This window comes from Hyla sarda, chromosome 5, assembly GCF_029499605.1.
Source record: "Hyla sarda isolate aHylSar1 chromosome 5, aHylSar1.hap1, whole genome shotgun sequence".
In the NCBI taxonomy this organism is placed as follows: Eukaryota; Metazoa; Chordata; class Amphibia; order Anura; family Hylidae; genus Hyla; species Hyla sarda.
The window spans coordinates 75,114,245-75,186,333 of NC_079193.1; positions in this window are offsets into that span (position 1 = coordinate 75,114,245).

Below are 72,089 nucleotides of genomic sequence, written 5' to 3' on the forward strand. Positions count from 1 at the left end.
CTTCTTCACAAAGAAATGATGGCTTGGCACTCTCCAACTTGGCTTGGCACAAGCCATAAATTCTCTGCAAGGTGCAGAGTCCACCACTTGAAAAGGGAGGGACTGCAGTACCAGCAACTTAGACAGGAGCACATTCATCTTCTGCGAGGTTGGATGAGTGGGCGCATACTGTTGTCTCCCAGACATGGCTTCGCAATGGATTGTTGGTGGAATGGCTGACTAAAAGTGGGAGGAGCATCTGGAGCGACAGAAGGAGACTATGACACACAGCTCCATTAGGCTGAGGTGGTGGAGCCTTTTCTGGCTGAAAGAGGGTGCGGCATGCCACTGGGTGATGCAGCAGGCTGGGCCACTACATCGGAGTCACCGTTCTCCCAGGCCACTTTATGTTGACCCTGCATATGTTGACGCAGGGCCATGGTGCCAACATTGGGACCCTGGCCACACTTCACCTTCTGCCGACATATCTTGCATGTGGCTATGTGAACCTCCTCCGGATGCTTGATGAAAAACTGCCACACCGCTGAGTAGCTGATTTTCCCACCAGCAGTCTGCACTAATTGACTGCTACTGCCGCCGTCTCCAGGAACCCCTGTTCCACTACCTCCCGGGAAGGTAGGCTGCCGCGAAGCAGGTGGTCTCCCCCAGGCACGTTAGGCTCCAGAATTTCCACTTCTGCCACCACGCTGACTGCCAACCGTGCTACCGCCTTGTTGGCTCAGCTGCTGCCTCATGGGCAACCTGCAATTCTCTTCTCCTGATAACGATGAAGCCCCTTCTGCACCCGGCTCCCAATTGCTATCGGCTTCATCATCATCATCAAGTGTCTGCACATCACTAATGTCCTCCTCGGGTTCCTCAACAGTGTCTGCTTCAGGACCCTGAACCCTGGCAACACCGCCTCCCATGTCACTCTCCTCATCACTATTTGCCCGCTTAGCAGAGGAAGCGGTGAATGTCTCATCCACTGCTTGGCTGGGCAGTAACAGGTGACTGTCCTCTATTAGATTGTCTTGAGTGAATAGTAAAGCTGAACCCACAACATAAGATACTTCAGTAGGAACAGCATAGGACAGAGGAAATAGGAGGACAGGGACTGCTCCCGGGCCATGCCAACTAACGGGTTGTGTCTGAGGAACCCATTGACTGTTGACTGGGGCTGTCAGATGTCACTTGTAATGAAGTGGATGACCGTGTTAACCAATCGACGACGGCAGATGGGTTGCTGATCGAGACACGACCGCTAGCTGATAACGGGAGCTCAGTCCTCTCGCTGCGACTACTGCTGCCACTCGCCCCTAGTTTGCTGCGACCTCTGCCTGAAAGATTTAGGCCTCTGCTACTCCTCTGTGCACATCCTGGCACTTCTCTGCCTGACATACTTAGTGCGTATATGAGGGGAGTACAATAAGCTTCACTATGCTTAAAACAGTATTTGTCTAGAACAGCAGCAGGTGAGTACTTTTGGCTGGCCTTTCACAGTATCTAGGCCCTTGACAGACTTACAGGAACAAAATAGTACACTGCTTAGATGCAGGTATGTAGTATGTACTGATGAGGGCAGATAAATGCTCTACAGTACACTTAAAAAAAGTAGTCAGCCGATGAGTACTTTTGCTTGGACTTTCATAGTATGTAGGCCTTTGACAGATTAACAGGTACAAAATAGTACACTACTTAGATGTACGGATGCGGTATGCACTTTATGAGGGCAGTAAAATGCGCTACAATTAGCCTAAAAACTCTGTAATTTTTTTTAAAACACCTGCCGGGGATTACTTTTGTCTGTCCTTTCACAGTATGTAGGCCCTTGACAGATAAGCAGGTACAAAATAGTACACTACTTAGATGTACCTATGTGTTATGCACTGATGAGGGCAGAAAAATGCGCTACAGTACCCTTAAAAAATATATATTTTTGTAAAACACCAGCAGTACACAACACAAAATTGCACTCTGTCACAGACTATTAGGGATGGACTGATGGGTATAATACCGTCTACAGACTAGTATAACCAGTAGATGATTTTTTGTGGAACACAGACACTGAAAAATTATTCCTGCCTCCTCTGCCAAGGTTTATGAAGTTGATGCAGCTTGTTAAAATGTATGAGGTAACACACAGCTATCTGACCCTCTCTGTAATACTATGCCAAAGAAAGTGACTGGGAGGTTAAAGGGGTTCTCCCTTGTTTATACAGTTTTTTGTTATTATGTTTGTGTGCTATGTGTGTATAAGTATATGTTTTTTTATGTGTGTTGTGATTATGTATATATGTATTTTCTTACATTTTGTTAAGATCCGGAAGCTGGCCCCTTTTTCTTCCAGTGGCTTGCTGTGCACCTCGGCCTCCGCCATGTTGTGTTCGGTAAGTGGGATGTCGGGGGGTGTCTTCTTGCTTCTGTCCTTCCTATCTTCTGACGTTCGAGGCGAATCTTTTCTTTTTTTACCAATAAAGTTTTTTTTTTGTCTAATTGACAAACTGTCTGCGCATGCGCGAGTACGCAAGTGCTACACTAAGAGCGTAGCATACGTTAGGTCTACGCTAATAGCGTAGTTTCGCGCAAGCGCAGACAGTTTGTCAATTAGCCCAAAAAAAACGATATTGGTAAAAAAAAAATAACTACCTGCGAATGCGCCGGAAGAGGCCGCAGATTCGTTGCTGAACCACGGAAGAAACTGGAAGAAAAGATTCGCCTCGGACGTCAGAAGATAGGAAGGACAGAAGCAAGAACACACCCCCCGACATCCCACTTACTGAACACAACATGGCGGAGGCCAAGGTGCACAGCAAGCCACTGGAAGAAAAAGGGGCCAGCTTCCGGATCTTCACAAAATGTAAGAAAATACATATATACATAATCACAACACATAAAAAAAACACATACTTATACACACATAACACACAAACATAATAACAAAAAACTGTATAAGCAAGGGAGAACCCCTTTAATGCCTGCAGCTGCAGTAAAAAACCTTTTCGGTGAAAAATACAATGCTCTCCATCCACGAGAACACTGATGTGACTAGGAGGATGTTAAACGCTGCTGAACTACGCTTTTCTCTGCTGTACACACACAGGCTGTCCATCCTATCTCTCTGCAGTGTAATGAATGAAGTGGCTGGCTGCAGATTATATAGGGCTGTGACATCACAGGGGTGACTGGTTGCTGCATCCTGCATGTGATTCAGGGTCATACCGCCTACTTCCCTTCCCACCTTCCCAACGTCCCTTGCCCCATGTACTGACATGTGGATCCGCCATTTTAGATGCCCTGGAGCCTGGGACACTGTAAAATGGAGTTTAATGAAGCGATTTGCGCAATGGAATCGCAGCGATATTCGCATTCTTTGCAAATAGAATATTTCCTGAAATTCGTAATAAATTCGGGTTCGTCAGCTTCGATTCGCTCATCTCTATTTACAATGAAACATATTTTACACTGACAAAACAAATGCATAACTTTCTCCACAGTGCTGCTTTAACTACAATTATTATGTTTGTGGGGTCCTACTCCTATTGGTGTTGTTTACTGCTTAGTGTTCCTAACAGAGATCTTGTCTAACACCTGCCATTTATAAAGTGACTGCCGAAGCTACATGGATAGACTTTTATTGAGGCTCTGATATCACCTCCACACTGACTCTTTATTGACCAGGAGAGCTGTTTGCAAAGCATTATGGGCTACCCTGGGATCAAGTAATCCTTGCAACTTCTCCTTTCTGCCGTGTGACTGATGTTATTTTGGCAGGTTTAGCAAAAATGTATGAACCCAGGTTTCAGTTTGTGCCAAACTTTTATTAGAATTTAGACCGAACCTGGGATGGATGGGCTTGTTTGCTTATCTCTAGTCTAGTTGGTTGCTGCTAGTAACTGCATCAGTGATCTCAGCAACTTAGTGACACTTTGTGGCCACCTTTCAGGAATACATGGAGCTTAAATGGGCACTGTTAGATATAAAAACTTTTGATATGTTGTAAAGCATGTATAACCAATAGGTTTTGAAATTGCTTTCATTAGAAAATGTTCAGTATTTCATACTGAAAAAGCCAAACAACTTCCCCCCCCCCCTGCCTGCTTGGACACATACTAGTCCTGCTGTGTCCATGCATCATCACCTATGTCATGGACACACTTCCTTGATTGACAGCTGTGAGTGCAGGGCTCAGAGCTGGAGGAAAAATCCTCCCACTGTCAGCTTGTGTCCCAATACTGTCAGTGAGGACAAGCTGGGAGTTGTAGTTTTGCTAATGCTATTGGAGATATGAGCAGACAGCATACTGAGGGAGGGGGCGGAGACCTGCACAGTGAGGCCACACCCCCTCCCTTTGAGAGGAATTCAGACTAGTGAGCTAAATTAAAAGTGTAATAAAAAAATAAATAAAGGTGCTAGACACATAAAAATTAGATGTACATGGTAAGGATTAGCTACTGAGGGATATATTTATATGAACGTACAGTGAATATATATAAAATATATGAACATACAATAGACAGTCTTCAGACATCCTCCACGTGGCTTCTGGGGATTCTACTTAGCAACGGAACTCTGCTGCTCTCAGGTAGCATTTAAACCTACTTTAGGGATGTCTTTTAAGCTTTTTTCTCTTCTGCAAACTTTGCCAGGGACCCTTGGGTAGCATCCCTCTGATTAAGATTTGGCACCAGTGCCTCTAGATGTGCCCTTAAAGGGGTACTCCCATGGAAAACTTTTTTTTAGATCAACTGGTGTCAGAAAGTCAAACAGATTTGTAAATTACTTCTATTAAAAAATCTTAATCCTTCAAGTACTTTTTAGGGGCTGTATACTACAGAGGAAATGTTTTTCTTTTTGGATTTCTCTTATGTCACGACCACGGTGCTCTCTGCTGACTTCTGCTGTCCATTTTAGGAACTGTCCAGAGCAGGAGAAAATCCCCATAGCAAACATATGCTGCTCTGGACAGTTCCTAAAATGAACAGCAGAGGTCAGCAGAGAGCACTGTGGTCGTGACATAAGAGAAATCTAAAAGGAAAAACATATTCTCTATAGTATACAGCCCCTAAAAAGTACTGGAAGGATTAAGATTTTTTTATAGAAGTAATTTACAAATCTGTTTAACTTTCTGGCACCAGTTGATTAAGAAAAAAAAGTTTTCCATGGGAGTACCCCTTTAATTGCTCCTTGATCGTTTGTTTCTGCTACAGGCCGGCCTACAATTTTTGCTTCCCCCATCATAAACTTTTAAGCAGAAGAAATGATCAAATCTCTTTTCTCAGTAGAGATCAAAGATTGGCCTTCTGATCCCATATATCATTTTCTTACAAACATCCACCATTATAATGAAACATCTCCATGATAAGATGGTTAGCACCAGAAGAAATTTTCACTCCAATTCATGTCTGATCGCTGGGGCCCCACCACTGGAACCCCAATGATCACAAAAATGGGGCCCACTTTTCATGCCACAACGTGCTGTTGCTGGTGTCCCTGGTTAATCATAAAAGGCAATGGGGTAATAAATAATAAATAAATAATAAACAATAAAGCCTTTTACTCAGATTTTCCTGGGTAAATTTATAGCAATATTTTGCACTTTTTGTGCAACTTTTCATTTACATGCTTTTTTGTTTTTTGCTATTGTAGATGTGTTTCAATGGGACATTTTGCAGTGGTAAGGGATTTATGAAATTGCGCATACTTTGGCGCAAAGCACCCAAAAGGGTGCAAATCATCAAAAGAAAAAAAAGACAGCATACAAATTATTATAAAGTTGCATAATTGTCGCACGGGTTAAAAAGTCGTACAAAAATACCATACAAAGTGGAGTACTGATGGAACAAATGTGATCAGCACCAGATTCATCACATGCCCTGCACCATCTAATACATTTGGTGCAGGTACAAGATTCCACCACATTAATTAATGGAGTAAAAAGACATTCATCTACCCCACTTTTCATGAATACCCCCCAATGTCCCTTACAAGGACTTTAACTATATATTTTTTCTCCACATAGTGGTCAGGGACTGCTTTCTAATTAACAATACAAGTCATAGTAGTGTGCAACTTTCAACATTTGCAGCCTTCTGGGGGAAATTGTTGAAAAAAGCAGTGGATAAGGACACAAGGAGGCACAAAGGCTATTGTAAACCAGATCATGTTGCAGTCCCACCTAATTCATTTAGACAGTATAGATTGTGGTAGGATCAAGTGCTCCAGTCAACCACAGTGGCACTGTTGGACAAGAACGAACAACCATTTGGGCCCAACTTGACTTCCTGTTTTATTTGTGGTGTTGCACATGGTTCTCTAAACACCGAATAAGAGACCACTTATCATAAGTAAAGTGAACATGGTGGTCAACTCTTCTGTTATTCAAGACGTATTTACCCAACTTTGTGTAAGTAAAAAAAAAAAAAAAAGACTTGTTAACCCTATAATGTGTGCAACATTCCACCAAGATGCCTCCCCATATATACCCATTATAGTTATACCCATGATTATATAGCTATACACTAAAGCTTATTTATTGCCCCATTCAGAGCTTGAGAAACAAGTGGTTTCTTATTTACTGTACAGTTTACTATTAATAGTATTCATGACTACAAATGTATTGTTTTTTTTTTTTGTGCGTATTTATAATGAATTTAAGTCAATTCACAGTATGTACTCATAATTTTGGATATCTTCCAGTTTACTGTAGATATTATTATATTCTAAAATATAGAAAAGGTATAATGGCAGGATTACTGCTTCATTCTGGCACTTGCTGAATGTTCTTCTCAAGTCTGAGACATTTATTAGACGTGAAGCTGTGCTATACCACTGTTCCCATCAAGGGGCTCATCTCCTCCCTTTTCATGCATACACACTTAAAATCTAAGCTTTCGATAATATTTTTACAGACTGAGTAGAACCTTTTTTGAACACTTTCTGGTGCTTTATCCTTTGTCAGGTAATCTTTGTAAATCTTCATCACCAACACTCCGCAGGACTCTTTCACGGCTGCCATTATTACATCATTTCAGAGGAACAACAATCTGTGTATAATGTGGCTACTTCATGGGATCCATTTAAGTCTGATTTCTTACTTCATCTCCAGACTGATGAGGAAATTCAGGAAAGACAATATAAGTAGCATTGGCTATATTACAGCATATTTAGTATGATTGCACCTATTGTACAAAGACGGGTATTGTTTAGAAAGTGAATAGGAAGAAATTTAGAATGACTTATGTATTGCTTAACATAATTATAATTGGTGCTGTATATTTCCAAGTCACTTCGAATGAGCTGGATCACTAGAATAATGTCCTATGTGGATAAGAGAATGTGGTCATGGTAATACAGAAAACTGCGTAGTTTACTTATATTTCTACACCACTTATACCTCTAATATTCTTAATATCAATGAATGCAACTTTGAGTATTTCATCTGCTATCACTGTTTGTAAGATTCAGTATTTAAAGTATTAATTTGTTTGCAAAGTATAAGGACACACTGCATAAAGGTTCTGGATGTATTTTATATTTTTGTGCATTTTTTATGGCCGAAAGTCCCCAGGTAACATAAAATACTTAGGGAAATTTCACACAGTGTAAACTTTGCCTAAGATTGGAGATTGGTTTAGCTGCTTCCAGATCAGACTTGTTACCTACCCTCTTGACCAGACACATTTTCAGATTTTTTATTACATTCAGATTTAAAAGCTATTAAAGATTCCTCTTAATAGGTTTCTCTAATAATTTTTGGGACTCGCCCTTTTTTTTTTGGGTGGTAACATCGGGCTATATTTTTATTTTAGTAAATTTGCATTTTTTTGTACTGTAATATGGGGGGAAAATGTAAAAAACTAAATGAAAATAAGTATTGGTTTTTGTTTATTTATATTTTAAATACTAGGATACATGTGATCAGGGCCGCCATCAGGGGGGTACAACCCATACTCCTGTAAGGGGCCCGGAGCTTCAGGTGGCCCGGCCGGCCCTGTCCTTCTTTTTTTTTTTGCTTGGCAGGGAGTGACTGTGTCTGTCACTCACTAACCACTGGGGGCCCACCACTGAACGCTGCTTGCTGACTGATTGACTTACTACATACAGTCAGCCAATTAGTCAGAATGCAGCAGGGCTCCTCTGCCACACATGCCTGCGGCCACTGCCTCTTTAAATCTGCAGTGGCCGGCGGAAGGTCAAACTACCCCCCACCCATCCCTATCGCCCGCCCACTCACCGGTAAAAAAAATAAAAATAAAAGTAAAAAAAAAAGCACAGTTTACATAGCTCCTTCCCGACTTCCTCCTGCCACCGGCGCCGCTCTGAGCTGTATGCAGGCGCGCATACAGTTCAGAGCAGGCCATGACCTCTGCCCTGACGCAGGCGCCGATGACGTCACTCATCGGCGCCTGCCCTGTGGAGAAGATAGCACGCGACCAGGCTGTTGAAGATCGCTGCGTGGGATATGTTGTGTATCTTTTTTTTTTTCTGTACGCGGGGGGTGGGAGGGTATGTATGGGAACCACACACATCATGTTACACCAGTGTGCCTACAGCTGTTTCAAAACTACAACTCCCAGCATGCCAAAAGGCTGTCAGGGCATGCTGGGAGTTGTAGTTTGGAACAGCTGGAGGCACACTGGTTGGGAAACACTGGTTTAACATGATGTGTATGCTTAATAGGCTCGGACACTGTTTTCCAACCAGTGTGCCTCCAGCTGTTGCAAAACTACCACTCCCAGCATGCCCTGTCAGCCTTTGGGCATGCTGGGAGTTGTAGTTTTGTGACAGCTGGAGGGACACTGGTTGGGAAACACTGGTGTAACATGATGTGTATGCTGAATAGGCTAGGACAGTGTTTCCCAACCAGTGTGCCTCCAGCTGTTGCAAAACTACACTCCCAGCATGCCCAAAGGCTGTCAGGGCATGCTGGGAGTTGTAGTTTTGCAACAGCTGGAGGCACACTGGTTGGGAAACACTGGTGTAACATTCTGTGTATGCTGAATTGGCTAGGACAGTGTTTCCCAACCAGTGTGCCTCCAGCTGTTGCAAAACTACAACTCACAGCATGGCCTGACAGCCTTTGCGCATGCTGGGAGTTGTAGTTTTGCAACAGTTGGAGGCACACTGGTTGGGAAACACTGGTGTAACATTCTGTGTATGCTGAATATGCTAGGACAGTGCTTCCCAACCAGTGTGCCTCCAGCTGTTGCAAAACTACAACTCACAGCATGGCCTGACAGCCTTTGCGCATGCTGGGAGTTGTAGTTTTGCAACAGTTGGAGGCACACTGGTTGGGAAACACTGGTGTAACATGATGTGTATGCTGAATAGGCTAGTACAGTGTTTCCCAACCAGTGTGCCTCCAGCTGTTGCAAAACTACACTCCCAGCATGCCCAAAGGCTGTCAGGGCATGCTGGGAGTTGTAGTTTTGCAACAGCTGGAGGCACACTGGTTGGGAAACACTGGTGTAACATTCTGTGTATGCTGAATTGGCTAGGACAGTGTTTCCCAACCAGTGTGCCTCCAGCTGTTGCAAAACTACAACTCACAGCATGGCCTGACAGCCTTTGCGCATGCTGGGAGTTGTAGTTTTGCAACAGTTGGAGGCACACTGGTTGGGAAACACTGGTGTAACATTCTGTGTATGCTGAATATGCTAGGACAGTGCTTCCCAACCAGTGTGCCTCCAGCTGTTGCAAAACTACAACTCCCAGCATGCGCAAAGGCTGTCAGGCCATGCTGTGAGTTGTAGTTTTGCAACAGCTGGAGGCACACTGGTTGGGAAACACTGTCCTAGCCTATTCAGCATGCACATCATGTTACACCAGTATTTCCCAATCAGTGTGCCTCCAGCTGTTGCAAAACTACAACTCCCAGCATGCCCAAAGGCTGTCAGGGCATGCTGGGAGTTGTAGTTTTGCAACAGCTGGAGGCACACTGATTGGGAAACACTGTTCTAGCCAATTCAGTATTTCACAAACAAAGAGCAGTGTTTCCCAACCAGGGTGTCTCCAGCTGTATCAAAACTACAACTCCCAGCATGCCTGTACAGTGTTTGGCTGTCCGGACATGCTGGGAGTTGTAGTTTTGCAACAGCTGGAGACACCCTGGTTGAGAAACACTGTATTACCCATGCTACTTTCGGAGAGTTTTATTCCACAACCTGCTGTCTTCCTACCTGAGTGTATTCCCACCTACGTATCTAGCCCTGTGGTTTCAAGCTACGCCCCTGGGGAGCAATATGAGGGGGGTAATATAGAAAGGTGGAGAATTATGAGCAGCATAATATACAATGGTGACAAAATGAGAGGGGATAATATACAATGGGGGCAATATGAGGGGGATAATATACAATGGGGGCAAAATGAGGGGCATAATGTACAGTATAGGGCAATGTGAGGGGCATAAAATACTATAGGGGCAATATGAGGGGCATAAAATACAATGGGGGCAATGTTTGGGCCTGCTAATTTATAGGGACAATGTTGGGGCCTAATACTAAACAGCTGCACAGAGGGATCTAATACTATATGGGGCAGTGTAATACATATAGGGGGTTTGTATAGAGGTGAGGACTTTGCTGTAGCGAGGAGCCTAAAATGTTTGTCTGGCAGATTTGGTGAAGACGAGTTGTGATCGCGAGAAATCTTCACGATGACCCAGGACAGATGGAGAAGAAAGAGAAAAGTGAACGACTCCGATCAGAGAAGACGCCCCCGTGAGTATGTAACTATAATGACTTATATGGTCTGCAGCCCCTGTGTACAGTCGGTATCTATTTCTGTATGGTCACTGTATGGCGGATATTGGTATTTGTATAGTGGTTTTTATTTAATAACAATATAGGAGTATTAGTCAGTGGTCATGGTGTGGCGGAATTATATGTCCCTTGTATTGTGGTGTTATTAGTGATACTGGCCTGCGTATAGTGGCTTTTATTTCCTTACAGTATTCACTGCAAAATTAATACAGAGTAGCAATATTATTTTATGTTTCTAAGCCCGATACTAAGATAAAATCTAGCGTGTGCCACGGGGAGGGGGCCCAGACTACAAGCTGTGTAAGGGGCCCCAAAATTTCTGATGGCAGCATGCATGTGATACATCAATCCTTTTTTTTTCTAAATTGGGTCACTTTTCTGTTACGGTATGTTATTTTAAAACCTTAAGGACAAAGACCATTTTCACCTTAAGGACCAGTGCAATTTTTTAAACTCTCTGCTTGTATGGAAAATAGACATAACCAAATAAATTATATATATATATATATATTGATTCACATAAACAATATGTCTACTTTATGTTTGCATCATAAAGTTGGCATATTTTTACTTTTGGAAGACATCAGAGGGTTTCAAAGTTCAGCAGCAATATTCCAATTTTTCACACAATTTTCAAAATCAGAATTTTTCAGGGGCCAGTTCATATTAGAAATACCCCATAAATTACCCCATTATAAAAACTTCTCCCCACAAAGTATACAAAATGACATTCAAAAAGTTTGTTAACCCTTTGGGTGTTTTACAAGAATAGCAGCAAAGTGAAGGAGAAAATTCTAAATCTCAATTTTTTACACTAATATGTTCTTGTAGACCCAGTTTTTTTTACAAGGGATAAAGGAGAAAAAGCCCCCAAAATGTGTAACCCAATTTCTCTTGAGTAAGGAAATACCTCAAATGTGAACGAAAAGTGCTCTGTGGGTGCACTAGAAGGCTCAGAAGCGAAGGAGCGACAATGGGATTTTGGAGAGTGAATTTTGCTGAAATGGTTTTTGAAAGGCATGTCACATTTAGGAAGCCCCTATGGTGCCAGAACAGAAAAAAAAAAAAAAACACATGGTATACTATTTTGGAAACTACACCCTTCATGGCACGTAATAATGGGTACAGTGAGCCTTAACACCCCACAGCTGTTTGACGACTTTTCGGTACAGTCAGACCTGTATATGAAATTTTTTTTTTTTTTAACTAAAAGGCAGTTTTTTCCCCAAATTTACCATTTTACAAGAGGTAATAGGAGAAAATGCCCCCCAAAAGTTGTAACCCTATTTCTTCTGATTATGGAAATACCCCATGCGTGGACATAAAGTGCTCTGTGAGCAGACTACAATGCTCAGAAGGGAAGGAGCCACATTTGGCTTTTTGAAAGCAAATTTGCTGAAATGGTTTTGGGGGGGGGGGGAGGGCATGTCGTATTCAGGAAGCTCCTATGGTGCCATAACAGCAAGAAAAAAAACACATGGCATACTATTTTGGAAACTACACCCCTCAAGGCACGTAACAAGTCATACAGTGAGCCTTAACACCCCACAGGTGTTTGACGACTTTTCGGTAAAGTCAGATGTGTAAAGGAAATACATTTTTTCACTAAAATGCTGTTTTTTTTCCCAAATTTACCATTTTTATAAGAGGTAATAGAAGAAAATGCCCCCCAAAATTTGTAACCCCATTTCTTCTGAGTATGGAAATACTCCATGTGTGGACATAAAGAGCTCTGCTGGTGCACTACCAGGCTCAGAAGAGAAGGAGCCACATTTGGCTTTTTGAAAGCAAATTTAGCTGAAATTGTTTTTGGGGGGCATGTTGCATTTAGGAAGCCCCTACTGTGCTAGAACAGCAAAAAAAGGCTCCACATGGCATACTATTTGGGAAATAACACCCCTCAAGGAACGTAACAAGGGGTATAGTGAGCCTTTACACCCCACAGGTGTTCGACAAATTTCCGCTAAAGTTGGATGTGAAAATTAACTGGTGTTACCCCAAATTTTTCATTTTCACAAGGGCTAATAGGAGAAAAAGACTATGGAAATATCCCATATGTGGATGTAAAGTGCTCTGCGGGCGAACTACAATGCTCAGAAGAGAAGGAGCGCTATTGGGCTTTTGGAGAGAGAATTTGTTTGGAATGGAAGTCGGAGGCCATGTGCGTTTACAAAGCCCCCATGGAGCCAGAACAGTGGACCCCCCCCCACATGTGGCCCTATTTCAGAAACTACACCCCTCACAGAATGTAATAAGGGGTACAGTGAGCATTTACACCCCACTGGTGTTTGACAGATCTTTGGAACAGTGGACCGCCCCCCCCACATGTGACTCCATTTTGGAAACTGCACCCCTCACGGAATGTAATAAGGGATGCAGTGAGCATTTACAGATCTTTGGAACAGTGGGCTGTGCAAATGAAAAATAAAATTTTTCATTTTCATGGACCACTGTTCAAAAAATCTGTCAGACACCAATGGGGTTTAAATGCTCACTGCACCCCTTATTACATTCCGTGAGGGGTGTAGTTTCCAAAATGGGGTCACATGTGGGGGGGGGGGTCCACTGTTCTGGCACCATGGTGGCTTTGTAAAAACATATGGCCTTCAATTCCAGACACATTCTTTCTCCAAAAGCCCAATGGCGCTCCTTCTCTTCTAAGCATTGTAGTGCACCCGCAGAACACTTTACGTCCACACATGGGGTATTTATTTACTCAGAAGAAATGGTGTTACAAATTTCTTTTGGGGGAGGGGGGCTATTTTCCTATTACAAAGGGAAGAAAATGTAACCATAAACCTCAAGGCCAAGATCAGATAAACTTAAAATACATATAATTATCAAAATAATATTAATAATAAACCTCCTTTCACGGGGCCCTTGAAGGAGCTAAATGTAAGATATATGACAGAATAATCATTTGATTATATTAAAATCATACCACTGCATATATTGTTATATAATTCATTAGTCCGGCATTTGCTGGTTCAGAATAGTAATAATCTCACAGTCCGCAAGTTTAAGCAGCATGGGCATATATACCCGAGTCCATGAATTAGACACCTATAGTGAATATTTATTTACCAGCCAGATGTAGTAAGACAGATATGTTGCTCCAAAGAAGCTGGTGCCGGCAAGCATTTGGCCTGCCACAGACCCGATGAATGCCGCTGTAATGTTGGAAGAGGCAGCTGACAGATTCCCGGTGGCCTCGTGGAGTTTCTTGGCCTTTCAGGGTACTTAAGTATAGACAAATGGCTAAACTTAAGTACCCTGAAACGCATCTAGAATCTATATTTAACGCATCTATAACGCATCACTGCTGTCTGAGATGTCCACCAGTGAAAACTGAAAGTCCGACATCCACTGCTTACAACAGCCGCAGCCATCCCCTATCCAGCCCACCTTCTCTGCTACTGACGTCAGACACCAAGAAACTCCATGAGGTCCAGCCACCAGGAATCTGTCAGCTGCCTCTTCCAACATCACAGCAGCATTCATTGGGTCTGTGGCAGGCAGACCAGACGCAGAAGCGCACGCCAGTGCTTGCACTCAGCGCACACAGACCCCGGCTTAAACGGGAGCTTGCCGGCACCAGTTTCTTTGGAGCAACATATCTAACTACATCTGGCTGGTAAATATATATTCACTATAGGTGTCTAATTCATGGATTTGGGTATATATGCCCATGCTGCTTAAACTTGCGGACTGTGAGATTATTACTATTCTGAACCAGCAAATGCAGGTGTGAGGTGCAAATTTGCGTCCAGTGCAAAATTGCTTCTGCTCCTCCGCCCGGCTCTCCGAAGATTTCTGAAGCTAGAGCTGGGGGGAGCGCAGAGCGAAGACAGAGCAGGGGGAGAGAGGAGGTACACACCCCCCTCATCTCCCCTCCCTCTGCTCCGCCTGCCTTCGGAGAACGCAGGTTTGCATGGGCAGAGGAGGGGGAGAGAGGACATACATATGACTCCCTCCTCATCTCCCCTTCTCAGCCCGCCTGCGTTCTCTGAACACAGGTTTGAATAGGCTGCATGGGGAGGACAAACTCCAGGGGCTCTGGGCTGATTGCGATGAATGTGCTGCAGAGGGAGGGGAGATGAGGGCAGAGGGAGGGGAGATGAGGGAGGCGTGTAGGTCCTCTCTCCCGGAGCTCTGTCTTCGCTCTGCCCTCCCCCCAGCTTTAACTTTGGAAATCTTCGGAGAGCTGAGGGGAGGAGTAGAAGCAAGTTTGCACGGGGAAAATTTACACCTCACACCGGACTAATGAATTATATAATAATATATGCAGTGGTATGATTTTAATATAATCAATTGATTATTCTGTCATATATATTACATTTAGCTCCTCACAAAGGCCCTGTGAAAGGAGGTTTATTATTAATATTATTTTGATTATTATATGTATTTTAATACAGTTTACATTTTTTCATCATAAATTTGAAGCACGGTTCATTCATATCCATCATGTATCGGTTTATCTGATATTTGCCTTGAGGTTGATGGTAAAATTTTTCTTTCCTTTACAAATTTATCTCACACCTAAGGTGTAGGTGTCCAATCATATTACACCTCAGCCAATTAATTGTGAGCTGCACTTATCATTTTTTTTATTCTTTTTTTTTTTCCTATTGCCCCTTGTGAAAAAAAAAATTGGGATAACACCAGCATTTTAGTGAAAAAATACATATTTTCCATTTTCACGTCCAACTTTAACAAAAATTTACAAACACCTGTGGGGTGTTAAGGCTCACTATACCCATGGCTCATGTCCTGCAGGGACGCATGGGAACTTAGTTCCTGCACTTTTTTCACAGCAGGAACACCGTTCCCATTAGCAGGGGTTCTGTAGGACCATCCCTTGAGTGGAAAAATTCCCACCCTTTTTTTTGCCAGGACTTGACCCCTCACTATACCCCTTGTAACGTTCTGTGAGGGGTGTAGTTTAAAAAATGGGGTCACATGTGGGCGTTTTTTTTTTCTGTGTTTATGTTAGAACCGCTGTAACGATCAGCCACCCCTGTGCAAATCACCTCAAATGTACATGGTGCTCTATCTCCTGAGCTTTGTTGTGCCCCCGCAGAGCATTTTACGTCCACATATGGGGTATTTCCGTACTCAGGAGAAATTGAAAATGTACACATTTTGGCCGTCTTTTTTTCCATTTACCTCTTGTGGAAATGAAAAGTATGGGGTAACACCAGCATGTTAGTGTAAAAAATTGAATTTTTGACGATTACATGGTGGAGTAGACCCCAACTTTACCTTTTCATAAGGAGTGAAAGGAGAAAAAGCCCCCCAATGTCTCCCGAGTACAGAGAAATTTCTCCCGAATTGAGAGAGTGCCATGTGCATTTAAAGCCTAAATTAGGGATTTGCATAGGGATGGACCCAGATGCAAGAATAACACTTGCCTCCGATTCCAAAATCGTGTTTCCCAAACAGGGTGCCACGCACTGTTGCAAAACTCCCAGCATGGCTGGACAGTCAATGGCTGTACAGCAATACTGGGAGTTGTTGTTTTGCAACAGCTGGAGGCTCCATTTTGGAAACAGTGCCGTACCAAACGTTTTTCATTTTTCTAACTGTGTAAAAAGTGTGTATATGTACTGTTTATTTTGTGTAGGTGTAGTGTATTGTAGAGTTTATTTCGTGTAGGTGTAGTGTATTGTTGTGTTTTTAGAGTACATTCACATGGTCGGGTTCACAGCAAGTTTCCCACTGGGTGTTTGAGTTGCAGCGGAAAATTTGCTTCATTTAAAACTTACAGCGGGAAACTACAAAAATTTGTTGTTGCAAAACAACAACTCCCAGCATGAACGTTGGCTGTCCGTGCATGCTGGGGGTACACTGGCACACTGGTTGCAAAACACAGAGTTTGTTACTTAACTCAGGGTTTCGCAACAAGTGTACCTCCAGCTGTTGCAAAACTACAGCTCCCAGCATGTACGGTCTATCAGTGCATGCTGGGAGTTGTAGTTTGCAACAGCTGGAGGCACACTGGTTGCGAAACACTGAGTTAGGTAACAAACTCAGTGTTTTGCAATCAGTGTGCCTTCAGCTGTTGCAAAAGCTACAACTCAGCATGCATTTACAGCCAAAGGGCATGCTGGGACTTGTAGTTATGCAACAGCTGGAGGCATACTACTAACACTCCCAGCATGCCCTTTAACTGTCCATGCATGCTGGGGGTTGTAGTTATGCAACAGCTAGAGGCACACTGGTTGTAAAACACTGAGAGTTTGTTACTTCACTCAGTGTTTCGCAACCAGTGTGCCTCCAGCTGTTGCAAAACTACAACTCCAAGCATGTACGGTCTATCAGTACATGCTGGGAGTTGTCGTTCGCAACAGCTGGAGTCACACTGGTTGCAAAACATTGAGTTAGGTAACAAACTCAGTGTTTTGCAACCAGTTTGCCTCAGTTGTTGCAAAACTGCAACTCTCAGCATGCATTTACAGCCGAAGGGCATGCTGGGACTTGTAGTTATGCAACAGCTGGAGGCAAACTATGGCAACTCCCAGCATGCCCTTTGGTAGTTTGTGCATGCTGGGGATTGTAGTTATGCAATTTCTGGAGGCATAATTACAACCCCCAGCATGCACAAACTACCAAAGTGTATGCTGGGAGTTGTAGTAGGGCCTTCTGCAGTTGAATAACAACAACTTCTGGCATGCCCTTTTGTGCATGCTGGGAGTTGTTGCTAAGCAACAACAGGAGGCCAGCCTTACCTCCTGCTACTGCTCTGTTGGAACCTGCCTGCCTCTGCCACGGCTGTTTCTGCTCCGGGGGCCCCGATCCCACCACCGATGCCCGGAATCGGGGGCCCCTACTCCAGGTACATACTCCCGGCAACCGCTCTCACCCTCCGGAGTAGAGGAGGAGTGGGTGCCATTGAGGACACCCCCACAGCAGGACAATCGTGAGGTGGCACCAGTGCCACCTCTCTCCTGCTGCTATAGGGTGATAAGTGCCGTGATGGACGGCACCTATCACCTTTTTTTCTGGTGTCCCCGGGGACCCGATTCGCCGATCTGAATTGAATGAGTCTCAGGAACCCCCCAGTGGGTTGCACGGGGTGCTTGGGCGTACAGGTGCGCCCTTGGTCCTTAAGTACCAGGGCGTCAGGGTGTACCTGTACGCCCATGGTCCTTAAGGGGTTAATATAAAGGATATTTATAAGGGACAGGGTTAGAAGTGGAGTCTGTTTTGTTAATTTAATCTTAAATCTTTATATACACACACGGCCCCCGCGATCTAACATCTTATCCCGTATTTTTGGATAGGGGAGAAGATGTTTGGGACAGAGAACCCCTTTAAAGTTGATTTGTCAAAATATGCACCTTAAGTTAAAGCGGTTGTTTTACAAAGACAACCCTTTTTGTCGCAATCGGCTATTATGATCGGGGACAGCCACAGGAAGCTACAGATGTAGTATTAGATGGTGATTTTTGCTTCTCTGCCTTTTGGCTAAGATCAAGTGTAGTATCTTTCCAGTTAGCTGGCGGTGTGGAAGACCACCAAGGCAGGATGGGGAATCACACAGTAGGACAGGTGTACCAGGGATGGCTGTGGAGGACCGCAGTCATCTCTGATGAGACCTGTTTCTGCTGGATCTGGCCTTAAGGTCCGGGTAGAGTGAAGGCCGAGGTGCACAAGTGCCCTGGGAGTGGTGACCCCAGGGTGCTGGAATTCACTTGGGATTTGGAACCTCACTTGAAGGAAAGCACGTAGCATGCACTTTTTCTCTCACTCTTCTGGGCACTCACCCTTAGTATCCTGGCCTTCCGGCTAGGATCGGGGAATTTTTTATAGATCCAGTTGGATGTCCGGGCAGTATTACACACTGCGCACATCCACTTATTTATTTATTTATTATTTTTGTCACTGTGTCCACTTTTTGTGTTCTGGTTGTCCACAAGGATTTGGTAGGGTGCGGTAGCCCTTTTGGGTGTCCCTCCTGCCGGTCTAGAGGAGGTGTTGGGGCCATGAGGTTCCTCACCTCCCTGCTATACCCCGTGGCAATCCTGTTTCGGCAGGATGCCAAACTGGTTTTACTGGTTCCTTGGTGACAACCTGATTAACGCCTAGTTGTCCGCCTGGAACACTTTCGGTCCCTGAGTAGCTTCGGCGAAAGAGGACATTGTACCTGGAACCTTGCAGGTGCCGCATCCTCGTGCACGTTTTTTTGAGAGCACGTACCTCGGCTTTCAATGAAAAGAAAAATTAGATGGTGATTTTTGTTACTCTCCTTCCTAGCACATAGGGGAGTTTCTTATTGTGCAACCATTTCACTACAATATCCTAACATGGACATTAGTACTATTTGTCTACGGCCAGCATATTATAGACCTTGTTCGAAGGCTCACTAGAACAAATGGCACAAAATATTTTGCCATTGTAATCACTTACAACAATTTGGCAATTCATGTTTATGAGCCTGCTATATTCAGTACTGCCACCTTCAGTCCTTGCCTTCTCAATACAGTATATGGTAAAAAGACTGTATGTGATTAGGATCAATAAGAAATGGTAAAATGTAGAGGTGAATGTCCATTGCTGTCACGATGCCGGCTGGCAGGTAGTGGACCCTCTGTGCCAGAGAGGGATTGGCGTGGACCGTGCTAGTGGACCGGTTCTAAGCCACTACTGGTTTTCACCAGAGCCCGCCGCAAAGCGGGATGGTCTTGCTGCGGCGGTAGTGACCAGGTCGTATCCACTAGCAACGGCTCACCTCTCTGGCTGCTGAAGATAGGCGCGGTACAAGGGAGTAGGCAGAAGCAAGGTCGGACGTAGCAGAAGGTCGGGGCAGGCAGCAAGGATCGTAGTCAGGGGCAACGGCAGAAGGTCTGGAAACACAGGCAAGGAACACACAAGGAACGCTTTCACTGGCACTAAGGCAACAAGATCCGGCAAGGGAGTGCAAGGGAAGTGAGGTAATATAGGGAAGTGCACAGGTGATTACCCTAATTGGAACCACTGCGCCAATCAGCGGCGCAGTGGCCCTTTAAATCGCAGAGACCCGGCGCGCGCGCGCCCTAGGGAGCGGGGCCGCGCGCGCCGGGACAGAACAGACGGGGAGCGAGTCAGGTAGGGGAGCCGGGGTGCGCATCGCGAGCGGGCGCTACCCGCATCGCGAATCGCATCCCGGCTGGCAGCGGGATCGCAGCGCCCCGGGTCAGAGGACGTGACCGGAGCGCTGCAGCGGAGGGAGTGAAGCGAGCGCTCCGGGGAGGAGCGGGGACCCGGAGCGCTCGGCGTAACAGTACCCCCCCTTGGGTCTCCCCCTCTTCTTGGAGCCTGAGAACCTGAGGAGCAGACTTTTGTCAAGGATGTTGTCCTCAGGTTCCCAGGATCTCTCTTCAGGACCACAACCCTCCCAGTCTACTAAAAAAAAATTTTTCCCTCTGACCTTTTTGGCAGCCAAAATTTCCTTGACCGAGAAGACGTCCGAGGAGCCGGAAACAGGAGTGGGAGGAACAGATTTGGGAGAAAAACGGTTGAGGATGAGTGGTTTGAGAAGAGAGACGTGAAAGGCATTAGGGATACGAAGAGAAGGAGGAAGAAGAAGTTTATAAGAGACAGGATTAATTTGACACAAAATTTTGAAAGGACCAAGATAGCGTGGTCCCAACTTGTAGCTAGGGACACGGAAGCGGACATATTTAGCGGAGAGCCATACCTTGTCTCCAGGGGAAAAAACGGGGGGAGCTCTTCTTTTCTTATCCGCGAACCTCTTCATGCGTGAAGAAGCCTGTAAGAGAGAATTTTGGGTCTCTCTCCATATAATGGAAAGGTCACGAGAAATTTCATCCACAGCGGGCAGACCAGAGGGCAAGGGGGTAGGGAGGGGGGGAAGAGGGTGACGGCCGTACACCACGAAAAATGGGGATTTGGAGGAAGATTCAGAGACCCTGAAGTTATACGAGAATTCGGCCCATGGAAGGAGATCTGCCCAGTCATCCTGGCGGGAGGAAACAAAATGTCGCAAATAATCACCCAAGATCTGGTTAATTCTTTCTACTTGTCCATTGGATTGAGGATGATATGCAGAGGAAAAATTTAATTTAATCTTGAGTTGTTTACAGAGAGCCCTCCAGAATTTAGACACGAATTGGACACCTCTATCCGAGACAATCTGCGTAGGCAACCCGTGAAGACGAAAAATGTGTACAAAAAATTGTTTAGCCAACTGAGGCGCAGAAGGAAGACCAGGAAGAGGGATGAAATGTGCCATTTTGGAGAATCGATCAACGACCACCCAAATAACAGTGTTGCCACGGGAAGGGGGTAAATCAGTAATAAAATCCATACCAATCAGAGACCAAGGCTGTTCGGGGACAGGCAGAGGATGAAGAAAACCAGCGGGCTTCTGGCGAGGAGTCTTATCCCGGGCACAGATAGTGCAGGCTCGCACAAAGTCCCCAACATCCGTCTCCAGAGTCGGCCACCAATAGAAGCGGGAGATGAGTTGCACAGATTTCTTGATGCCCGCATGACCTGCGAGATGGGAGGAGTGACCCCATTTGAGGATTCCGAGGCGTTGGCGTGGAGAAACAAAGGTCTTTCCTGGAGGAGTCTGCCTGATGGAGGCAGGAGAAGTGGAGATCAGGCAGTCAGGTGGAATGATGTGTTGCGGAGGGAGATCAACTTCTGAGGCATCCGAGGAACGAGAGAGAGCATCGGCCCTAATGTTCTTATCGGCAGGACGAAAGTGAATCTCAAAATTAAATCGGGCAAAGAACAGAGACCACCGGGCCTGGCGAGGATTCAGCCGTTGGGCAGACTGGAGGTAGGAGAGGTTCTTGTGGTCGGTGTAGATAATAACAGGAAATCTTGATCCCTCCAGCAGATGCCTCCATTCCTCAAGTGCTAATTTAATGGCTAAAAGCTCTCGATCCCCGATGGAGTAGTTCCTCTCCGCTGGAGAGAAGGTCCTAGAGAAAAAACCACAAGTGACAGCATGCCCGGAAGAATTTTTTTGTAGAAGAACAGCTCCAGCTCCCACTGAGGAGGCATCAACCTCCAATAGGAAGGGTTTGGAAGGGTCAGGTCTGGAGAGCACGGGAGCCGAAGAAAAGGCAGACTTGAGTCGTTTAAAGGCGTCTTCTGCTTGAGGAGGCCAGGACTTGGGATCAGCATTTTTTTTGGTTAAAGCCACGATAGGAGCCACAATGGTAGAAAAATGTGGAATAAATTGCCTGTAATAATTGGCGAACCCCAAAAAGCGTTGGATAGCACGGAGTCCGGAGGGGCGTGGCCAATCTAAGACGGCAGAGAGTTTGTCTGGATCCATCTGTAGTCCCTGGCCAGAGACCAAATATCCTAGAAAAGGAAGAGATTGGCATTCAAACAGACATTTCTCAATTTTGGCATAGAGTTGGTTGTCACGAAGTCTCTGAAGAACCATACGGACATGCTGGCGGTGTTCTTCTAGATTGGCAGAAAAAATTAGGATATCGTCCAGATATACAACAACACAGGAGTATAATAGATCACGAAAAATTTCATTGACAAAGTCTTGGAAGACGGCAGGGGCATTGCACAGTCCAAAGGGCATGACCAGATACTCAAAGTGTCCATCTCTGGTGTTAAATGCCGTTTTCCACTCGTCCCCCTCTCTGATGCGGATGAGGTTATAGGCGCCTCTTAAGTCCAATTTAGTGAAGATGTGGGCACCTTGGAGGCGATCAAAGAGTTCAGAGATGAGGGGTAAGGGGTAGCGGTTCTTAACCGTGATTTTATTAAGACCGCGGTAGTCAATGCAAGGACGTAGGGAGCCATCTTTTTTGGACACAAAGAAAAATCCGGCTCCGGCAGGAGAGGAGGATTTACGGATAAAGCCCTTTTTTAGATTCTCCTGGACGTATTCGGACATGGCAAGAGTCTCTGGGGCAGAGAGAGGATAAATTCTGCCCCGGGGTGGAGTAGTGCCCGGGAGGAGGTCGATAGGGCAATCATAAGGCCTGTGAGGAGGTAGAGTCTCAGCTTGTTTTTTGCAGAAAACATCCGCGAAGTCCATATAGGCCTTAGGGAGACCGGTTACTGGAGGAACCACAGAGTTACGGCAAGGGTTACTGGGAACCGGTTTTAGACAGTTCTTGGAACAAGAGGACCCCCAACTCTTGATCTCCCCAGTGGACCAATCCAGGGTTGGGGAATGAAGTTGAAGCCAGGGAAGTCCAAGGAGAATTTCTGAGGTGCAATTGGGGAGGACCAAAAGTTCAATCCTCTCATGATGAGCTCCGATGCTCATAAGAAGGGGCTCCGTGCGGAAACGTATGGTACAGTCCAATCTTTCATTATTTACACAATTGATGTAGAGGGGTCTGGCAAGACTGGTCACCGGGATGTTGAACCTGTAGACGAGAGAGGCCAAAATAAAATTTCCTGCAGATCCAGAGTCCAAGAAGGCCACCGTAGAGAAGGAGAAGGCAGAGGCAGACATCCGCACAGGCACAGTAAGACGTGGAGAAGCAGAGAAGACATCAAGGACTGTCTCACCTTTGTGCGGAGTCAGCGTACGTCTTTCCAGGCGGGGAGGACGGATAGGACAATCCCTCAGGAAGTGTTCGGTACTAGCACAGTACAGGCAGAGGTTCTCCATACGGCGTCGTGTCCTCTCTTGAGGTGTCAGGCGAGACCGGTCGACCTGCATAGCCTCCACGGCGGGAGGCACAGGAACAGATTGCAGGGGACCAGAGGAGAGAGGAGCCGAGGAGACGAAACGCCTCGTGCGAACAGAGTCCATATCTTGGCGGAGTTCCTGACGCCTTTCAGAAAAACGCATGTCAATGCGAGTGGCTAGGTGAATAAGTTCATGTAGATTAGCAGGAATTTCTCGTGCGGCCAGAACATCTTTAATGTTGCTGGATAGGCCTTTTTTGAAGGTCGCGCAGAGGGCCTCATTATTCCAGGACAATTCTGAAGCAAGTGTACGGAACTGTACGGCATACTCGCCAACGGAAGAATTACCCTGGACCAGGTTCAACAGGGCAGTCTCAGCAGAAGAGGCTCGGGCAGGTTCCTCAAAGACACTTCGGATTTCCAAGAAGAAGGAGTGTACAGAGGCAGTGACGGGGTCATTGCGGTCCCAGAGCGGTGTGGCCCATGACAGGGCTTTTCCGGACAGAAGACTGACTACGAAAGCCACCTTAGACCTTTCAGTGGGAAACAGGTCCGACATCATCTCCAGATGCAGGGAACATTGGGAAAGAAAGCCACGGCAAAACTTAGAGTCCCCATCAAATTTATCCGGCAAGGATAAGCGTATCCCAGGAGCGGCCACTCGCTGCGGAGGAGGTGCAGGAGCTGGCGGAGGAGATGACTGCTGAAGCTGTGGTAGTAACTGTTGTAGCATAACGGTCAGTTGAGACAGCTGTTGGCCTTGTTGCGCTATCTGTTGTGACTGCTGGGCGACCACCGTGGTGAGGTCAGCGACAACTGGCAGAGGAACTTCAGCGGGATCCATGGCCGGATCTACTGTCACGATGCCGGCTGGCAGGTAGTGGACCCTCTGTGCCAGAGAGGGATTGGCGTGGACCGTGCTAGTGGACCGGTTCTAAGCCACTACTGGTTTTCACCAGAGCCCGCCGCAAAGCGGGATGGTCTTGCTGCGGCGGTAGTGACCAGGTCGTATCCACTAGCAACGGCTCACCTCTCTGGCTGCTGAAGATAGGCGCGGTACAAGGGAGTAGGCAGAAGCAAGGTCGGACGTAGCAGAAGGTCGGGGCAGGCAGCAAGGATCGTAGTCAGGGGCAACGGCAGAAGGTCTGGAAACACAGGCAAGGAACACACAAGGAACGCTTTCACTGGCACTAAGGCAACAAGATCCGGCAAGGGAGTGCAAGGGAAGTGAGGTAATATAGGGAAGTGCACAGGTGATTACCCTAATTGGAACCACTGCGCCAATCAGCGGCGCAGTGGCCCTTTAAATCGCAGAGACCCGGCGCGCGCGCGCCCTAGGGAGCGGGGCCGCGCGCGCCGGGACAGAACAGACGGGGAGCGAGTCAGGTAGGGGAGCCGGGGTGCGCATCGCGAGCGGGCGCTACCCGCATCGCGAATCGCATCCCGGCTGGCAGCGGGATCGCAGCGCCCCGGGTCAGAGGACGTGACCGGAGCGCTGCAGCGGAGGGAGTGAAGCGAGCGCTCCGGGGAGGAGCGGGGACCCGGAGCGCTCGGCGTAACAATTGCATGCTTGGCCAAGGAAAATTGAAAACTCAAATAAGTCTTTATGGCATCCCATTATGTTGGACTTTTTTAAAAATAGCATATGGCTCCTGTGTAGTTTTCTGCTTGATTTTCTCCTTAATGTACTATAACTAGTTTTCACTTTGTTCATTATTATCTGTTCAAGGTCTTATTATTATCATTTAAAAATATTAGGACTTGGGTGCCTACATTCTAGCATGACGAGCTGGCGATTTTCAACCTGATTCTAGGACCTAAAGTAGATGGGTGGGTGAGGATAATGGGCTATTACAATGATCTCATCCACTCAGTATTACACAAGTATATTTTTGACATGTTTAAAATCTTCAGGGGAAGACAAGTACTTTAGGTACCCAATACCCTCCCCTTTTGTCTCCAATGTTTAGCATTTGAAGGACAATTATTCATGAATTTTCTCCTGTCCGACTAAAGGGAAGCTCTCTATAGACTTAACACCTACATTATAGCCTACATGATCAGAAACATGGTCACACTGACAATTTTTTTTATAAAGAATATAAGTTTTTTTATTACTTTTATCTTACTTTGCACTCCCTGGTGGTGCCCCTAGTGATCATGGACTCTGTCTACCCAATAGCACATAGAAAGTTGTCCATTGTTCTTTTTTTTATACATGAGATCAAGCCGGCAGCGTGTAGAACTGCAACAACTGCAAGAACTGCTAGATGACCCATTGACCATTATTAAAGGGGTACTCTGGTGGAAAACAACTGGTGCCAGAAAGTTAGACATATTTGTAAATTACTTCTATTTAACAATCTTAATCCTTCCAGTACTTATCAGCTGCCGTAGTTCTTTCCAGTATCACCACAGTGCTCTCTGCTTACACCTCTGTCCATGTCAGGAACTGTCCAGAGTAGAAGCAAATCCCCATAGCAAATCTTTCCTGCTCAGGACAGTTCCTGACACAGACAGAGGTGTCAGCAGAGAGCACTGTGGTCAGACTGGAAAGAACTACACAAATTTCTCTGTAGTATATCTGTAGTATACAGCAGCTGATAAGTACTGGAAGGGTTAAGATTTTTAAAATTAAGTAATTTACACCTTTGTTGGCCGGAAGAAGCGTCAAGTCTGTGACGCGAAACTAGTTGCCGCTGGTGGTGTGCCCCCGCATCTTGAGAGCGGCTGCTCTCACTCCCCGCGTGTGTGACCGCATTTTACCTTTCCACTCTGCCGGTGTGAATAAAGGACAAGACTTTTTATACTGCTTCCAGTGGTGAGTGCGACTTCTTTCTTCTTCGTCTAACTTATTGATCCGAATTACCTGCCTGTGTGGTCTGCACCTCCACGTAGCTAGGAAGATCTGCCTTTAAGGTTACAGCAGCGCTTTTCACCCCATGCATTGAGGCTGATATATTGGATTAGCAGTGCCTGGTGCCATATCTGTTCTTGCAAACTTCACCGCTGATTTACAAATCTGTTTAACTTTCTGGAGCCAGTTGGTTCGAAAACATTTTTTTTTTCCACCGGAGTTCCCCTTTAAGATTATTAAATAGAAGTAATTTACAAATCTGTATAACTTTCTGGCACCAGTTGATTTGAATTTTTTTCCCCCACCGGAGTACCCCTTTAACAATTGAAATGTCTTTCTGTTGATGGGTGATTTGAGATATACAGAAAAACTGACCCAAAAAGCCTCTTTGAGAAGACCACCCCTCATCTAGACCGGCTTTAGTGTACATTATGCATAGTGACTATTTTCCTTAAGAAGACCACCCCCAAGAGACCACTTTGCTATTTAATTTTGGGCGATAATCTCAAGGTGGATTTACAGGATTTTACTTTTAGAAAACTCATGTGGCTCCTAACACAAGTGCTTCCTACAAGAGAATATTTAGGGCTGTTAATAATTGTTCTTTATAATTGTTGGCATCATATGCGTGGTGTGACAAATAAATCTTTGTACTTTTCAGGGCTTTCTGATCCAACATTTTCCTTTAACAGATGAGTGGATTGGCAATAGATATTCTCATAATGACCAGTGATCTGTATACAGTAATAGATCTTGTATGTAACTGTACTAGACAATAAATGAAAATGCAGAGTATGTCTTGTTTTTTACCTGTCATCTAGGAAATCATCAGCAACACCCTGGGGGGTATTTATCAAAGGATTTATGTTTTTTTTTCATGTAACTTTGGTGCAATACTTTGGCGCAGTGTCTTTTTGCGCCAAAGTTTGGCACATCTTCTCCACTCTTATTTTTACAACTCTCTCAAGTCCTGTGTGTGATTTTAACTTTAGTCAGTAATTCATCATTTGTGCCCATCGATCTTTGGCGCAATTTTGCGCCTTTAGGTTTTTTTTTTTTCCACAAATCCTCGCCAAGAAATTTTGCACATGGAAAACACACTTAGCAATGTCAGAAAATGTAAAGACGTCAAAATACATTAAAACGGGCTGCTCAATACTATCCTGCGACATAGTAGTCTCTGAAGAACCTTCACCCCACGTTGAGCCAGCATTGGACATGGCCACACAGGTTCAGGAAGGGTAAGCACTAAAGCAGTGGTCTCCAACCTGCGCACCTCCAGATGTTGCAAAACTACAACTCCCAGCATGCCCGGACAGCCGTTGGCTGTCCGGGCATGCTGGGAATTGTAGTTTTGCAACATCTGGAGGTCCGCAGGTTGAAGAGCACTGCACTAAAGTAACCAAAAAATAAAAGATAAAACTACTCAAGTTGAAAATAAAATCCATTTCACATGGTGGCTATAAACCCCCACAAAAGAAAATAACTCCTGTCGCTTGCTGATATACTGCAGGAGGGACTCCGAAATGGCTGCTCTACAGGGTAAAATACGCGTCCTCTGGGGCGGTAAGTTCTGTGTAAATGGCGCTGTGAACAGCTGATTTCAACATTTGAGCCAAAATTACTAACAACTTGCACCAAATGATAAATTTGGTGCATATCCACGAAAACCAAAGTGAAAGAAAAAGGGTAAAAAGAAACTTTCAACAGGCAAAATTTACAAATACCCCCCCCCCCCCCCCTGTCTTTAGGTGCTCAATTACCTTTTGTAAGTAGCTGCCAATCTCTTTTCCCAGCAAGGCCGAAAACATCTATATAAAATGCTATGAAGCTTGATTTTGGATTGGAACTGTATAGCCTATGGATTTACTATGCGTAAAAAGTTCTTTGGGTCACATAACTATACCCAAATATACTATTGCAACAAATTCTGGTACAATTTGAGCTAAAAAAAAAACCTGTCATACATGATTTGTGTCTCATTCATTATGGGTTTTAGACACTTTTACAGAAACAATTCCAACTAAGAGGTGTGAAAGAGGGAGGGTATGCATATACCGTATTTTTCGCCGTATAAGACGCACTTTTTCTTCCCCAAAACTGGGGGGGAAAAGTCGGTCCGTCTTATACGGTGAATACACCCCTATCGCGGGGGTCCCTGCGGCCATCAGTGGCCGGGACCTACGGCTAACACAGGGCATCACCGATCGCGGTGATGCCCTGTATTAACCCTTCAGACGCGGCGATCAAAGCTGACCCGAACAGCCTGACTTAATAGCCGGGTTAGTGCTTACAGGACACCGGGAGGGACCTTACCTGCCTCCTTGGTGTCTTCTCCATTCAGGGATCCCCTGTATGGCCGGCGCTCTCCTTCCTCATCATCACGGTGACGGAGAGCGAGGATACCCAGCCGGCAGCAGAGACGTTCCGGAGCGACGGGGACACGGCGACAGCGATGGAGCGACATCCAGGGCAGCGGTGACGGGTCCGGAGCGGCAGGGACACGTGAGTATTACCTCCTATGCAGTGGTCTTCAATCTGCGGACCTCCAGATGTTGCAAAACTACAGCTCCCAGCATGCCCGGACAGCCAACGGCTGGGAGTTGTAGTTTTGCAACATCTGGAGGTCCGCAGGTTGAAGACCACTATTGGGTTCAAAATCTTTATTTTTTTTAGATTTTGCACCTATAAATTGGGTGTGTCTTATAGGGCGAAAAATACGGTATGTGCCAAAAATGTGCCAAAACTTTGTCCCTGATTCAAAAGAAAGCCAACTAATAGTTGGTCTATCAATCAGCCTGATTCACTTTGGTAAGCACATTTGTACTGTCCATCTAAGGCTCCACACAGATTTTTTCTTGCGTATTTTTTTTTTTTTTTTTTGAAACAGCAGTTTTTAAGAAAAAGTAAAAAGTGTATTTAGGCTAAGATTCTTTTTGTACGTTCTCCCCCCAAAAACGACAAAATGGCCCCCATGGCGTTTTTTCATTGAAAAAACACTGCTGCCAGATGTTAGCTGTAAATCAATGAGAAATTGCTAAATTCTTTTTCCACTTTGCGTTTTTCAGTTTAGTGTTTTTTTAATCCTTTAGGCGTTTTTCACTTTTTTTTTTTTTCTAGCTCCATGGTGGCTTTGAAAAGTCGCAGCATGTTGAGCATGTTTTCCCTGAAATCATGAAGTTTTTCTCCCATAGGGGAGTAAAAAAAATGCTAAGAAAAACGAAATGTGGGTTTTAACTTTGGCGTTTTTGCAGGCGTTTTTTTTCTTTTTTGAACTTTAATGATCCAAAAAAAGTGATGGAGATGCCTTTTAAGGTGACCAAGCGGACAACCCGCGAAACGGTACCGTCGTTCCACGAGCTCAGCTGAGCTCCTGCTACCCTCTCCCCGACCCGAACCCCTGCTTCTGATGTAACCAAGCAATAAAAGAAAATTTCTCTGGCACGTAACCGGGTGAGTGTGACATCATTTCTTTTTTACATTTTTGTTGCATTTTTGTTTCCATGTAAGCACACCCCCCGACACTGCCGCATCACCCGTCTACTGCCATCTACCGTCCACGTCAGTCCTTTAGACCACACACCATACTACAGTGCCAGCACTTTATCTCCTGCCATCGCACTCGCTGCGATCTGTCTATTAATGCAGGTACTACAGCTCCCAGCAGGGAGCAGAGTGTGCTCCATGTTGGGAGCAGTAGTACCTGCAGATAAGGACAGATCACAGTGGGTGTCACTCCTGATCGTCCTTGCTCCTTCATCCCTGAGATGCGGAGCGGCTTTCTCCTGTGCTCGCATCTCTGCTCTGTACTCCGGCTGGCCACTCACCATTCATATTTCCCTCTGAGAGCGGTGATTGGCTGCTACCATCCGGCCAATCCCCACTCTGGGCGGAAAATATGAATGAGTGATGTTCTATTAACATAACTGTCCGGCCCGGAGTATAGTGCAGAGATGCGAGCGCTGTATAGAGCCACTCCGCATCTCTGCTATATTATGGACAATCGCATTGGGTGTCAGGAGTGACACCCGGGGCGATATGTCTATTAGTACAGGTACTACTACTCCCATCATGGAACAATGTGTTCCATGCTGGGAGTAGTAGTACTACCTTAAAAATTAAGAAAAAAAATTGTGAAAAACACACACGCACTACATTTTTATTATTGTCGGCTACAATTTTAGTAACCTGTCCACCCACATAAATTTATCCCTGTTTAAAAATGAATACAAATTTCGTTATAAAAAATATGAATTTCGTTAAATAAATTTTTTTTCCATCACTACTGCATCCTTTTTTTTTTTTTGGTACCCAACAAATGTTTTAAAAAAATGTCAAAGGGGCAAAAAATGCAATCTCCACTCTAAGGCAAAAAAAAATACGCCAAACACGGGAAAATGTTGTGGCATTTTTTCTTGCATTTTTTTTTCTTGCGTTTTTTTGGGCCACAAAAAAAAATAAGTAGAAACTTAGCCTTTGGGTACATTCACATGAGCGGACTTACAGTGTATTTTACGCTGCGGATCTGCTAATGAAGGCCCACTCTATGCTGTCTTTACATGTACCTGCTTGTAGCGGCAATACGCCGCGACGAGCAGACACACTACAACGATGTGAGCGGCGTACTCACACATCACGGCCACTGTCCCTGCTCTGAGCGACTCGCACATTGCAGTGTGTCTGCTCGTAGCGGCGTATTGCCGCTACGAGCAGGCACATGTAAAAACAGCATAGAGCGGGCCTTCACCAGCGGCTCCACAGCGAAATACACTGCGAAAAATCCACTCGTGTGAACATACTCTTAATAGGAATGGGAAATATAAAGTAAGGACTTTTATTTCTCCTTCCTGCTGAATCCACTTCTGACTATGGCACAAAAACTGCAGTAGCAGTTTTCAAAAAAAATGGCAAAAAAAAATAAAACCTGTGTGGAAACTTAGGCTAAATTTGTACTTTCTAAGAACTGGATAGTTTTACTAAATCTGGGCCATAAAGTTTACCAAGGAGACATATGAAAACATGTAGATTAGCCTATCCATGTTTTTTAACTCCTTAAATTCTTTGCTGGGAATACACAGAAATCTCATGAGTGCACATACCATACTCAAAGCAATTTTAACTTTTCCCATGTCCATTAGACCTTACAACCTAATCTTGCTCGGCCAATTGCTCCCATGGTGAGATCATTAAGTAAATTATTTGGAGATCAAACAGCCTGCAGTGACAATGGAGTCCCATGTAAGGTAAATGCTTCAAAGATCCCCATTTCAAATTATAGTTCTGCAGGCTATTCATCACCTCTCGATGGGGCTTGCCCACTATTACTTGGCTTTTGCTCCAGGCTAAGGTAGCACCACTAATTGGCCTTTGTAACAAAACTGACCTGTGGACAGGATAAAACTTGTTTGGAGATTAAAGAATAAAAAAAATTATTCAAGGTTAAAAACACATGAATACCGCCGGTACGTCACCATAAAAAAAGAGTGAATGAATGTCTTCCTCTGGGGTTGTTAATCTGAAAGAATGTGCTCATATACAGCGCAGGCGAAACAAAGGCTTCTTCAGGTACATGAACCGGTCCACATTCAGCTGACGGACGGCCTGCTCTGTCATTTTCTACATTTCTTTCCAGTTCTTCTTACGAAAGGACTTTGATCTTTGAGAAGAATAGTTGGGGAACAGTTCGTCCACTCCCTACAGGTGCAGGGATATTCTGACAGGTTGCAGGGCATTTTTTTTTTTTTTGCATACAAATAGTTTTTTTGACAGATTTGCACAGGTAAAAAAGCTCCAATAAACTCCAAGGATCACATCTGCAGAAATGAAGACTTTGCATACATTAAAGATAGGTAAACGCAGTAGACATCCAGCTGGGAAGTAGGTTTACAGAATTCACAAAGACATTGTGTAGGAGGAAAGGGGAACATAGGAAAGTAAATAAGAGCATCAGCTGGTTTATTTGCAGATGAAAGGGCGCACGGTCTGAGTTATTTTAAGCTTAATGATTCTTGCCAAATGACATTCTCCCTCTATAGGGCATTAAGAGGGCAAAAAGTTTTTTAATAGGGAGACAGGACTCATCCGGGTCTGCAGGAAATAGGTTTCAATACTATACTTATTCTATAGAAATAGATTATATTGTATTTAAAGGGAACCAATCATCAGATTTTACCCTATATAACACTTGGCAAAGCGTTATATAGGGTAAAACCTTTATTTTCACCATTCCCGGGGGATGCTCCTGCCCCCAGGGATGGTGAAGATATGAAGTTATAAACTAGTCACCACCACCGCCGTAAGTAGTCACCTGGGCGGGGATCTCTTCTCACCTAATCCCGTTCTTCTGCCGGCAGTGACGCCCCCTCCGCTTGATTGATGGGCCGCGTCATCACTTTGCTCCGTCTGTTCAGTGAGCGGAACAATGGCGCAGCCCATCAATCAAGCGGAGGGGGCGTCGCTGCCGGCAGAAGAACGGGAGTAGGTGAGAAGAGCTCCCCGCCCAGGTGACTACTTACGGCGGTGGTGGTGACTAGTTTATAACTTCATATCTTCACCATCCCTGGGGGCAGGAGCGTCCCCCGGGAATGGTGAAAATAAAGATTTTACCCTATATAACGCTTTGCCAAGCATTATATAGGGTAAAATCTAATGATTGGTTCCCTTTAAGTATTATTATAAGGATTGCTTTTCGACCGCTGGTGTGGCAGTAGTTTATTATAAAATTCTTATAGAAATGTCTCTTTTTAGATAAATTAATCTCGGACATTTATGGCATGTCAACAGAATATTCCAAAAATGACCCCTAGACATGGGTCATGCTTCTAGGATCTGTGCCTTTTTTGACATCGAGGGCCTTTTGGTTCCATCAGACCAGCTTGTGGCTGCTGGAGGTGGTCAGAAAGCTGAAAACAGTCAGCCTTAATGGTATGGTCATACCTGCTGTATTTTGCTGCCTATTTTCTGCCTATTGAGGTCAATGGGTAGCAAAATATGCAGCTGATTTTGCTACCCATTGACTTCAGTTGGTATGAAAACATACAGCAGCAAAATACTGACGTGTGCCCCTACCCTAAGGGTGTATCTACATGTACAGTATCTTGCACGTATTTAATGCTGCAGATGTCAATGTAAACAAAATGACTGAGCACAGCATCAAATATGTGCAGGATACTGTAAATGTGAAAACGCCCTTATAAAAATAATTAAAAATGATGGTTGCAAGTTTAAGATTACTATGTAGATCCATTTAAAATCTGTAAAGGATAAGTAACATATTACCTGTCCTAATACAGTTTATAACAGTGGTCCCCAAACTGTGGCCCTCCAGACGTTGCAAGACTACAATTCCCAGCATGCCTGGACAGCCAACGGCTGTTCAGACATGCTGGGAGTTGTAGTATTGCAACATCTGGAGGGCCACAGTTTGGGGACCACTGGTTTATAACCTGTCTATGCTCTAATAGTCTTAGCACTATTGCACATTTATAACTATGAAGGTCATCAGTCATATTTGTATGTTGATATTTAGCATGAACACTGGAGCGATCACTATATAGAGAAGGCACTGGTGGAACTAGAGAAACTATTAAGAGGAATGAAGCACAGATATACTGACTGGAAGGTGTTTAATATTTTTGGAAAAAATGTGACAAGCGATAAATCTGATGTTGTGCTGGTTTGACTCAAATGCTTTGCCAGTAGAATCTTTTACATTAAAAAATGGTTGGTATTTACACAAATGCAATACATATTAAATATTATTATTCTGTCTGATAGACATTAAATAGGTGACCAAAATACTGTTTTTCTGGTAAAACATCTCTTCTAACATATTATTTTAAATACTTAACATGTGAAACAGCTTTGTCCAATCTTTAAATGTCAAGTTCACAGCATCATATTACACAGTGGAGTATGATAAGCCATTTTCATGGATATCCTGTTCATGTGAGTCTACAGTAAATCCTACCAGCACTCCAGGAGTAAAGCCTGATGAACTAGAAGGCAAACCCACTAAACCTGATAACAGAAGAATAGAAGCCCTATCCTCCACCCTCCTTCATTCCTTTTTTTATTTTTTACTTTCTCTTCTTCCTTCTTTTTTCCCCTTCTTCCTTCTTTCTCTTCCTCTCTGTCCTTCCTTCCTCTCTCCTTCCTTGTTTACCTTCCTATTCCTTCCTTCTTTCTTTCTCTGTCTCTCATTCCTTGCATTTCTCTCCCATTCTTTCCCTCCTGTTCTCCTTCCTTTTCTTTCTTTCTCTATTCTAGTTTTCATCTCATTGCCTCTCTTTCACCCTCCTCCTTCATTCCTTTTTATCTTTCTATTTTTTTCTTCCCTTACTCCATCTTCCTTTCTTATCTTTCTCTCTTGTCCTCTCCTCTTGCTTCCCCCTCCCCATTCATTGTTTCCTTATCTTTCTCTTTCTTCCTCTGTCCTTTATTTCATTACTCTTGTCTTCCTTCCTTTATTATTCTCTACCCCTTCCCCTTCCTTTCATCCCATTTCTCCTTACTTCTCTTTATCACTATTTATTTCTCTTTCCCTCTCCTTTCTTCCATCCCTTACTCTATCCTTTCCCCTTACTTTCATTCTTCCTTCTTTCCTTCCCTTTCTCTCACTTCCTTTCTCTTTCCTTTCATCCCTCTCTCCTCCCTTCCTTCTTTCCTTCTTTCCTTTCCTCCCTACCTCTTTCCTTTCCTTCCTACCTCTTTCCTTTCCTTCCTTCTCTTTCTCTGTCTTGTTTTGTCCTTCATTCCTTTCTTCTTACTTCCCTTCATCTACTTCCCTTTTCCTTCCTTTTCCTGCTCCTTAATTTCTATTGCCTCTCTTCCTCCCCTTTCCTTCATTCCTCTTTTTAACATTCTCTTTTCCTTCTTTTTTCATCCTTCCTCTATTTTCCTTCCTTTCTTATCTCTCTCTCTTCCTCTCTCCTTCTTTTAATCCTTTCTTTCTTCCTTCCTTCTCAACCTCCTACCCTTTCTTTCATCCCATTTTCCTTTCTTCCTTACTTCTCTTTATCTCTACTCCCTTCAATTCCTTATTCTATCTTGTCTCCTTCCTTCCCCTCACTTCCTATCTCCTTCCTCCATCCCTCTCTCCTCCCTTCCATCTATCCTTTCCTTCTAATGCTTCCCTTCCTTCTCTTTCTCTGTCTTGTGCTCGCCTTTCATTTCTTTCTTCTTTCTTCCCTTCTTCTCCTTTCTTCCTTTTTTTGCCTGCTTTTTCCTTCCTTTTTCCTTTCCTCACTATCTCCCTCCTTCCTTCTGTTCTTCCTTCCATCCCTCTCTCCCTCCTTCTTTACTTCACTCCTGCCCTCCTTTCTTCCCTCTGTTTGCCTCTTAAACAGTACCTGTGACGAAGTAAAAGTTTTGATATATGGAAACATAGTGTGAGTTAGTTTAGGATAGTTAGTTTGGTGACAGGTACACTTAAATAGCTAAAGTTGACGTGTTATCTATCCTGGATAAACTGCCGAGACCATTGCAAACCTTGGTCCAAGCAGTTGTGGCGGGAGGACAGCTGTATTTAATAGCTGGCAATCCAATGCACTGTTCTTCTGAGCGCACTGCATTGCCATGACCTACCTGTACGTCGTGGTATGCTAAGTTATCGCTCACCATGACTTACATGTACTGTACAGCATGCAGCATGAATGGAGTTAAACACAAAGAACAGATACAGTATTGTATAAATCTGACTTCTTAATATCAGTGCAATCATTTTTCCAGGAAAAAGTATAGTAACATAGTTAGCATGGGTTTAAAAGGACACATGCTCATCAGTTTTAACCAAAATCAGGGGATTTAACCAAGCCATGAATTTAACATTGAGAGCAGAGATGAGCGAACTTACAGTGATTTGATTCATCACAAACTTCTCGACTCGGCAGTTGCTTACTTTATCCTGTATAAATGAGTTCAGCTTTCAGGTGCTCCGGTGGGCTGGAGACCCTCGTAGGACTGTATCCACCTTTTCCAGCCCACCGGAGCACCTGAAAGCTGAACTCATTTATGCAGGCTAAAGTCAGCAAACGCCGAGCCGAGAAGTTTGTGACGAATCGTATTACTATAAGTTTGCTCATCTCTAAATGAGAGGTCTCAACAAAAAGCTAAAAAAATGCATGTATTTCCCTATTCAGTTGTGATCATTCATCTTGCATGAACTGACTCTATACTGTATAGGGTGTTTTCTGTTTCACTGTAAGGGACCTCTGTGGTGCTTGTTGGAAAACATGCATCCATCTGTACATTGAGGAATGAATGCTCTGTAATTACCACCTGCTATTGGTTTCCCTAAGGACAGTTTTGAGAACCTTTGATCTGTCCATTCTGTTTTTCTTGTACAGATATCTATTTCCCTAGGGAGTATTAACCATTCAGATTTGTGACATTTATTTAATTATGGAACAGTCAATTTTTCCTATTATGTACATAGCTAAATATAATGTTGATTATCTATATAACCAGACATGTGTCTAAATTTGCCCAAACACATTAGATCAGTGGCCGTTGGCTCTCCGGGCATACTGAAAGCTATAGTTTTGCAACAGGTGGAGGGCCGCAGTTTGGAGACCACTGCATTCGATTAAAGTCAGCTGAACCCACCGATTTCTGTGGGATTGGCCGACCATTACAATTAATTATTCCAGATAGGAGATAACTAGTTGATTGGTGGGGTTCAATTGCTGGGACCCCCTGTGATTCCAAAAACAAAGGAAAATTGTCCTCAAAAAGAATGAAGCAACAAGACATGCAGGAGTGTATTTGAAATGTATGGACAGCTTAAATTGTCAGTCAGATAAAAAAAAATGTGTACATCTTGGCAAAACATTAACCTTTCTAATATACTTCATAAGAAAATGTTAATTTATTTTGAATAGAAATAATGGCTTATAAAAGACTCCACTAGGTGTCCCCATACCATCCAGAACATAATCCTGTCCAACTGCTATGTCATCTTTGTCCCCGCTAAAGCACAGACTGGGAAAAGTCCAGGAAGTGAGGATGGGACTAGCACTCCTCTGTGCTCACTCCTATCCAGTCTATCAGACTCCTGTTTAAAAAGAGAGAGGAGGGGGTAACAGAGCAGCATGCAGTGATTGGATGAATAGACACAGCACAGTAGAATTAGGGAAGAAGTGAATGTATGATGAGTGAGGGTGGGCTCAGTGCTTGCCTCCCCTCCTAAGCCGTGGATATCAGAATAAGTGAGCAGTAGAACATGTGTGAGCCAAATACAGTGACCCCCCGACATACATTGGCCCCGACATATGATCAAATCGACATACGATGGCCTCTCAGAGGCCATCGCATGTCGACGTCAGCATCGACATACAATGCTTTTTTATGTCGGGGCCATCGCATTAAGTGCTATCCGGCAGCGCAAAATGCTTAAGCTGCTGCCGGATAGCAGCTTAATGTTCTCCGTGTGGTGCGGTGAGTATTACTTACCCCTCCACGATGCTCCAGGGTGCCCTTCGGGTCCAGCGCTGGTCCTCCGGTGTCTTCTCGGCCCTCTCCGTTGACATCAATACGCTGCTGCGCACGCCGTTCCGTCATCCAATGGGAACAGCGTACACACTGGCAGAATGACGTCGCTACGCAGGCCCAGTAAGGCCTTGCGGAAGACAGCGGAGGACCGGAGTTGACCAGGAGAGCCCAGCAGAGGACCAGGCGAAGACCAGGAGAGCCCAGCGGAGGCCCAGGGTCACCATCGGGAGCGGCGGGGACACCATCGCGAGCAGCGGGGACAGGTGAGTACAGCTTCCTATACTTTACATTGCATGAATCCCTCAACATACGATGGATTCGACAAACGATGGCTCGTTTGGAATGAATTACCGTCGTATGTTGAGAGACCACTGTACAGAAGCTAGATACACATAAAAAAGAATGTAAAGCATATGCATGACCTAGTGAGTAACACACATAAGCATTATTTTTTCTGTGATATGACGGGTACGCTTAAAGGTGTAAATAGATTCTTTTTTCTGTAGACATTGATGACATATCCTGTTAACATATTGTTGGTCCTCTGATAGAGATGACCTAAAGTGGTGGCTGGGAAACTGTTTGCTATAGACCTCTTTATGATAATCACTGTCTCTCCCGACTTGTAGATTTAAGAACTTCCTTAAAGAGTACCTGTCATCAAACCATGTTTTCTAAACTAACTCAGATTATATTCCGTAACTACTCCTAACACCCCTCCAGCCCTTAAAAAATAAATTCTGAGCTTTAAAAATCTTGTTATCATACCTTTCCCTTTGCTCACATTGTATGGGCTCCCGGCAGGAGAAAGTGGGCGTTCTCTAGCAAGTGCGACGTTACTGAAGCCCGCGAGTGCTGTGCCTCGCCATGCCTCGCATGTACTTCCTGAGTTTGGACTTCTACAAGTCTAAGTGGGGACCAAACTAACTATTTGACTTATGCAGGGAACAGAACAGAGCCACCTAGTGGCCATTTTTTTCAATCGCATTAAAAACATAGAAATGTTGAGAATTTTAACAGCAAGTAAATAGCAAAGTGTCTTATAATAACGTAAGGAACAATATATTAAAAGTTTAGTTTGGGGACAGGTACTTTTTAAATATCAATTCACATAATTGAAGAGAATATATCACCTAGATATTTTTTCTGATTAGAGGCAAATTCTGAAACATGTTATTTTTTCCTACTCTGTTTCTATTCTCTGATTATCATTTTTATTTAATTATTTGTTTATTTTCTACATTTTTATGGGGGCTGCTATCTTGCCTGAGCTGTTTGTAACAGCATTTTGTGATATGCTTTACTACTTGACCTATGGACTTAGACAACAATAGACAGGACCTATCTCATCTAGATGATTTTGAGATTTTCAGAGGTCATCCTGATCTCTGCTGTGAATGGTGGTGAATCCAGTGTTATCTTTCTAGTGTCACCTTTCACTATGCTTCTGAGAAGAAAGACATTACTGAAAAACCATTTGTACTAAACAGGAAGTCCCAGCTTAGTTTTAGACCTAGTGACCAGAATGGAAACTGCAAGATTTCAGGATTATTATAAAAAATAGATAGCAAAATGGAAAATTATAGCAAAAAATCATAACAGATTCTTAACCCCTTAAGGACTCAGCCCATTTTGGCCTTAAGGACTCAGACAATTTAATTTTTACGTTTTCGTTTTTTCCTCCTCGCCTTCTAAAAATCATAACTCTTTTATATTTTCATCGCCAGACTAGTATGAGGGCTTGTTTTTTGTGCGACCAGTTGTCCTTTGTAATGACATAACTCATTATATCATAAAATGTATGGCACAACCAAAAAACACTATTTTTGTGGAAAAATTAAAAAGAAACTTTGGAAGGTTTCATTTTCACACCGTACAATTTATGGTACAAATGTCATGTGTTCTTTATTCTGAGGGTGAATACGATTAAAATGATACTCATTATTACATACTTTTCTATTATTGTTGTGCTTAAAAAAAATCACAAACTTTTTAACCAAATTAGTACGTTTATAATCACTTTATTTTGATGACCTCTAACTTTTTTATTTTCCGTATAAGCGGCGGTATGAGGGCTAATTTTTTGCGCCATGATCTGTACTTTTTTTTATACCACATTTGCATATAAAAAACTTTTAATACATTTTTTATAATTTTTTTAAATAAAATGTATAAAAAAAGTAGCAATTTTGGACTTTTTTTTTTTTCGTTCATGCCGTTCACCGTACGGGATCATTAACATTTTATTTTAATAGTTCGGACATTTACGCACGCGGTGATACCTAATATGTCTATAAAATTTCTTTTTTACGCTTTTTGGGGGTAAAATAGGAAAAAACGGATGTTTTACTTTTTTATTGGGGGAGGGGATTTTTCACTTTTTTTTTAACTTTTACTTTTAAATTTTTTTAAATTTTTTTACACTTGAATAGTCCCCATAGGGGACTATTCATAGCAAGACCATGATTGCTATTACTGATCTGTTCTATGTATAGGACATAGAACAGATCAGTGTTATCGGCGATCTTCTGTTCTGGTCTGCTCGATCTCAGACCAGAGCAGGAGACGCCGGGAGCCGGAAGGAGGAAGGTGAGGGGACCTCTGTGCGGCGTTCTGAATGATTGGATCCCCGCAGCAGCGCTGCGGGCGATCCGATCATTCATTGAAATCGCGCACTGCCGCAGATGCCGGGATCTGTATTGATCCCGGCACCTGAGGGGTTAATGGCGGACACCCGCGAGATCGCGGGCGTCGGCCATTGCCGGCAGGTCCCTGTCTGCGACCAGCAGCCGGGATCAGCCGCGCATGACACGGGCATCGCTCCGATGCCCGCGGTTATGCACAGAACGTAAATGTACGTCCTGGTGCGTTAAGTACCACCGCACCAGGACGTACATTTACGTCCTTAACAGGTTAAAAAGTATATGGATAACATAAAACCTGATTTAAACAATAGGCCATTTTCCCATGACACATTCCCTTTAAGGATACAATTAAATGTTATTTTTTTTAAATAAAAAATGAAGGTAAGTATTGGTCATTTGTAAAATGTCAAAAGGGAGTGATATTCCTAGGGAAAAATTAAAGGATTTCCGACCAAGCCTTTCATCATCAGGAATCTAAAAGTATTGTTTTATCTTTGCAGGAAACACATAACTGTGTTCTTCAGGGCAGATTACTACCTGACCGTAACTTCACTTTTGTGCTGTCAGATATTAAATGACTTATTCATCTGTACAGCGTGGAACTTGCACACAGGATGTCAAATTCATTGCTATCCAAACACTTCATTGAGTTATTTATCCATTCACGTTCTTAGCTAGATCTAACTCATAGGCTGATGGGCAGATTTCACACAGAAACAAATCATTGTGACGTCTTATGTTCCTCTCAAAAGTTCATGATAACAAAAGGTTAGTCAGATTAAAATGTGTGCAACCTTTTCTTCAGACAAACATCCAGGAGCAAAACTATAGGGGCTGCATTGCACCTGGATCCTAGAACCAAATGGTCTGTCCAACCCATATGAAAAGACCAGATAGTTGGGGGACCCAATAATAACTTTTCTATGGAGTCCCAGATGCTTCAAGTTATATATTTGCACACATTTCCCTACATGGTTTAAATGTCATTAATGTACACGGAAATTTAGGCAATGTTGATCATCTACAAATAGTTACATTGAGGGAGATTTATCAAAACCTGTGCAGAAGAAAATTGCCCAGTTGCCCATAGCAACCAATCAGCTTGCTTCTTTCATTTTGCAGAGGCCTTGTTAGAAATGACAGAAGCAATCTGATTGGTTGCTATGGGCAACTGGGCAAATATTCCTCTGCACAGGTTTTGATAAATCTCCCCCATTGAGTTGAAAGTTTTTTCCCTTTAGGATTGGGTCTGCCTAAATGAATTTGTTTATTTTTGCATCATACAAAAGATAAGAAACCTGCTTCATTAAGCTTTTGTTTATTTGTTTATTTATTTGTCTGTTTATTTTATTTGTTTATTTATTTGTATATATATATATATATATATATATATATATATATATATATATATAATCTGGTTCCAACTTCCTGTCCAAAACTACATCAGCATCATCATCAAACTCCTTCTTATAATCCATGCTCCCCCTTAGCATATTCACCATGATGCCTTACAATATCACCACCACTCCATTACCAGTTGCACTAGTGCTATGCTCAGCCACTGCTTCCATGAGGAATTCACTGACACCTGGCTCAATGTCATATCGGCAAAATCTTCCTTCTCCTGAGATGAGAACGAGCCATCAGTCCACAATGGCTGTTTTATCCTCCAAAACTACACAACCCCTGCAAGAAATGGACAACGTTTGCTTTCTGATGCTGCTGCTACTACTATCACCAGGCACCTGGCTGTTGATGCTACCTGTACTGGGCCTGGGCCATAGTCATGGCACTCCCACCAACATGCTTGCTAGGATATAAGTAAAGTAAATCCCGGCACTCACCAAAGATGCTTAAAAGAGTTTATTCACGTCACAAGAAAAAAGTACAGGACACATTTCGGCATAGGCCTTTCTGTGCTGTCAAATCAAATGGCCGACTAGTGCTACAGATATACATGAGCAGGCATCCGGTGATGACGTCACATGCCGGCCGGCATGCCGGGAACAATGCGTCAGGTAACCAAGGAAAAAGTTAAAAAAACTGATAGTACACATACAATATGGGTAAATGGGCAAAACAAAAGTGCACAAGCATAGTAAACATAATAAAGGGAACTGGCAAGGGCTCATTGGACCAGGATACAAAGCAGCCTTACTGTAGGATCGCTGGAGGGGCGAATGTAGCCTGTAGTGTATGCACAGAGTCAAAGGCGCATAGTTCCTCAAAAAGGCACAGAGCGCATAGTCCATCATATGTAAAGGCATAGTCAAAAGGTGCATATTGTGCTTATCCCAGGTACAGCGATAAAGTCCATAATGGGTGTAGTAGTGCCGAGTTTTGTAGTGTGGAGTCTTGAAGAAGCTAAATTGTGCAAGTCTGCATGGCAAGCTGGCGGGCCAAAAGGTAGCGGGTGGCAGTGGCACACAGGAGGGGAGGATAGAATGAAGGCACATAGAGATACTAGAAGGCACGAACTGGTGGGAAGTCCTGAACAAAAGAACGTGTATAATGTGTCTCGAAAGCAAAGGCATAGTATAACATGGCAAAGCATAGTATCTCGCATCACATAATATCAAATGATATCAAACAGGGCACAGATCCTGGCAGCGATCTGGGAGGAGACACAGTAAGAAAGGAATAAAATGAATCAGGTGTGGAATGCAATGTTACTTGTTTGAACACCTGTTTATTTTGTATATAATATTCACATCAAAATGGTATCTTACTCTTTATTTTTATTTCCCACTCTCTTCCCCTACCATTGTCCCTCCCGCCCCCCCGTGAGGAGTTTGTTTACTATGGTATCTCTTATTTGTTTATGACTTGTTTCTGTCATTTTGTTCTACATGTACAGAATTTTCAATAAAAATGAACTTTGAAAAAAAAAAAAGAATCAGGTGCCTGGAAAGGAAAGGCACAGTGTAACATGGCAAAGCATGGCACAGTGTAAGGCAGCACATAAAAAAGGTATGGGCGGGTTATGTCACAATGTGGCAGAGCGAGGCATGGTACCACACACAGGACAGGGTAGTGTACTGAATAATGGTCATGTACACATAGTACAGTATATAACATGAGAGCCATGATACATGGTGGGAAACAATACTAACATGGAGACAATATACCCAAAGGAGAGGTTTCTAGAGGAGACCCCTTCCCCTACTAAAGCCTCTCTCAAACGAAGACGTTGTTTCAGGTCCCTCCACAATATGCTTACTAGCAGAAGACATGGCAGGAGTGCTCTTTTTTGTACCCGTCCTTGTCCAACCATCCATTTTCCTTTCCTTTACATTTTTTTTTTTTAAAATGAAAAAGATTTTGAGGTAATTTTTCTGATCTTGGGAGGATTTGTCATTTACCAACCAATGAAGTGGCAGAGAAACTGTGAACTTTTACTCTCACAGACAGAAATGCAGTTTTTTATTAAACCCAGCTTGAAATGCTATTTTTTCACTATAGCCCAGAAAATGCAGGTTACGTGGTGTGAAAGGCCTAGTCAAAATTTCACTTTCACTGCTAGAAATGCATTTTTTGCTAAACTTAGCTAGAAATTATCTAAATTTGGCTAAACCCAGAAAATACAGGTAAGATGGCATAAAAGGCCAAGTCACATTTTATCCTCACAGCTAGAAATGCATTTTTTTAACCCAGCTAGAAATGCTCTACATTTGGTTAAATACATTTTTTTATCAACTGGTGCCAGAAAGTTAAGCAGATTTGTAAATGACTTCTATTTTAAAATCTTAACCACAGATACAATAGAAAAATTAGTAATACATTTTCTGTAGTAGTTTTCAAAGCCCAAAAACCATTGTAGTGCCTTTAAAGAAGTAGGGTGCACCAAGTCAGAAACAGCCTTATACAAGGAATTAACCCTCCGTCCTTCTTTGCCACAGAGATGCTCCCATAGGAGATACAGAAGGACGAATATGACCCTTTTGCAAACTCGACTGAATATAATCCTTCATATCTTCTCTTTCAGGACCAGACAAATTATATATTTGCCCCCTAGAAAACTTGGCATCAGGTACAAGTTCAATAGCACAGCCATAATGTTTGTGTGGGGGCAAAGCAGAGGAGACCTCTTCAGAAAAAAACATCAGAAAATCTGAAATAAATTTGGGTACATTACTTTGGGCGACACCGAGCATTGCAACCCAGATCAAAAGACAGGATTATGTCTTCTTAACCAAGGCAATCCCAAAATCACATTTACTGACAAATTTTCCAGACAAATTTGATTTTTTCAAAATGCATAGTACCCACCAGTAATCCTACCTCTGGAGTGTAAGAACAGACACAACCCCCTGACAAGGGTGTATAATCCACTCCAGCAATGGGGATGGGACTTTCCAACAATTTCAAGGGCAAATCCAAAGACTTAACCCCTTGGGGACCGAGCCCATTTTGACCCTAAGGACCAGAGCATTTTTTGCAATTCTTACCTTACCTTAAAGGGGTATTCCGCCCCTAGACATCTTATCCCCTATCCAAAGGATAGGGGATAAGATGTCAGATCGCTGCGGTCCCGCTGCTGGGGACCCCTGTGATCCCCGCTGCGGCACCGCGCTATCATTACAGCACAGAGCGAGTTCGCTCTGCACGTAATGATGGGCGGTACAGGGGCCGGAGCATTGTTATGTCACGGCTCCGCCCCTCGTGATGTCACGGCCCGCCCCTTTCAATACAAGTCTATGGGAGGGGGCGCGGCGGTCGTCACGCCCACTGCCATAGACTTGCATTAAGGGGACGGGCCGTGATGTCACGAGGGACGTCACGCTGCTCCGTCCCCCGTATCGCCCGTCATTACGCACAGAGCGAACTCCCCAGCAGCGGGACCCCGGCGATCTGACATCTTATCCCCTATCCTTTGGATAGGGGATAAGATGTCTAGGGGCGGAATACCCCTTTAAAGCATTAATAACTCTGGGATGCTTTTACTTTTGAATTTGAATCAGAGATAGTTTTTTTCATGACATATTCTACTTTATGTCAGTGTTAAATATTTGTCCATTCTTGCATCATTTCTTGGTGAAAATTGTAAAAATGTCATGAAAATTTTTTAAATTTAGCATTTTTCTGACTTTGAAACTCTCTGCTTATAAGGAAAATAGACATTCCAAATGTTGGAATCATAAAGTTGACATGTTTTTACTTTTCAAAGACATTAGAGGGCTTCAAAGTAAAGCAGCAATTTTCCAAATTTTCATGAAGAATTAAAAATATGATTTTTTCAGGGACCAGTTAAAGGGGTACTCCGCCCCTAGACATCTTATCCCCTATCCAAAGGATAGGGGATAAGATGTCAGATCACCGGGGTCCCGCTGCTGGGGACCCCGGGGATCGCTGCTGCAGCACCCCGATATCATTACTGCGCAGAGCGAGATCGCTCTGCACATAATGACGGGCAATACAGGGGCTGGAGCATTGTTATGTCACAGCTCCGCCCCTCGTGATGTCACGGCCCGCCCCCATCAATACAAGTCTATGGGAAGGGGGCGTGGCGGTCGTCACGCCCCTTGCCATAGACTTGCATTAAGGGGACGGGCCGTGATGTCATAAGGGGCGGAGCCATGACATCACGCTGCTCCGGCCCCTGTATCGCCCGTCATTATGCACAGAGCGAATTCGCTCTGTGCAGTAATGATGGCGGGGTGCCGCAGCGGCGATCCCCGGGGTCCCCAGCAGCGGGACCGCGGCGATCTAACATCTTATCCCCCATCCTTTGGATAGGGGATAAGATGCCAGGGGCGGAGTACCCCTTTAAGTTTGAGGTGGATTTGAGGGGCCTTTCTGTATGAAACCCCCCACTATGGACCCCATTATAGAAAGTGCACCCCTCAAAGTATTCAATATGACCTTCAGAAAGTTTGTTAACCCTTTAGGTGTTTCACAGGAATATCAGCAAAGTGGAGGAAAAAAATCTAAATCTAAATTTTTTACACTAACATGTACTTCTAGCCCCATTTCTTTACTTTTTACAAGGGGTAAAAGGAGTAAAAGACTCCTAAAATTTGTAGCCCAAATTTCTCTTGAGTATGGCAATACCTCATATGTGGATGTTAAAGGGGTATTCCAGGCAAAAACTTTTTTTATATTTATCAACTGGCTCCGGAAAGTTAAACAGATTTGTAAATTACTTCTATTAAAAAATCTTAATCCTTCCAACAGTTATTAGCTTCTGAAGTTTTCTGTCTAACTGCTCAATGATGATGTCACGTCCCCGGAGCTGTGCATGATGGGAAAATATCCCCATAGGAGCTGCACAGCTCCTGGGACGTGAGTCATCAGAAAGCAGTTAGACAGAAAACAGCAACTCAACTTCAGAAGCTAATAACTATTGGAAGGATTACGATTTTTTAATAGAAGTAATTTACAAATCTGTTTAATTTTCCAGAGCCAGTTGATATATAAAAAAAAGTTTTTGCCTGGAATACCCCTTTAAGTGCTCTGCGGACACCCAACATGGCTCAGGAGGGAAGGAGCAGCGTTGCGATTTTGGACAGAGAATTTTACTGAAATGGTTTTTGGGGGGCATGTTGCATTTAGGAAGCCCCATGGTGCCAGAACAGTAACCCCCCCCCCCACATGGCATACTATTTTGGAAACTACACCCCTCAAGAAACATAACAAGGGGTATTGTGAATCTTAACACCTCACAGGTGTTTGACGACTTTGCGTTGAAGTTGGACGTGAAAATGGAAATTTTTTTAACACTAAAATGATTGTGTTACCCCAATTTTTTCTTTTTCACAAGGAGTAATAGGAGAAAGTGGACACCAAAATATAAAGCCCAATTTCTCCCAATTAAGAAAATGTCCCAAAGTGGACGTTAATTGCTCTGCTGGCACTCTACAATGCTCAGGAGAGAAGGAGCAAAATTAGGCTTTTTGAAAGAGAATTTTGCTGAAATGGTTTTTGGGGGGCATGTTGCATTTAGCAAGTCCCCAAGGTGCCAGAACAGCAAAACAAAAACAACATGGCACACTATTTTGGAAACAACATCCCTCAAGGAACGTAACAAGGGGCATAGTGAGCCTTAACACCTCACAGGTGTTTGAAGACTTTTCATTATAGTTTGACATGAAAATGAAAAATTTGATTTTAAACACTAAAATGATGGTGTTATCGCAAATTATTCATTTTCAAAAGGGTTAATCAGAGAAAAATCACCCCAATACATCATATGTGGATGTTAAGTGCTCTGTGGATGCACAACATGGCTCAGGAGGGAAGGAGCAGCTTTGCGATTTTGGAGAGAGAATTTTTTTGAAATGGTTTTTGGGGGGCATGTTGCATTTAGGAAGCCCCCATGGTGCCAGAACAGCAAAAAAAACACATGGTATACCATTTTAGAAACTACACCCCTCAAGGAACGTAACAAGGGGTATACAGTGAGCCTTAACACCTCACAGGTGTTTGACGACTTTGCGTTGAATCTGGACGTGAAAATGGAAAATTAGATTTTTAACATTAAAATAATGGTGTTATCCCAAATTTTTCTTTTACACAAGGCGTAATGGGAGAAAATGGACCCCAAAACTTTAAGCCCAATTTCTCCTGATTAAGAAAATGCCCCATATGTGGAGGTTAAGTGCTTTGCTGGCGCACTACAATGCTCAGGAGAGACAAAGCAAAATTAGGCTTTTTGAAAGAGATTTTTGCTGAAATAGTTTGTTGGGGGCATGTTGGATTTAGCAAGTCCCCAGTGTGCCAGAACAGCAAAAAGGCCCCCACATGGCACACTATTTTAGAAATTACACCTCTTAAGGAACGTAACAAGGGGTATAGTGAGCCTCACAGGTGTTTGACGGCTTTTTGTTATAGTTTGACATGAAAATGAAAAATGTGATTTAAACACTAATATGCTGGTGTTACTGCAAATTTTTCATTTTCAAAAGGGTTAATCAGAGAAAAATCACCCCAAAATTTGTAGCCCAATTTCTCATGAATAAGTAAATTCCTTATATGTGGACGTAAATTGCTCTGCAAGAGCACTACAGGTCTCAGAAGAGAAAGAGCGCTGTTTGGCTGTAGGAGAGAGAGAATTAAGCTGTAATTGAAGTTGGGGGCACTGTGCATTTACAAAGCCCCTGTTACGCCGAGCGCTCCGGGTCCCCGTTCCTCCCCGGAGCGCTCGCCTCATCCTCGTTACTGCAGCGCCCCGGTCAGATCCACTGACCGGGTGCGCTGCGATACTGCCTCCAGCCGGGATGCGATTCGCGATGCGGGTGGCGCCCGCTCGCGATGCGCACCCCGGCTCCCGTACCTGACTCGCTCTCCGTCGGTCCTGTCCCGGCGCGCGCGGCCCCGCTCCCTAGGGCGCGCGCACGCCGGGTCTCTGCGATTTAAAGGGCCTCTGCGCCGCTGATTGGCGCAGTGGTTCTAATTAGTGTGTTCACCTGTGCACTCCATATATATACCTCACTTCCCCTGCACTCCGCTGCCGGATCTTGTTGCCCTTGTGCCTTGTGAAAGCGTTCCCTTGTATGTTCCTAGCCTGTGTTCCAGACCTCCTGCCGTTGCCCCTGACTACGATCCTTGCTGCCTGCCCCGACCTTCTGCTACGTCCGACCTTGCTTCTGTCTTCTCCCTTGTACCGCGCCTATCTTCAGCAGTCAGAGAGGTTGAGCCGTTGCTAGTGGATACGACCTGGTCACTACCGCCGCAGCAAGACCATCCCGCTTTGCGGCGGGCTCTGGTGAAAACCAGTAGTGACTTAGAACCGGTCCACTAGCACGGTCCACGCCAATCCCTCTCTGGCACAGAGGATCCACCTCCTGCCAGCCGGCATCGTGACAGTCCTCCTGCCAGCCGGCATCGTGACAGTAGATCCGGCCATGGATTCCGCTGAGGTGCCGCTGTCAAGTCTTGCTGACATTTCCACGATGATCACCCAACGAAATCACCAGCTGGCATACTTGACCACCGTGACACAGCAACTGAAGTCACAGTTACAGCAGCTGCTGTCACTGACACAGCAGCTGCAACTGCAACAACCATCTCCTCCGCCGGCTCCTGCAACTCCTCCGCAGCGTCCGGCGGCTCCTAACCCCTGCTTGTCCCTGCCGGACAAATTTGATGGGGACTCTAGACTCTGCCGTGGTCTCCTTTCTGGAAAGGCCTTGTCTTGGGCCACACCGCTCTGGGACCGCAATGATCCTGCCACAGCCACAGTCCAGTCCTTCTTCGCTGAGGTCCGTGGTGTCTTCGAGGAGCCTGCCCGAGCTTCTTCTGCCGAGACTGCCCTGCTGAACCTGGCCCAGGGTGTTTCTTCCGTTGGCGAGTACGCCATTCAGTTCCGTGCTCTTGCTTCCGAGTTGTCCTGGAATAGTGAGGCCCTCTGCGCGACCTTTAAAAAAGGCCTATCCAGCAACATTAAAGATGTTCTGGCCGCACGAGAAACTCCTGCTAACCTACATGAACTCATTCATCTTGCCACTCGCATTGACATGCGTTCTTCCGGATGGCGTCTGGAGCTCCGCCTGGATATGGACTTTGTTCGCACGAGGCGTTTTTTCCCCCCGGCTCCTCTCTCCTCTGGTCCTCTGCAATCTGTTCCTGTGCCTCCCGCCGTGGAGGCTATGCAGGTTGACCGGTCTCGCTTGACACCTCAAGAGAGGACACAACGCCGCATGGAGAATCTTTGCCTGTACTATGCCGGTACCGAACACTTCCTGAAGGATTGTCCTATCCGTCCTCCCCGCCTGGAAAGACGTACGCTGACTCCGCACAAAGGTGACACAGTTCTTGATGTCAACTCTGCTTCTCCACGCCTTACTGTGCCTGTGCGGATATCTGCCTCTACCTTCTCCTTCTCTACTATGGCCTTCTTGGATTCCGGATCTGCAGGAAATTTTTTTTTGGCCTCTCTTATCAACAGGTTCAACGTCCCTGTGACCAGTCTCGCCAGACCCCTCTACATCAATTGTGTTAACAATGAAAGATTGGACTGTGCCGTGCGTTACCGCACGGAACCCCTCCTAATGTGCATCGGACCTCATCACGAAAAAATTTAGTTTTTGGTCCTCAGGTTCTTTGGCCCCAAGAAGAGGGGGAGACCCAAGGGGGGGGGGTACTGTTACGCCGAGCGCTCCGGGTCCCCGTTCCTCCCCGGAGCGCTCGCCTCATCCTCGTTACTGCAGCGCCCCGGTCAGATCCACTGACCGGGTGCGCTGCGATACTGCCTCCAGCCGGGATGCGATTCGCGATGCGGGTGGCGCCCGCTCGCGATGCGCACCCCGGCTCCCGTACCTGACTCGCTCTCCGTCGGTCCTGTCCCGGCGCGCGCGGCCCCGCTCCCTAGGGCACGCGTGCGCCGGGTCTCTGCGATTTAAAGGGCCTCTGCGCCGCTGATTGGCGCAGTGGTTCTAATTAGTGTGTTCACCTGTGCACTCCATATATATACCTCACTTTCCCTGCACTCCGCTGCCGGATCTTGTTGCCCTTGTGCCTTGTGAAAGCGTTCCCTTGTATGTTCCTAGCCTGTGTTCCAGACCTCCTGCCGTTGCCCCTGACTACGATCCTTGCTGCCTGCCCCGACCTTCTGCTACGTCCGACCTTGCTTCTGTCTTCTCCCTTGTACCGCGCCTATCTTCAGCAGTCAGAGAGGTTGAGCCGTTGCTAGTGGATACGACCTGGTCACTACCGCCGCAGCAAGACCATCCCGCTTTGCGGCGGGCTCTGGTGAAAACCAGTAGTGACTTAGAACCGGTCCACTAGCACGGTCCACGCCAATCCCTCTCTGGCACAGAGGATCCACCTCCTGCCAGCCGGCATCGTGACAGTCCTCCTGCCAGCCGGCATCGTGACAGCCCCCATGGTGCCAGAACAGCGGAAAACCCCACATGTGACACTGTTTTGGAAACTACACCCCTCAAGGAACACCCCTCAATGTGTAGCACAATTTCTCATGAATAAGTAAATACCTTTATATGTTGACGTAAATTGCTCTGCGAGTGCACTACAGGTCTCAGAAGAGAAGGAGTGCTGTTTTGGCTGGAATTATAGTTGGGGGCCATGTGCATTTTCAAAGCTCCCATGGTGGCAGAACAGAGGATCACCCCAACTGTGACAACTTTTTGGAAACTACACCCCTCAAGTAACATAACAAGGGGTAAAGCGAGTATTTACAACTCACAGGTTTTTTGAACAGTGGGATGTAATAATTAAAAATCCGATTTTTAACACTGAATTCCTAGTGTTAGACCATTTTTTTTTTTAACAGTGATTATAGGGGGGGAAAAAAAGCCCCCCAAAATTTGTAGCCCAATTTCGTTAGAGTAAGGAAATACCATATGTGTAGATGTAAAGTGCTGTGCGGGTGCACAACAGGGCTAAGGAGTGAAAGAGCATTGGGCACTTTTGAGGCCTAAAGGTGGTGATTTGCCCTGCAGTGGCAGAGTTTTAGAACCTAAAATCTCAAAAAAGAAAAAAAAAGGCAAGTGACCTAAATTTTGAAACTACGCCCCTCAAAGAACGTAACAAGGGGTATAGTGAGTATTTACACCTCACAGGTTTTTGGAACAGTTGCCAGTAAAATTTAAAAAAAATTGTTTGCTTTTTTATTTAAATGCTGGTGTTACACAAAATGTTGCTAATTCACAAGGGCTAATTGGAGAAAAAGACCCCAAAAAATTTAGATCAATTTCTCAAGAGTAAAAAAATAGCCCATATGTGGACATAACATTCAGAGGAAAATTTAAAAAAAGAAACACCCACATGTGACACCATCATAGAAAATACACTATCTGTGGAATATTTATTGGGGTGAAGTGGACATTCAGAACGGACGGGTGTTTCTTACATTTATTTTCCAGGAATGTTTGAAGTGTTGTTTAGGAAAAAGGGAAATTGCTATTTTTCAACTGATATGCTATCTGTGTACTGAAAACACAAAAAATAAAAACTGGAATGTATATAGCATGTAAAATAGCAATGTCTTTATTAGTACAAATAGATAAAAAAACACCACTTGTGGAAGAGATGAACAAAAGAACAATGCCTGGACTTGTGCCGAGGTACAGTATTGTCATCTATAATAGCCTTGCACACTTATACCATGAGATATACATTGATGTTGTAAATATACAGAAATGATCAGAATAACCACAAATAAAATCCACTAGACCACAGTATAGACGTGATCAAGGAGTAGACTAACATTGCATTAGTGCAACCTGCATACAACTACATAGTAATGAGTCTTGCTTCTTCAGCCCCCCCCCCCCCCCAGCGTGCAAATAAGCACAGAATAAACATAGAGAAGGTGTCTAGTGCTCCTGAATATCGCATAGATAAAGTGCCAAGTGCTTACCCATAGTTAGTCAACACACCTCAGCGCCCCAACACCGTTTCGTGCCTCACTTTCTCAAGGGGCCGCCATCTACTCTTTGTTATCAAGATGGTGTTTTTATATCTGATGGCCCGGAAATTCCAGTCACCTGATCGCGATCCAATCGGCGCAGGCGACGAGTCGAGTTCCGCTCCACACTGCCCCACTTCCATCGCGCACTCTGAAGAGCGCAGGCCCGGGCTCACAAACCGGGCATTCTCTGTTCCAGGCGAAGATGGTCAGGGCAGGACCGCAGGAATCAGGGCTCTGCGCATGCTCTCCGATCTCGATCACGGGCATAGATAATTACAATAAGAATTCTTATTGTAATTATCTATGTCATTGATCGAGATCTGTGAGCATGCGCAGAGCCCTGATTCCTGCGGTCCTGCCCTGACCTTCGTTCGCCTGGGACGGCGCATGCCCTGTTTGTGATCGGAAGTGGGGCAGTGTGGAGCGGAACTCGACTCCGCGCCTGCGCCAATTGGATCGCGATCACGTGACTGGAATTTCTGGGCCATCCGATATAAAAACACCATCTTAATAACAAAGAGTAGATGGCAGCCCCTTGAGGAAGTGAGACACGAAACGGCGTTGGGGCGCTGAGGTACGCTGACTAACTATGGGTAAGCACTTGGCACTTTATCTATGTGATATTCAGGAGCACTAGACACCTTCTCTATGTTTATTATGTGCTTATTTGCATGCTAGAGGGGGGGCCTGAAGCAGGAAGACTCATTACTATGTGGTTGTATGCAGGTTGCACTATAGAGTCTCTGTCATTGATGCAATTTTAGTCTACTCCTTGATTACATCTATACTGTGGTCTAGTGGATTTTATTTGTGGTTATTCTGATAATTTCTGTATATTTACAACATCATTGTATATCTCATGGTATAAGTGTACAAGGCTATTATACAGATATAATACTGTACCTCGGCAGCAGTCCAGGCATTGTTCTTTTGTTCATCTCTTCCACATGTTCATCCACATGTAGTGTTTTTTATTCTATTTGTACTAATAAAGATATTGCTATTTTACATGGTATATACACTCCAGTTTTTCTTTTTGGTGTTTTTGTTATGATTGAGGGAGTGACCATTACTTACCGATGGATCATGTTAGACACCCACTATATAATATGATATACATACAATAAAGGTATCATTGTGGGATCTTTTTCTGTTAATTTCTCTGTGTACTGAGTGTGAGGACCCAGAGCATAGCCAAAAGTAAATATGCTCTGCTTCATCATTATGGGAATGTGTTTTTTGGTGGCCATCCCTAAACTGTTTCCTGAAAATGCACACACCGTTCAGTGGAGGAGACAAGACTGCGCATTTGAGGCATGTGTTTCTAACTTACACATCAGTAACTGACAGTTACATACATTCAGAGCAAAATAAAAAAAAGAAACAGCCACATGTGACCATATTTTGAATGGACGGGCGTTTCCTAGATTTATTTTCCAGGAATTGATGAAAGGTAGTTTTTTGAAAAAAGAAAATCGCAATTTTCCTAATAATATACCAATTGGGTACCCAGAATGATGATCATGAGTATAGCCAAAAGTAAAAATCATGCCCACCCCAAAACCTATACTCTGATTAATCATTCTGGGAATGTAATGTGTATGGCCGTCCCTATTCTGTTACCTCAAATGCGCACACCACTCAGGTGTAGAGAGAGCACTGCGCATTTGAAGCAACCTGAAAATCCCCAATGCAAATGACTCTGACACATGACCCAATACCACCAGAGGTCTTAACAGGGGGTATTATGTAAAGGTTTTTTTTTGGGGGGGGGGTGGGGGGTTTTGGGTAAAAAATTTGGAGGACACACAAATTTGCAACACACACTCTGCATTTTTTTGTGGGGGACCTCACCTGGAAAGTGTTGGCCTGGCACATACAGTTCCGGAAGTGCTTGGGGCCGCTCCCCCCTGAGCACCTCCAAGCACATCAGGGCCTTTATGAGCACCTCCTGGAACTGTAGAAATCTCCCAGTGTTGCCAGGGTTCCAGTATGGAATATGTGCATTGTACATGGCAACCTGGATCATGTAGATCGCAACTTTTTTGTACCATGCCCGGGTTTTGCGCATGGCCATGTATGGCTTCAGGACTTGATCAGATAGATCAACTCCCCTCATACACTGATTGTAGTCCACAATACAATCAGGCTTGAGGACCGGTGCAACGGTACCTCGGACACTGACAGGGGTGGTGCCGTTACCATGAATTGTGGTGAGCATAAGGATATCCCTCTTGTCCTTATACCTGACCAGCAACAGGTTTTCATGGGTAAGAGCACGGGACTCACCCCTGGGGATTGGCACCTGGAGGGGATAGGTCAAGAGGCCTCTCTGATTTTTCCGCTCAGTCCCACAAGTGGACATAGATTTGGTGGCGAGGGATTTGAACAGAGGGATACTAGTGTAAAAGTTATCCACGTAAAGGTGGTAACCCTTATCTAGTAGTGAGTGCAAAAGGTCCCAAACGATCTTCTGTGGGGTTCTATGTAGAAATCTCGACCCTCGTATATTCTAAACTTGTAAGTGTACCTGGGGGTACTCTCACAAAGTTTATACAACTTAACACCATATCTCGCTTAGATGAGATATATTGGCGGAAAATTAGTCTCCCCTTAAAACTGATAAGAAACTCATCTACAGAGAGCTCCCTTTTGGGGACGTAGGCCTCCATAAACTTGGCCCTTAAAGTGATCTATTATCGTCCGTATCTTGTACAGCCGGTCATAGGAAGGATCACCTTGGGGGGACATGCTGCATTATCATTGTAATGCAGGCATTTTCTTATGGGCTCAAGATGTCGCCGTGCCATGGCCATACTGTAAAACGGGGTCTGGTAGAGGATGTCCCCGCTCCAGTACTGCCTGACACTTGTTTTTTTGACTAGGCCCATATGCAACACGAGGCCCCAAAACATCCTCCTTTCGGCTGCATTGACAATGTACCATCCATTGGGACTAGCCAAAAGTGAGCCCGGGTGAGCAGCGACAAACTGTTCGGCGTACAGGTTTGTCTGTGTCACATCATGTTGATAAAGTTGTCACTGAAATAACTACTAAAAAAAGTCTATTTCGGTGAAGTCGGCTGTGTCAATTTGTATTCCTGGGTTGCCAACAAACCCAGGAATCATGGGCTCCAAGTTCTCTGGTGTAGTCCAGACAAGTTCACCGGTGGACTTGCCTGGTGGGCCAGCATAAAAATTTATGGGGGTAAGCCGCAGTGCCCCTTTAAGGGTTGGACATGCAAAAGAATGCCCTCAGACCCCAGACAGCGAGTGCTGCACAAAAGAAAAACATTTTTGTCCCTTAAAGTCATCTATGATTGGCCGTATCTTGTACAGCCGGTCATAGGCAGGATCACCTTGGGAGGACATGCTGCATTATCATTGTAATGTAGGCATTTCCTTATGGGCTCAAGATGTTGCCGTGCCATGGCCATACTGTAAAGCCGGGTCTGGTAGAGGATGTCCCCGTTCCAGTACTGCCTGACACTTATTTTTTTGACAAGGTCCATATGAAACATGAATTTTCCAATCCCCTTCTGGGAGGAAATCCTCCCTTCCGGGGAGCAATACCCTGTCTGTAACCCAATTAAAATATAACTTTTATTTATGTTACTTAAAAATTTAACTGTGGTTGTGAAACTTATATATGTTTAAAATTATCAGGAAAGGCAGTGTTCCTTTTGTATATGCCCGCTTAGTGGTGCTATATTACTGGTGCAAGAGTTATCCAATTTCTCGCTGTGTGTGGTGAGTATGTTACTCTACTGACACACAGTAACTCTGCACTTATTGGACACTGTCTTCCTGTCTAAAATCTAGATGCTTTGCTCTAACGTTTCGTTAGAAAACTAACTTCCTCAGAGAGCTGCCTACTGCCTACTGCCTTTCCTGATAATTTTAAACATATATAAGTTTCACAACCACAGTTAAATTTTTAAGTAACATAAATAAAAGTTATATTTTAATTGGGTTACAGACAGGGTATTGCTCCCCGGAAGGGAGGATTTCCTCCCAGAAGGGGATTGGAAAATTGATTACTGGTGTTGCATATGAAACATGAGGCCCTAAAACATCCTCCTTTCGGCTGCATTGACAACGTACCATCCATTGGGGCTAGCCAAAAGTGAGCCCGGGTGAGCAGCGACAAACTGATGGGAGTACAGGTTTGTCTGTGTCACATCATGTTGACAAAGTTGTCACTGAAATAATAACTAAAAAAGTCTATTTCAGTGAACTCGGCTATGTCAATTTGGATTCCTGGGTTGCCAACAAATCCTCATCTGAACTGACACCTAAGGGCTGGATCATTCAGACCAGACGCAGTACACCATTTCCAAAAATCAGCACAGTACTCCTCAGCCGTTCTTCGTCCATGCTTTAGAGTAACCAGCTGAGACTCTGCAAAGGCTGATTGGTTAGGTTCATCATAAAGAAGGCCCAAAGCAGAAAATAACGCATCCACAGAAGTTAATTCAGGAGCTGAGGGAGGTAAAGGGAACGCCCACTCCTGGGGATCCCCTTGCAGCAATGAAATTACAAGTCCTACTCTCTGAACCTCTGTGCTAGTAGACTGTGGTCTCAGGTGAAAATACGGCTTACAACTCTCCCTGAACACAAAAAATCTCTTTCGGTTACAAGAAAAGCGGTCAGGAAGATTAATTTTTGGTTCACTCGAATCAGCTGGAGGACTGACCACTGCCTGAACATTAGCTGTTTCCCGAGCCTTAACCCTTTCAGCAAGGGGCTGTACTAAATATGTTAATCCCTGCATTTGCTCTACTAAAGCCGTCATTGCTTCCATCTTAGCAAATGCAGGTATGGGACCTGTGAAAATGTCACGTATGGGCAAGGAAGGAGTGCACACTATACATGCCTACTAACCTATCCCTGCCAACTTACGTACCCGCCCTAGGTGACTGGTCCGTAACCATGGTGATAGTCCCTCCCTAGACAAGTGAGGGATGTAACTGTCAAAATAATAAAATACAATAATACAGACACAGGTCAAAATACAGTAGGGAGTAGACAGACTAACAGAAGAAAAACTAACACACTCACACAGTAAGTCAATATCCACTATCCGCCAAAGTACAAAACCAGAAATAAGTCGAGGAGATAAGCCAAAATTCACAGATGCTGGGTAAACAAAAATAAACAGGGATAAATCGCAAGCTACTGGAGTTGGACTCTTTCACAGACATTGAATGAGAGCAAACTGCCAGGTTAAATAGGCAACCCCGCAGGTGCTCTTATCAAAAGGTCAGCTGACCAGCCAGACAGTTAAGTGTAACCCGGCAACAAAAATAAACAGAGAACCTGTCAGAACCTCAGAACCTTTTGATCCTATAGGTTCTGACATTTACATTTAATAAATGCCCCTCAATATCATCATACAAATTACCATCATAGTGTTACTGATCAAATCCTGTATACTGAGACCAATATTACTAATAATACAAGTATACAAGGAGGAATATTATCATCATTCACCATACACAATACCATCATACCATTACTGACCAAATCCTGTATACTGAGACCAATATTACTAATAATGCCAATATATAAGGAAAAATATTATCACCATACATATTACTATCATATTGTTACTGGCCAAATCCTTTATAGTGTTGAGTGCGAATATTCGAATAGCAAATTTGTATCGTGAATATCAGCACTTCGTGATTTTGTAAATATTTAGAATATAGCAAAATATATTCGGTATGATGAATATTATTATTATTATTTTTTTCACAGTACACATCACAATGATGTGTACTGTGTAAATAAAAAGTGATCATCCCTCCCTGCTTCCAGCTTGTGGTCCAAAGAAGGTGAAAATCTGCAAATATAGGCAGTTCCAGAGGACACTGGTCCCTCCCTTCTTTTAGCTTGTGGTCCAATGAGAAGGATGCAAATACAGTTGTCAGAGGTTAGCAACATCCCTAGCAACCAATAGGAAAGTAGTTAGTTTAAAGATATAATCGCGCATGTATATTTTGCGAATTTCATTACGAATTTCACATTAAAAAAAGTGAACGAATATGCGAAATTCGTGAAAATATAGGACGAATATTCGTCCATATATTCGCATAATATTGCGAACTCGAATATGGCCTATGCTGCTCATCACTAATCCTGTATATTAAATCCACATATAGCTATATCTGGTGACATGAGGTGTCCTGAGAGGGGCTACCTGTAGGTAGGTCCCCATTCAAATAGTTGCCCCCTTTAAGTAATAGATTAATAGTTAGTTATCCACTGTAGATAGCCCCTAGAAGTGATGGAAAATTTGTGACCCTTGTAGGCAAGATTTTCCCTCTATAAGTAGCAGATAGTTGTTCCCCTGTATGTAATAGCACCCCCTACAAGTAGTAGATAGTTGCCCCCTGTAGACAGTAGCAGCCCCCTATAAGTAGTAGATAGTTGCCCCTATAGTTAGTACCAGCCCTCTATAAGTAGTAGACATTTCCCCCCCTGCAGCTAATAGCAGCCTCCTATAAGTAGTAGATAGTTATCACCTGTCAGTAGATCCTGCTGGACATAGTTGCCCCCCTGTAGGTAGTAGGAGCTCTATATAAGTAGCAGATAGTTGCCCCCTTGCAGGTAGGTCCACCTGGACATAGTTGCCTCCCTGCAGTTAATTGCAGACCCTCATTGGTAATAGCAGCCCCCACTTTAGGCAATGACACTCCCTACAAGGTAATTACAGCCCCCTGTAGGTAATAGCAATCCTGCCAGTAGCTGATAGCAGCTTCCTAATAGGTGATACACATGTGCTGGAGTGCAGAGGTAGGGATTTTCGGGCACTTGTGGCTGCCAGCATAACACGGACCGCCCTATGAGTGATTGAGATAATGGCTTTTTTCTCTGTCAAACAGCCGAGCGCCACATTTAACCATAAGCATGTCAGTAAGAGGAGCTTATAGTTAAATGCATCCTGGCCCAGCCCAGAATATGGACCAGCCCACCAGGCAAATGCCCAGTGAGCCCAATGAGCCTACTGAGCAAGATGGGAGGGCTGTGATGAAGAGCTGGGTGAAACCACTCCATTGTAGTACTGACCAACTGACCCACGTACACAAAAAACAAATTTACTTTTGGTGGTTTTAGAACTAGGGCAGACAGTTATGCAATGCTATATGATTTTTTAACATTTTTTTTTTTTTTTTTACCTTATGTCCGATTGCTCCTTTGATATAGAATTTAGATTGTAAGTCCCTTAATGACAGAGACAGATGTGACTGATGACAATCTCTGTACAGCACTGTGGAACATGCTGGCACTATATAAATAAATATACTTTTATTAATACAGTAGTGTTGCTAGATCAGGACACAACATAGAACTTTGAAATAAAATTAAGAAGCATTAGTTTACCATAGACCCATTGAATTTATAAAAAATAAAAAAAGCCAAGTGAACAAAAAAAGAACGAAAGCTTAAATTGAGGCACACTAATACATAATTCACAATAATATATACTAAATCAAGAATCACAACCACCATGTTAGACATAACTAAAATCATACACAGACACATATACATGTGTGGTTTCCCAACACCGTATTTCATACTGTGCCTTGGTAATTAGTCCCCAAAGTTAGAGTCCCTAGGACTGTCAAGGTTCGCTATCCTCATTTAACCCCTAGTCCCCCCTTAGTCACTTAATATTTGTAAATATTATCTATATAAATAAATGTATATGGTATTACTCACTGTTTTAGCATCGCAGGACCTGCGGGTCATGTGACCGGGTTGCAGAACTCTATGGTGGTTTTGGACATGTGATCACCCACAATCCATTGTAACGGCGAGTGACAGCTGATTGGACCAATCCAAAACGGCCAGCCCCTGCCCATATAAGGGAGCTGCGCTATATTGTCACTCTCTTGGGTTGCTGACTTTGGACGAGGTAGGACCTCCGCAGCTTACAAGACAATTACTAGGCCCAAAGCCTTGCGACTTAGGCCTGTGCTAGAGACGGAAAGTTCTTACTATTCCCCGCTATCTCCGCAAGATCTCTGGACCTAATCCAACCCCTAAATCCAGCGGATCTATGCAATTACAATCCTCAAAATCTAAAGGGTACTTTCTGGTCCTAAGCATCTGTCAATCACTGCTGTGCTGTTTGTAAAGACTCTGTTATCTGGACTGTTACCGTTACTGCATATACAGAAAATCTTCAGTAAAGATTCCTGCAAGTTTTAAGTTCAGCACTGCTGTGGACAATTTATTTATTCTACACTCACCAAAAATAAGGAGGTTATGCTCAAAATAGAAAGAAACATTGAATAAGTGATGGTAATGGCTGGAACTTCTTATGGAACCTTACTGGGTTTAACAATTGCATTTGCAATGCAAAAAGTTTTATCTGTCATGGCTGTTATTGAAATGTCCTGGTTGTAAAAATAACAATAAAGCAGAGTGGTAGGTAGGCAATGTATATAAGCTTTTTTACTGTAGTCCTCAAGGTATGATTTGTGGCACATAAACATACAGTAAGCGCTACAGACTGTCATCTTAAACCTACCTTTAATTTAGCAGACTACTTTTATGATAAATTTATATAAATGTGTCAATAACTGACATAGTCGTTACTCATTGTACTGTGTAGATCATATCTGTTACTAGGAATGTCCTGAACCAAATTAGCTCCCGGTACTAGCATCTTGTCAGCAAAACCCGAGAGCAGCGGTGTTATTGGATTGTGAACAGACAGACTCTGTTAATTAATATAAGGGCAGTTCAGCAAGAATTATGGATTTTGTCCTTTTCAATTTAATGAGCACTAAAGTGTATTAGTACATATATTACTCTGCCCCACTACAATCACAATGATTCCTTGTTGTTGCGCCATCCCATTTTGAATAGGGTCCAAATTGTCATATTTTTTTGTTCAAGTAATGACAAACTATTGATGTTCCTGAGTTCACAGCAATGATACAACCTTGGATGAAGCCAAGTCAATAGCTTCTGATGTTCACATTAGGGACTTTAAAAATCAATACAGTTTTCCTGTTATTCTTTTATGATTAAATCAATCCATGTTATTTACTCATTGCATAAAGAATAGATCATTGGCAAAAGCCTAGTCTTCTCCAACTACGGCACCGTGGTTTACACCTTGGTCACTTTCGGTTGTTTCTAATCCAGAAATACATGAGCATGTAAGAAGGAAGATTTGGATGATTTGAAAATATAAACTAGTATAGACCAAGGAAACTGTTTTACTATTAAATAGAAAATATAAATGCTCAGATTGAAAAGCAGAAGATAAATGGAATATGTTTCCATCGATAACTTTAGCTGCCTAAGATTATACAAGAATTCCAATTTTGTCTGGCCATTGCAATATTGGAAACTATACATCGATTTCACAATCAAATGTATAAGAAAGATAAAGTGGCACAGGTACCTTAAATTAGCAGCTCTATGAGATGGACTACAACCAAACTAGGTCGGACAACCAGATAAATCCAGCGGCGGTGCTAGGACAATATAATGTAGAAATCAGTAATAGACATACCAAAGGGACGGACAGGCGTCCTGCACTCACCGCGTAAGATCTGACTATTCAGCTCCCATCTCGGGCCGCTTCTCCGGCAGGGACTTCAAAGACAGTGCGGAGCGCTCAGAGTTTTGTATGTCTATTATCTATTGTACAATGTTCACTTAAAAAAATAATAAAAGATAAACTTCTTAATTTTATCCCGTGGTCACTGAACTGTAATTGATGGTTCCTCTTTGTGGTACTTCTTAGTGATGCGGTTAAGACCAAGGGCTATTGGTGTTGTGGAGACACCTATTAACGCACCGTACTAATATAGGATCAATGCATCAAGGACCATATTAGCATTTCATTGTTAACTTGACGTGATCCATTATTTCAGATATCGTGCTATGTTTCCATTTATATGCCCCAGAGGACATCCCAACTTGTGATAGAAACACGTCAGGAATGGTGTAAATAGACAGCTTTAAACCTATATTTCAAACATTTGAACATACAATGTACATAATATAGTAGCAAACAAACAAGTGCAAATGGTTTCTTGCTCTCACCCCAGTACTGATGACTCAAAACTCGTCATATATAGGCAGATGGAGCATCCATCTAAGCGTGGGGCACTCAGAGGCAACAGCCGACCATTTTGCGCATTTAGTGCGCTTCTGCCAGCCTCCGTATGCAGGTGACCATGCAGATGGCACAGGTCTTGTAGCCATCACAGATTTTTATTTATTTATTATTGTGTATCTTTTTCTGCTACACATATGGTAAACATGAATGGAGGGGACGTGGTGTGATGTCACGATTACAGAAGCGTCCGTGACCTTAACGCTGCAGTGCCAGCCGGGAGATCGCATGGGGTCCCAGTGGCAGGACCTTCCACGATCAGACATGTTATCCCCTGTCCTTATTAAATGATAACTCTCATTAAAACTAATTTTTGCACTCCTTATGGTAAATAAAAATATTTCTAATATACTTTGTTTAAAAAAATAATGTTTTCTATGTTTTATTTGTGCTTAAAAAAACTCAAGAGCACATTTTCCTCCATCTTATACACAGACTTAGGACCGAAGCCCAAACACAGGAAGTGCAGTCTGGAGTGCTTGGGGGGGGGGGGGGGGGGGGGGGTCCAACCAATAGCATATGGCAGTTAAGTGTGAGAGGAGCTATGACTGGATGAGGCTGTACACCACCCCCCCCCCCCCCCCCCCCCCCTCAGCACTCCAGACTGCACTTCCTGTGTTTGGGCTTCGGTCCTAAGTCTTTGTATAAGATGGGGGGGGGGGGAATGTGCTCTTTTTTAAGCACAGATAAAACATAGAAAATTTCATTTTTTTTTAAACAAAGTATATTAGAAATCTTTTTTATTTACCATAATGAGTGCAATAGCAAAACATTTTTTAATGAGAGTGCCCATTTATTATTTAGCTTATACAAAGAAAACAGTGATGAGACTGAAGAAAAGACAATAATAGTTGTTTAATATACACACAGCAACAGCCATATCCATTGATGGTCTATCCTAAGGACATCTTTAAAGGAGATCTCCAGCCAAAAATAACACAAATTATTACAACATTGTTAGAAAAGATCCAACAAGAAATGGGTGAAAGAAGAACTAAAGCTGGGAGACAAACACTTGGTGCCGCACCTGCTGGCTTAGCAAAACACTGGCCAAGATGGGACACTGATTGGCTGAGTCAGCAGGTCCTGCACCAAGCACATGTCTCGGAAGCAGAAAGAAGACAGGAGATTGGAGGACTAGACAGAGCAGGAGCTGTGGGATATCCGGGCTAGGTAAATATGTTTTTTTCCCTATTTTTCCCCTGCCCCAGCAGCATATGAATTTTTCCAAAAACTGTAATACCCCTATAACCCCATTGTTATGTTCTGGGTTTTTATGCAACATGTTGATACAAACCTTGCACAGCTACCCCGAAGAGGAATGGAAATAATTTTTCCCAGTCAAAAGGCATAGACAGTTAAAAGTAGTGACTAGAGGAAGTTGTTTCTGCCTAGAAGGAGTAATATTTGGTATTAATGCCACAGAAGAAAGTTTCAATAGTTTGGGGTCTTAGGAGTTGGACCAGTAGTGAACAGGTCACCTAATGGCTTTTATATTAGGGGTTAGTCTATGATGATGATTAGAGATGAGCGAACTTACAGTAAATTCGATTCGTCACAAACTTCTCGGCTCGGCAGTTGATGACTTTCCCTGCATAAATTAGTTCAGCTTTCAGGTGCTCCCGTGGGCTGGAAAAGGTGGATACAGTCCTAGGAGACTCTTTCCTAGGAATGTATCCACCTTTTCCAGCCCACCGGAGCACCTGAAGGCTGAACTAGTTTACGCAGGATAAGTCATCAACTGCCGAGCCGAGAAGTTCGTGACGAATCGAATTTACTGTAAGTTCGCTCATCTCTAATGATGATACAACTTTTTAATTTCCTCCCTTTTCTGTTATATAGTACTTATTTTTGTTGTTGTTATTATTATTATAGAAATATATTTTTTACTGACTAGTATAACAATTCATTAGAAATTTTCTTTCAAGAAACTCTCATAATTACCAAGGGATTTTTTTGATTATGATCCCTGGCAGAGGCTATGTCACTCATATGTATTTGCTCTACTACATAGAGAAAATTACTAATAATGCACATATAATTATCGGGAAACTTGTTATTAAAGTGTTCTTTGCAATCTTAAAATATAATCAACAGTTATTCACACTGATTTCCTACATGTGATAAAATTATCATTTTCATTTGTTGTACTTTGCATAAAATAAAAGCTTCATTTAAATGGATGAAATTAACACCTGATAGTTAACAATGGATCATAAATTAAATTTAGATATAATTTAAGTTTATTTTAAATTGTAAATGATTCAGCATAGAACATGCACAGCTGGTTGTTTTCACAGTTCTTTGCATACTCATCTTATCAGAACAAATGCTAAGAGCTTTATATTTCATTGTGTATAACAAAAAAAAAATGGGGGGACCAAAATTTACAAAAAAAAGACTGTGCAGAGAAAGATGTTCTTACTTTCACCAGCGGTTGGTTGGACATCTCCTATTATAGAGTATACTTGTACTTCCAGGTGACTTTTCAGAACACACCATCATGTATCTGAACCCATAATATCACTTGTATATGAAGTTTTTTACCTCTGCAGGCAATTGTCAGTTTTCCCTAAACACAGCTCCACAGTGGGTGGAGACTAGGTACTATGATGTTTCCCATGCACAGCATACAGAGAAGAGGAGTGGTGTATCTGTGAATCCAGAACTGTGTTGGACTATAACACCTACCACAAGGTGCAGCCACATTTGTCTCTCTGCCTATTTCCCATCCTCCATCTTCCCTTTAAATTCATATTTTATTAGCTATGAAGGAGGTAGTAGTGGTTATGGTCAGTGGGGGTGGGGTAAGCGGTTGGGGAAAAGTGGCACATATGTAGAGATAGAGTTATTTTTCTCTAATAAGATATATTACAAAGTGTATTGTATCCTCTGAATTGTACCATCGATTTGTTCAAACTTTATTGAAAGTGGGGAGCTTATTTAAGATTACTATACCAGAAACACTATTGGATCATAAAACTGAAGGGGGAGGTATAAGATTCACGTCAATTGGGTCTGGACCAGTCAATTTTTGCAAATGTCTATGGGGCTGGCCGCAAAGCACATCTCTAAATGATGTAAAAATAATGTTGTCTAAGCTGCTCAGCCAAGATGTGTGCCCCCATAATAATGTATAAAAAATGAAATAAAATAAATAACAATCAGAAATTTGAAAAAAATAACATGTTATAGTATCTGTATCTAATCAGTAAAAAAAACAATGTCACTGTTTCCCAACCAGTGAGCCTCCAGCTGGTGCAAAACTATAACTCTCAGCATGCCATACGGCCTTTTTTAAGCGGACATTCCACCATGTGAACATAGCCTTTAAGTTTACATTTGCAACATATGGTGACAAAATCTCGCAACCAAAAGGTTAAAACTCTCAAGGGGGGTGCCAGGGGCGGACTGACCCACCGCCGCCGCTGCTGAGGTCCGGGACGCTCGTCCCAGATCCCCAGCAGACAGCGGTACATTCTCCTGTATGCGCGATACACACACAAACAGGAGAAGGCGTCCCCTCTGTGTGAGCCGCATCTGCAGCTACACAGAGGAGACGTGAACTCCGCCCCCACGCAGCACGGAGTACAGGCACCGATGACGTTACTCATCGGCGCCTGTACTGTGGAGGGGAGAAGACGCGGCGCCTGCTGCTAAGGAGATCGCTGGGTGGGATATCAGGTGAGCATCCTTTTTTTTTTTAACCCTGCCTATACCTATAGGGGTGGTGGTGGTGCTCTGCATATACTTATAGGGAAGGGGGGGGGAGAAGGGGGGGCTCTGCATATACTGTACCTATAGGGAAGGGGGGAGAGGGGGGGTGCTCCGCATATACTGTACCTATAGGGAAGGGGGGAGAGGGGGGGTGCTCTGCATATACTGTACCTATAGGGAAGGGGGAGAGGGGGGTGCTCTGCATATACTGTACCTATAGGGAAGGGGGGGAGAGGGGGGGTGCTCTGCATATACTGTACCTATAGGGAAGGGGGGAGAGGGGGGTGCTCTGCATATACTGTACCTATAGGGAAGGGGGGAGAGGGGGGTGCTCTGCATATACTGTACCTATAGGGAAGGGGGGAGAGGGGGGTGCTCTGCATATACTGTACCTATAGGGAAGGGGGGGAGAGGGGGGTGCTCTGCATATACTGTTCCTATAGGGAAGGGGGGAGAGGGGGGTGCTCTGCATATACTGTACCTATAGGGAAAGGGGGAGAGGGGGGGTGCTCTCCTTATACTGTACCTATAGGGAAGGGGGGAGAGGGGGGGGTGCTCTGCATGTACTGTACCTATAGGGAAGGGGGAGAGGGGGGCTCTGCATATACTGTACCTATAGGGAAGGGGGGAGAGGGGGGCTCTGCATATACTGTACCTATAGGGAAGGGGGGAGAGGGGGGGTGCTCTGCATATACTGTACCTATAGGGAAGGTGGGGCTCTGCATATACTGTACCTATAGGGAAGGGGGGGGTGCTCTGCATATACTGTACCTATAGGGAAAGGGGGGAGAGGGATGTGCTCTGCATATACTGTACCTATAGGGAAGGGGGAGAGGGGGGGTGCTCTGCATATACTGTACCTATAGGGAAGGGGGAGAGGGGGGTGCTCTGCATATACCTATGGGAAAGGGAGGGAGAGGGGGGGTGTAGCTCTACATATACTTATGGGGAAGGGGGGTGTAGCTCTGCATATACCTATGGGGAAGAGGGGATTTAGCTCTGCATATACCTATGGGGAGGAGGGGGGAGTAGCTCTGCTCATACCTATGGGAAAGAGGGGGGTGTAACTTTGCATATATCTATGGGAAAGAGGGGAGAGTGTAACTCTGCACATACCTATGGGAAAGCGGGGGGTGTAGCTCTGCATATACCTATGGGGAAGAGGGGAGTGTACTCTACATATACATATGGGAAAGAGGGGGGGTGTAACTCTGCATATACCTATGGGAAAGAGGGGGGTGTAGCGTAGCTCTGCATATACCTATGGAAAAGAGGGGGGGATGTAACTCTGCATATACCTATGGGAAAGAGGGGGTTACCTGGCTACCTACCTACCTGCCCTTTTACTGTGCAGGACACCAAGGAGGGCATTATTACAGTTTGTGGGCCTATAGATGGGAAGATTGTGTAGAGGAGGGGAGGGCACTGAAAAAATGAGTCTGACATGTTTTTCATGCAGATATTAAGAGATCCATATGGCGGCCTTATCCGGACGGAGAAGAAAAGGAAAGAGGACGCCGTTGATCAGAAAAGATGTAATTGTGAGTCCCAAAATGTAATTGTAATCACTTATCTACCGCCATATGGTTCTATATATAATCACTTATATTGTATACAGATCCTGTATAGTATACTGGTCTGTGTATAGTGGTTTTATTCAGTACAGTATGGCGGTATTATGCAGTTATTGTGTGGTGGTATATATTTACTCCTTGTATACCAGTATTATTGGTCATGGAAATTTACCTACGTTAAAGTGTTTCTTACATATATAAATTTTAATTTATTGTGTGTGGGATTTGGGTGGAATAGGAACGTGGCAGAAGATTGACGAGCTGCAGAGCCCTATGGATTTTAATTGTGCACTACACTATGTACTTAGGTACTCATATGTTTACATGTATGGCACACTTTATTTGTATTACAGTAACCCCTCGAGATACGATGGCCTCAACATACGTTATTTTCAACATACGATGACCTCTCAGAGGCCATCGTATCTTGAAAGCAGTATCGACATACGATCCTTTTTGTGGGGCTATCATGAAAATAAACTGTTCTCCAGCGGCGCTGCTTGCTGCAGCTGCCGCCGCGCCGGGCTGTTTCAAAAGCGGAGGAGCGGAGCTTCAAATCTCGTGGGTATGTCATGTGACGTTACATCGTCACATGACATTGTTGCGTAGTGACTGGCTGCTGCGGGCCGAGTGGCGAGTCCTCTTCTCCCCGGCGCATTAACCCCCATGCACATTAACCCCCGAACCCCTTAACCTGTTAATGACCATGGATGTGTATACACACGGGCCCCAGCTGATTCCTGTAGCTGGGGGCCGGCGTTAATAGCCGACATGCAGCGATAGCCGCGGGCGGCTATTAACCCTTTAGATCGCCGCGGTCAAAGCTGACAGCGGTGTCTAAAGGAAGCTTTGAACACTCCCTGGTGGTCCAGTGGGGTGGATCGTCCCCCACCGCAGCGCGATTGCGGGGGGCGATCCACTGTGGAGGTAGCCGGAGGGCTGCTGTGCTCTGAATGATAAAGCCTGGCAGGACAAGGCTTTATCCAAAGAGCACAGATCACACAGATCAATATGGTTCTATGCAACCATATTGATCTGTATGAGGAATCAAATGATTCCTCCTAAAAGTGTAAAAATAAAATAAAAAAAAGTTTAAAAACACACACATTAACCCCTTTCTTATTAAAAGTTAAAATCACCCCCATTTTCCCAAATTACATATAAAAAATATATAAACACAATAAAAATAAACATAGGTGGTATCACCGCGTGCGTAAATGTCCGAACTATAAAAATATATCATTAATTAAACCACATGGTCAATGGCGTACATGCAAAAACATTTCAAATTCCAAAATTGCATATTTTTGGTCACTTTTTATACCATAAAATTTTTATAAAAAGTGATCAAAAAGTCAGATCAAAACAAAAATGGTACCGATAAAAACTTGAGATCACGGCTCAGGAACCAATTACCAGTTTTCCATAGAGATATGTACTCAACATATGATGGCCTCGGGGCTCCGGAACCAATTACCAGCTTTCCATAGACATATGTACTCAACATATGATGGTTTCAACATACAATGGTCCTCCTGGAACCAATTACCATCATATGTTGAGGGACCACTGTATTATGTGTAATTTTTAAAGTTTGTATATTATTTCCTAATTGATGTTAATGATCTTACTGGGTATAAAGACCCTCCTATTTTGATGTATCACCATGCTTGAAAAAGGCTCCATTGAGAAACTGAAACGTTGCTATTTTTTGTGTGACATGAGGAAATATATTCAAATTTTTTGCTTTGGAGTGCTGCGCCACTTTTGTGGATATCTACTGAGACTGTGATCGAGTCGAGGGTGCTGGCACCATAAGGACTGGTGAAGTAGTGCTGCAATTCTATGAGGACTTATCTATCTATCTCATATCTATCTATCATCTAGCTATCTAGCTAGCTAGCTAGTTAGCTAGATAATATATCAAAAGAATAAAGCAGCACTCCATTGCGTTGGTGAAAAATGTGAGTAGTGTTCATTCCATCATAGTCATGGTGGCAACATGGCGGCTTGTATGCAGCTGAAACGTTGCCACTATGACTATGATGGAATGAACACTTCTCACGTTTTTCACCGACGCTTTGGAGTGCTGCTGTATTTTTTTGATATATTATCAGCCTGGAATCCTGTGACCTGGGACCCTTACTGATTGAACCCACCGCAACTGATCACTAGCGTCGTGCTACTACCTTCTACTTGTTCTATCTATCTCATATCTATCTATCTAATCCCAGGAATATCTGCCATTATATTGAAAATGGAACCACAGACCAAGGTTCCCATACAGCTTGCACCTATCTGGAGGTTCACTAAGTTTGGTTATGTTGCTCTCCTGGAATCCTATCTATCTATCTATCTATCTATCTATCTCATATCTATCTATCTCATATCTATCTATCTATCTATCTGGCCATCTAATGTACCTCTTGCTGTAGCCAAAGATATAAATCCTAGAAACAATGGAAGCTTTCAGATTTGAGGACCTATTCAAATGCAAAAATCTGCACAGTCTGGTTAACTTGTATAAATGATCACTTAACTGTCTTTCATTGCTGCAACCTAAATGCTGAAGTATCCTGCTGTTCACTTACTCGGTGAGTTAGGTTGTGTAATATAAAATGGCTCTGGGTGTATATTTTACAACAATTGGGGAAAACACAATATAATTGTAAATGGTTTCTTTCTTATATTATAAAACCTCTTCATGCATTCATGGCTATTAGAAATAGAACATTAAGCAGAATATTTAATGAATTAAAAGGACAGATGGGAACACCATGGTATTCCAAGTATTAACTTGCAGATTTCAAAACAATGAAAGGAAAATTTAGTTTGGATTTATTCACATGAAGTCAGGTATTTATTTTACATAAGATTTCTAGGTGTAGGGGGAGGCACAAGTACTCTCACATTAAAGGTACGTTCACACTGACAAATATGTGCGAGGAATTTGCGCTGAACAAAACCACTCAGAAACGACAGTTTTTTTTCGCGGAAAATCTGCGTAGAATCTGCACGGAATCCGCGCGGAATGTACACGGAATGTGCACCGAATTCTGCACAGAAATCAGTGTGGAATTCAGCGTGGCATAGGAGACATGGTTAAAAAATGTTTGTTTTATTTTGTGCGAATTCTGCAGGAATTCCATGCAAAATCAGTGCAATTTTCACTTGAATTCCATGCGAAAGTGTGGCGGACTGAAAAAAAAATTACATTGAGTTCTATGGGGTTAGGACGCGAATTCCGCATGAAGAAAGAACATGTTCATTCTTCATGCAGAACGGAATTCAGTGACAGAATTCCGCTAGTGGAAATTCCTCAGATTGAACTGAGGAGCAGAAATGTAATTACATACTATGGGGTTTTTCACTGCTGAATGAGGAATAAGCGAGCAGAATTACTTGCAGAAATTCCTCTCCAAACCTTCAGTGTGAACATACCCTAAGGCTGTTCATTTCATAATTCACCTACTCATGGTGGCCATACACCTTAGATAACTATTGTCCGAATGCTCATTCAACCAACAGCTGTTCCTTGTAAGAAACCATAGAAATGTATGCTCAACTCAGCTGAGTGTGCTCATACTTTCAGGTGTAAACCGCTGCAAGAAGTCTCTGGCAGCAGCTTATCTCCCTTTAGAAAAAGGACTGAGCATGTTGAAATCCAAAATGTCTAGTCTTTTTTCCCTTATATTTACCATTGTGGCAAAGTTGGAACACCACCATACAGATTACATGGTCAGTAGGTCCTATTGATAGCATGATGTTGACTCAGGGCCGGACTGGCCTAGCGGGATACCGGGAAAATTCCCGGTGGGCCGACCGCACAGTGGGCCGGTTTTCTGCACTACACCGGCCAGCTCGTGTGCGGCCACATAGTGGTTGCTCACTCACACAAGGTACTGACACCATGTCAGGACCTTGTGC